Here is a 65,629-nt window from a genome sequence, read left to right as displayed (position 1 = left end):
GAGTAAATGGAGAGCGAGAATGAGGCGGGTTAACATGTGAGGTCAAAAATAACATTGTGAGAGCAGGTTAATCAAACCCACATCACAGCATTTGAACCCCCACACACCCATCTGAGCTGCTTGCTGGGGTCAGGTCTGGGAAGAGCTCACTGCTGTGGGGGGAGAGGGGAGAGGTTTCTGCACTGGAGACTCTGCAGATGCTCAAGCTGCTGTCTGGTTGTTCTGCGGTTCCCAGCCTGCATGGCTGCATGGAGCAGCCAGACTGTGCGTGCAGAGCTGCTACGAAGGGGCCACTCAGATCTCCTCTCCCTTCCCTTGTCTGAGCAGCAGCTGCTTGCTCATCAGTCCTGCAGCATCTGGCTCCATCAATATGCCCACTAGGGCTGGAACTTGGATGTTATTCTGCCCTCTCTGTGCTGGGATTTGAGCCAGCAGGAGTGAGGCAGGACCCAGCCCAGGACATATAGGGGATGGGACACTTTGCAAGTCAATTAAACCATCTGAGGCAGATTTCCCTGCTTGTGTCTCTAACTCATAGACTCATAGACTTTAAGGTCAGAAGGTACCATTATGATCATCTAGTCTGACCCCCTGCACAGTGCAGGCCACAGAATCCCACCCACCCCTCTCAGAACAATCCTCTGACCTATATCTCCGATATTGAAGCCTTCAAATACTTTGAAGGTCTCAAGATGCAGAGAATCCTCCAGCTGCAATCTGCGCCCCATGATACAGAGGAAGGCGAAAAACCTCCAGGGTCTCTGCCAATCTACCCTGGAGGAAAATTCCTTCCCGACCCCAAATATGGCAATCAGCTAAACCCTGAGCATGTGGGCAAGACTCACCAGCCAGACACCCAGAAATTCTCTATAGTAACTCCTATCATCCCTCCATTGACCTATTTCCCACTGAAAATGAATGGTCAATTAGTTACCAAGATCATATTATCTCATCAACCCATCCCCTTATCATACGTTTTCCCTGTTTCCCTGTCCTGCCCCATCCAGGCTCCTCCCCTTTTTGGGTGAAATGGCCCAGGGTCTCTGGCCTTCCAGGCAGGTATCCGGTTGGTTCATTGTCACCCAGGCTTTTGGGAGGTTGGGGCCTAAAGGGAGGAAGAACAATCTAGTGGCCAGGACAGTGGACAGCTGCTCTAGAGCCCTGGGTTCAGTCCTTAACTCACCCGCAGACTCTGGTGTGCCCTGGGGTCAGTCACTGAGTCTCTGTGTGTGCCTCAGTCTACTCATCTGTGACAGGGAGGCTGAATTTCAGAGTGTCTGGGGAACTATTTTAGTGACCGTGAGGGGCTCAGATACTCCAGTGACAGGGGATATACAAGGAAATGGGGAGCAGTGATGGGAAGAGCATTTTATGCCCTCACTTCTCTATACACAGGGGAATTTGCCCATAAAATATAGCTGTGCTGCTGGAACTCCCACTGGGACGTTCATTGTGGGATCCGAGCCTTTGTTTACTCACGGATTCTAAAGCCAGAAAGAGCCACTGTGATCATCTAGGGCACATGCAGACTACATGGCTCCGTCGATGGAGCCATGTAGATTAGGGTTGTAGGCAAAGGGAAATGAAGCGGTGATGTAAATAATCGCTGCTTCATTTAAATTAAAATGGCTGCCGTGCTGTGCTGATCAGCTGTTTGGCAGCACAACGCTATAGTCTGGACGCTCTGCAGTCGACATCAAAGGCATTTGTCGACCTCCCCATTATGCCTCGTGGGATGAGGTTTACCGGGGAGGTCAACAAATGCCTTTGATGTCAACCGCGGAGCGTCCAGATTATAGCGCTGTGCCGCCAAACAGCTGATCGGCACAGCACGGCAGCCATTTTAATTTAAATGAACCGGCGATTATTTAACTCGCCGCTTCATTCCCCTTTGCAGAGTAAACAAATCTACATGGCTCCCTCGACAGAGCCATGTAGTCTAGACATGCCCCTAGTTTGACATTCTGTAGCCCACAGGCCAGAGACCTGCCCCAAAGTAAATCCTGTTTGAACTGGAGCTTCTCTTTGAGAAAACATCCTCCCTGGATTTTAAAATGGAGAATTAAACGTAGCCTGTGGGAAGCTTTTTTCCTGATTAATTATCCTCAGTGTTAAAAATGGATGCCTTATCATTATTATTGCTTTCAAAATGAAATAAGATAAACCAAGAAAAGGCTCTTTCACCAGATCTAGCATTACAGAGACTGACACTGATGTAAGTGCAGTGGGATAAATTCACCTCTTAGCTGATATCAGATAACTTCTATCTGCTCTGGGAACAGGTGAGCGGTGTCCACAGCTGCCTCGGTGGCCTCAGCAGGAAATGATCCATGTTCACCCTGCCGGGAAGGCTGGGGCAGCTGAGAACTGGCCTGGCCAGTCAGCATCCGCGGAGGGTGGCCGTATCAGAGAAACTTTCTCACAACATCCCTCACAGCTGGCTCTGAGCACGCTGGGTTGCGTCTCCCCCAAGGGCCAAGGGCAGACTGGGCCATGGGGATGCAGCCCCTCCCACTCCTGCCACTGGTCTCACTCACAGATTCGGAATGTGCATCATTGGCACAAGAACTTCTGGCCAAACCTTTCATAATGGCCAGTGATTTTGAGAGTCTAACATGTCAGCTTATGGGGTGACAGTCAGACTGCACCTGCTGGAACCCCACCTGCTGGAACTCAGCCCCTTTTTGGTGGTGTAATTGGGACCCCAAAATCACTAATCACTTTTGAAAATCGTGGCCTCTGTGATTAATGATAGGATAAACCCAGCACAGTACTTAACACTAATAGTGTATCTATCTATCCCCATGGACATCCTCTGTCTGTCTCTCTGTCACAGGTCTGTGCAGCTGACTCCTTTCAAGTCTCTGTTAAAGCACTAGTGCAGAGAGGAGCCTTAGTCATTCTCTTCTGTTTGCAGCCGTCTCTGTTCTTTCCAGGGGCTGTGCGGTGAGGCAGCTGGCAGGGTCTGTGAACAGGGAGAACTCTCTCTGGATGCTCTTGTTTCCCATATCAGCTGCACTTGCACCTCTAGGGAGGAGGGGGCAGGTTTGGGTGAGCTCCTTCCTTCACATCCCATTTTGCACAGTTCAGGATCCCGTCATCAACCTCCCCTTCACCTGCCCATGGGGGAGACATTGCCTGCTCCTGTTCCTGCGGCCAGTGTGGGTTGGGGTCACTCCAAGTGAAAGCTCTGGAGCCATTTCTCTGTCACAAGAGAACTGACCCTCTTTCACGGGGCCTGATCCCAAGGCCAGTGAGATCAGTGGAGTCTTTCCATTGGCACCAAGGGACTTTGGATCAGGCCCAGTCAAGACAGCATTGGCTGAGTTACAATCAGTGCCAGGCTGCCACCCAAGGGTGCCAGCAGCTCAGCCTGTGCCACAGCCCCTGGGTGACTCTGGGCTGGATCCACCACAGGGCTGTGAGCTCACAACAACAGATTTTTGGAAATGAGAGATTCTTTCAAACATTTACAATTTTTCCAAATTTCCTATTAAAAATTCAATCTGTGGGGGGTATTTGTAAACACAAAGATGGCAAAGTAACAGAAAAATAAAGATTTGCATTTACTTAACCTACTTTTTTTATAATTTTCAGACTTTGGATTTTCCCTCCCTCTATTTTTACCATTTTTGTCACCAAGAGAGAGGGAAAAATATTTTTCACAAAAGGTTTTGTAACAATCTTTTTTTAAAACTTGCCACAATTTTTTACCCTTTTCCCACTGATGTTTTCCAGGCACTGTTTAGGACAGGTAGCATCCATCTCTGTTCCTGTGACCCTCACCTGGGCATCTGAGCTCCCCCTGTACACCTTTGATCAGCTGTTCTACTGATCTGACTCCAGACCTGGAGTGAAATGTGCCCAGCCGCCATCCCAGGACAATCTGCTTCTGCATCAATTGCTCTGCAAAGCTGATCTCCAAAATTGCTCTACTTTGTGCTCCCGACACATTTCCCTGGAGGTACCTGGTTGCTAGGCTGCCCACAGATTCTTAACCTCTGTTCACCAGACTTTCTTTCTCTAATAAGGGTATGTCTATGCTACAGAGTTTTTCTGAAAAAACGTCACCTATGTCCACACTGCAATTGCATTCTTTAAAAAAAAAAAATCGAAAGAATAAACGGTTTTTTTTCAACATTGGTAAACCTCTTTCTGCGAGGAAGAAGCTTTTTTTGCAAAAGAGCTCTTTTGGAAAATGGCATGTGTGGACAGAGAAGAGGGAGTTCTTTTGTAAGAAGAGGAAAGAGGAAAAAGCTGGACTGTTTCCATTCTGATAGGTTCCCACAATCTCCTCCATGCTCCTGTCTCTGTGCCTCTTGCTGCCTGGTAAGTACATGGGGATCCTGGGCTAGCACGTTGGGAAGAAACACACCCAACAGTAGCCCCTGGGCCAGACTGCTGGCAAATTCCCATCAGTGTAAACACTGATTGTGAGAGCTGTTGAGCTAGATCCCCAGCTGGTGTAAATCAGTGTCACTCCACTGGAGTCAATGGTGATTCACATCAGATGAGCATCTGGCCCTCTAGAGAGCTGAAGGGAAAGGCAGCCCCAGTTCAGCCAAAGTCTGCCTGAGGGATCTGCCCTGCCCCGCCCCGCCCCGCCCCAGAGCTAACGTCCTGCATGGTTTGCTTCTTTGGCTGTCAGAGACGACTTTTGTCCGTCAAAATGGACATTAGAATAGAGGTAGATTTTATCTCCAGCACTAACCACATGTCTCCTTTCTGTTCCCAGCGCTGAGTCCCAGCAGCCAGGAGATCTGCTCAGCTCCCAGTGAGTCCCTCTGTCAGTCTGTCTGTCCCCAATCTGCCCATGGCATTTACCCCTCCCCATACAGGATGTCCCATCAGGACCATTCAGGCTGCTCTCTGCTCAGTGTGGAGCCAGGAGAAACAACATGGGAAGAGGAGCAGGACTCTGAGATCAGAGCAGGTCTCCTGTTGATCCCTCTCTGACCTGCTGCCTCTCAGCTCTGCTCGGGTCCATAGCCAGCGTGAGAGGTGCATGGCAGCACCACCTCCACAGCCCCTCTCACCCAGGGCACTGGGCCTGGAAAGCAGAGATCGCCTGGCTCTGAGCCAAGGGGATTTTGCTTCTCACAGCGCCAGCTCCCAGGTCTCTGCCCTGGAGCTCACCCCCACTGGGACTCAGCCTGCACCTCATCCTTAAATGCCAGCAGCACTGTGAATAGCCAGCCCTGGGCGGTTCCCAAGAAAGGGGGATTCTCTCCCAGCCACTGCTGCAGGGCCTTCCCTTGGCCTGGAACTGCCTCTGCTGCCCCCTGACTGTTCCGTAGACAGCCCACAATCACCAAGGGTTGGCCATGCTGAGAGGTCACCTGTCTCCCAGTGGTACTGCCCCAGCTGAGTCAGTCAGAGGCCTGCACTGGGAACCCAGCCCGTCTGAGCCTCCAGGCTCTTTCATAACAGAAATGACCCCAGAAATAAAATCTTCTAGTCACCAGAGAGAGCTCGTCCCCCTTCTGCCCAGCTGGGCTGGGATCAGAGCCTCCATCTGAGAGATGGCAAAGCCCCCCTGATTTGGACCTCCAGCCCCACTGACAGCACCAGGCACCACCTGCACCCTACTGACAGTTCTGACCCGTTCCCCTTGCCAGGTGCTCTCCGCACCCCCATCCTCTACCTCAGCCAGACGTCGGCACAGCCGGGGGACTCCGTGTGGCTCCAGTGCTCTCCCAGTTCCTAGCCACCCGCGTCCTCTTCTGCAAGGGTGGGGAGGAGGTTTCATCCCAGAAGGGCTTGGAGAGAAGATCACATACGACTATGACCATGTGGTGTCCAGGGGAAGCTCTGGGAATTACTCCTGTGGGTACGAGATCAAGGACAGGAACAAACAGGTGACCAGATCTCAGCTCAGCCCTGCCCAGCACCTGGTAAGGATGTTTTGGGGGGGGGGGGGGCAGGTGTGTGTGCCAGACAGGTGGGAGATGGGGATATCCTAAAATGTCAGGCTCAAAGACCCCTGAAAATGGTATCACGTCCATACCCCTGCACTGAGGCAGGATCAAGTAACCCTGGACAAGCCCCATCAGGGTTTTGTCCCTTCTGTTTTGAAAGCTCTGCAGTGACAGGGGGTCCCCAACCTTCCTTAGACACCTGTTCCAGAGCTTCACTAAAAACCTTTTCCTGCCATCTCACCTAATCCTGCCTTACTGCAGATTAAGCCTGTTACTGCTTGTCCTATCTGCAGAGAACAATTCATCCCGGCCCTCTTTGTTACAGCCCTGAGCTTCTTTGGAGACTGTTTTCAGGTTCCCCCTTTGGGCGTCTGTTCTCGACAGTAACCATGACTCATATTCCTAACCTTTCCGCCTAGCTCAGAGTTGCTAAACCTTTGATCGGTTTTGTTGTTCTCCTCTGGACTCTCTCCAATTTGTTGACCACTTTGCTAAAGTGTCCCACCCAGAAGTGGCCTTTCTACTCCAGCTGAGGCCTCATCAGTGCTGAGCAAAGCAGAACAGGAACCTCCTGTGTTTTACATACAATGTAGGTTGGCCCTTTGCACAACTCTCTCCCATGGCTGACTCAGATCCAGTTTGTGACCCACCCTGAGTCCAGAGCCCTTCCAGCAGCTGGGCCCCCAGCCAGTGAAGACCCATGGTTAGTTGTGCTAGGACAGTGTATCAGCCTGGAGAGGGTCATGGCCTGCTTTGATCTCTTGTGTGTTTATTGTCTAGGTAATGACCTCAGCAGCAGCGGTGTTGGAGGCACCTCCCTGCCAGGTAAATGCTTCTCATGTGTTTCTTTAAACAGGGAGGCTACGTCTAGACTGGCATGATTTTCCAGAAATGCTTTTAACGGAAAAGTTTTCCGTTAAAAGCATTTTCGGAAAAGAGTGTCTAGATTGGCCACGGACGCTTTTCTACAAAAAGCGTCCATGCCAATCTTGATGTGCTTTTGCGCAAAAAAGCCCCGATTGCCATTTTTGCGATTGGGGCTTTTTTGCGCAAAACAAATCTCAGCTGTCTACACTGGCCCTTTTGCACAAAAGTTTTGCTCAAAAGGGACTTTTGCCAGAACGGGAGCAGCATAGTATTTCCGCAAAAAGCACTGATTTCTTACAGTAGGAAGTCAGTGCTTTTGTGGAAATTCAAGCGGCCAGTGTAGACAGCTGGCAAGTTTTTCCGGAAAAGCGGCTGGTTTTCCGGAAAAACTGGCCAGTCTAGACACAGCTGGACAGTGTTGCCTGTAAGATGGGCTCTTGTGTGACTGCCCTGCAGATTAGCAGAGTGCCCACAGCTAGGTTTTGTTTCTCCTGTGGTGCACATTAAGGTATGAGAATGTGCACATAATAAATTATTCCACACATAGATGGGAAAGACTAGAGGGGACATTGGTCCTGGCCAGTGCTCCCCCAGCCTGAGTGTGATCGCTGTGATGATGGCTCTTGTGTCTTTGTTGCTTAGGTGATGATTCGAGCAGCGGTGGTGCTGGACATTCCCCCACACAAGGTAAATCCTTCTGATGCTTTAATCAGGGGACTGTATTTAGGGAAAGGTTCCCCGAGCCCCTCTGCTACCCCAGCAGTCAGTGAATTGTTTCCACCCGCTGCACTCTCTGAGCCTGTCGTATTTCTAGTTGCTCTGGCAGGAGGCAACAGATGCATCATAACAGGATTTGTCTCTCCGTGTCATTAGCTAGTCATGCTCTGTGTGCTAAGCCTGGCCCAGTGTCACACCTGGCATGTGGGCAAACCCCTCTGCCAGGAATCTCAGCCCAGTACCAGTGTCTGGTTCCCAGGCAGCAACTGAGCCCCAAGGACTGACTTCAGCAGAGCGCAAACCTGCCTGTTTGTTCAGCACCCCCCAAAGAATATGCATCAGCAAACCCCTACCTAGCATGTCTGCAAGGGATCCCTGCAGTGGTTGCAGGGCAAGGAAAAGATGGAGTCAGATGGTGTGTAACAGCGCCACCTAGTGCCCCTGCTGGGGTGATAATGCAGCAATGTCTACTCTTCAGAGTTTTTCCAGGATACCTACCATAACCAGTTTCTGAAAAAGCGAGTGTGTTCTTTCAGAAGCCCTGTATTCCTCATTTTGTGAGGAATAAGGGCTCTTCCGAAATAGAAGGTTTTTCTCACATTTGGTTCTGTGTAGACAGGCCAAGTATCAGAAAAGCCTCTTTGGAAAAAAGAATCGGAAAAAAGTATGCAAATTGTGCACCTTTTTCTGAAAAAACTGCAGTGTAGACATAGCCGTGGATTCTATAGAATCTCATCAAAAGGGTTTGATTTTTGAAGAATCTGCATTTTTTCTAATGGGAAAACTCTTCCGCTGGGAATTTTTTGACAAGCTTTGCACATGTCTCGGCACTCATGCAGGTCTGTGGCCCCAATCCAGGAAATGAACATGTGCTCCAGTCTATCCCTATCCAGGACAACACCTCTGTACCAGCTTCACTTTAAGCTCCTGCTGCAGTCCCATTGTTGGCTATTTGAAGTTAAATTTGTACCTGGGCACTGTAATCAATTGTGATCCTTCCCTGAAACAGGGCAGTTCCCACAGGAATGTTTCCTGCCTCCAGGAGCTCAGTTATAGCTGGGGGGAAATCCAGGGTTTTTTTGCCATTAAAAACTTGTGAATGAAACTATTTCATTGTTTTTAAGGTGCCATCAGACTCCCTGTTGTTTTAGGTGAAAAAGACCGCCATGACTATCTGTCAGAGGCCCCTCAAAACTTGCTATAGAAAATTCCAGTGATTTGTTGAAAAATTTAATTTGGCCTCATGTTGACTTGATAGTTTCTTTGAGGAGGAAAGGATTAGAACCAAAGCGAGACAAAACTGTTAATTACAAACAGTGGGATACTGTTTTTTTTTCATTTAAAAGTAAATGGATGTTTCTTTCCACTTCTGGATTTTGAAAATGAAAATGACACAAAACTGCCAATTCAAAACAAAACAAACTGGAATCTCGCATTTCAGAATTATTTTTGTGGAAAGAGGAATTGTTTGGGAGGAAGACTTTTATTTTAGTGAAACTGGATTAAACAAAAAGTTTGGCAAAAAATATGGATAAACTTCAGCAACTGTTCTCACAAAGAACATCCAATAATGCCACTGTGCAGATAAGCGGAAGGTGATCTCCCCAGGGAAATTCATGATGACAGGAGAGGTCAGTTATCATGAGAATCATTCAGCTCCAGCCAATAGGGATTGATCTGTGGCTGCCTGGAGAGGCCATTCACAGCAAGGTTCTTTTCTAGGGCTGGATCTAAAGCTCCTGTTGGGAATTACAGTCCCTGCCTTCCTGGTGCTGGCTGTGGTGCTTTATCTGCTGGGAAGGAAAGGTGGGTATGAGAGTGAGGCCAAGCCATGTTAGCAAATGTACAGACAGATGTGGCAGAGACAACCCCATAAATACCCTGTCTGGGATGTGGGGAGAGAGATGATCAAAGATGTAGTGCAATGGATCATTTGTTTTCAGGAGGTTTCCTGGGACATAGATCAAAGATGATGAAATGGATTATCCTTGTGAGTAGTTATTTGTATTTCAGTAGCACCTTGAGCCCCAGTCAGGGATCAGAGCCCCACTGTGTTAGGTGCTGTACATTATTTATTAGGTATGTTTCTGTAGTATCCTACAGCCCAAATTAAGAATCAGGACCGCTCTGCATCCAGTGCCACATGGACCAACCCCAGTCTCATAGATGTTCCCAATCAAGGACTCTGCGAGGGGTGTGTGTCTGGATGGAATATCCACATGCAGGTCACTAAGGCTTCAGGTCAGGGAGGCATCCCCTAGCCAGGAAGGGCCCTTGTGCCCATGCCTGTGTGTAAGAGCTTTCCTTCAGAGTTCACTAGGGCCTAGTGAACACAGAGCTCTGGGCACAGCTCTGCCCTGCAGCCTTCCTCACAGCGCCCCCAGCTCTCACAGCCTCCAGTCACCCGACCATCTCAAGAGTGACTCAGAAGTCATGGGATTGCCAACAAGACATAAATAGGGGAATTTTGAATTTGCCCGGGGGGGGGGGGGGGGGATGTGAGCTTTGGAAGCCTTTGGGTCACAATTTCAAGATTTTCACCCCAAACGTGAAAGTTATAAACTTCTGAAGCATGTGAATCTCAAATCTGGGGCTTTATGTGGAACATCAAACACCATCAGACTGACTAAAGTCAGATGTGACCATACCAGAGCCAAGGGCAGTCAGTGGGGCTGGTGGAGGGGAGTGCTGGGTGGGTATTTGTGAGGGTGGGACTTTGTGTCAAAACCATGGTATGCCCACATCTGGAACACTGCATACAGATGTTGTCGCTTCATCTCAAAAAGATGGAAAACATTCAGAAAAGGGCAACAAAAATGATGAGGAGTTTGGAACGGGTTCCATGTGAAGAGATATTTAAAAGACTTGGACTTTTCAGCTTAGAAAAGAGGAGACTGGGGGAAGGGGAGATATGATAGAGGTCTATAAAATCATGACTGGCATGGGAAAAGTGAATAAGGAAAAGTTATTTACTTAGTCCCACAGTATAAGAACTCGGGGTCATCAAATGAAATTAATAGGTCGAAAATTTAAAACAAACAAAAGGAAATTTTTCTTCACCCAGTGCACAGTCAACCTGTGGAACTCCTTGCCAGAGGATGTGATGAAGGCTAGAACTATAACAGGGATCAAAAAAGAGCTAGACAGATTCATAGAGGTTAGGTCCATCAATGGCTATCGGCAGGGCTTGACAAATACACTCACCCGCTCACCTGTGGCGAGTAGATTTTACAAGCTGGAGAGTGCAGGGGCGGACTGGCCTAGTGGGTCGTTGTGATGGGATTGCCGAAGCCCGCACGACAGGCAGTGTGGCCCCATCTGATCCGCCAGCCGGTGGAGGAGCAGAGCACTGTAGGGGATGGGAAGTGCGGTGATTCTCAGCGCCAGGCTGCCTGTGTGCAGCTCCATCATGAGGAGGTGAGGCGCAAGCCAGAGGATGGGACGCCGGCAGACGCCAGGACACTGGCATGACGTGGTGTCCTGACGTCACGGCTGGCAACTGCTGGATTAAAAAAGGCTCCGACAATCCCACAAAGTGGAAGGCAGGAGCCGGCTGCGGCTGCAGCTGTGGGGAAAGGGAAGGGAAGGAGAAAAATATGGGAAGGGGCTTGTGCTGAGGGGAGGGGAGGAGGTCAGGAGAAGAAGAAGAAAAAAGGGGAAGGCACCAAGGGACAGGAGTGCAGGAGAGACAAATGCCAGGGGGCCAAGTGCAGATAATGAGGAAAAGGATAGATGGGGAGGTGTCAGTGGGAGGGGGGACAGGGTGCTGGGAAAGGAGAGGGGAAGGGCATTGGGGGCAGGAGGGGGGAGGCGGAGGTGCTAAGAGAAGGCTTGAAAGAAGGGTTGGGCATGAGGAAGGTGCGGATAGAGCAAGGCATGTGTGAGGGCACATGGGCTTGAGGGTGGTGAGGGGGTGGGTATCGGGGGGGAAAAAGAGGGCAAAGGAGGCAGGGGCAGTGAGGGAAGGGGGAGGCACCAGGAGGGTGCAGGGCTAAAGGAAGGTGCCGGTGCCAGGGGATTCTGGGGGTGAAGCAGAAGGGCAGACACCTGCGGGGGGACCAGCACCAGAGGAGAGAGGCAGGGCAGGTGTGTAGAGGGAGATGTTAGGAGAGGGGATGAGGAGGGGTAGCTCACATGATCAGAGTGGGGCTACTGGAGAAGTGGGCACAGGGGGGAGAGAAGGGCTGGTGGAGGGGGGCAGATCTCAGGAAGGCTGAGGGCAGTGAGAAGAGAAGGGCAGGAGTCAGGACAGCAGAGGAGGATGAGGGGCTGGGGGGCAGCAGGCACCAGGGGAGCTGATGGAGCAAGGGGAGGAGACATGGAAGCAGAGGGAAAAGGTAAAGGTTTATAAGATATTTATTAATAAATTGGGTGATATTTATTAATAACTTATTAGTAATTACTGTTCTTATTCTTATTAGGAATTTATGCCATTAAAAAACACTTGGGGGGGGGGAGTGGCAAATCTCTTTTTTGTCTGGCGAGTGGGGTTTTCCTTAATTTGTCGAGCCCTGGCAATTAGCCAGGATAGGTAAGAATGGGGTCTCTAGCCTTTGTTTCTCTGCAGGTGGGTGACAGGGGAGGGATCACGTGAGGATTACCTGTTGTGATCCCTCCCTCTGGGTATCTGGTATTGGCCACTGTAGGCAGACAGGGCTAGATGGACCTTTTGTCTGGCCCAGTATGTCTATTCTTACGTTCTTAATGTGGTGATGAATTCGGGGGGCACTTTGTTCAATTTCTCTTCTCTCTCTCTTTCTCTCTCTCTGTCCATGAGGAAACACATCCATGGACCTGATCACTCTGTCCCACTGCTTCCAATAGTGTCTTTAGGAAGGGACCAAAGGTAGGAGGGGATTATTCCCTTTCTCGTCTCATTTCCTTTCTGGATCCCTTCTCTGGGACGTGGGAGCAGGTTAGCAAACTTGGCCAGAAAGTGGGCTCTGCAGCTTCATTTCCACATTATCCAAGGACATTAAGGAACAATCAACCTTTCTACATCCTGAGCCTGGGCCAAATATTTAAGTTATATTTGTGTGAAAACATTTCAGATAGAAAGCTGTTCCAAATATTTCACTGGAAATGGAGGGAGGGACAAAAAAATCCAAAGTAAAACAAAACAAGCTGCCCATTGGAAAGAACAAAATGAACATTTCATTTAAGTTTTTGTCACTAAAAATGCAAGTAAACCAGACAGTTTTGACCAAACATTTGACTTGGCCAAAGATATTGTTCATGAAATTTTTTAATTTCTGTTGAAATATGCCACCCAGACTCAGTGTCACCAATGGGAGGGAGAGAAAGCGAGCAGTATCACTGATACAGCTTGTCCTTATTACTCTTCACAGGGAACAAGTCCAGCATGACACCAGCAATGCTCCTGAAGATCAGATTCAATGTAAGAGCTTTTACAGAGTATTGGGGTTACTGGGTTACCTGTACATGGAGAAATGCAAGGGTCAGGGGGGCGGGATAAGCACATTACTTGATGGAGGGAGGACAGATCCCAGATCAGACCTTCTAGTCAAGAATTACAACAAGCTGCCTTTGATCAAAGTGAATGAGGAGCAAATGTTCTCCGAGTCCCAAGGCTCAGGCATCTAAGTCCCTGAGGTTCCTTTGTCCCACCTTTTACCTGTTATACCCAGCCCTGCATTGACAGCACTTAGGGGACTGAGGTGAAGTGTTACCCCTCCCCTTCCTTCTTGGAAAAGTCAAATCCCAGGGAAAGCTCACACTGGACAATGTCTCACGCCCCATCACTGGGAGCTGGGGGGCAAGAGTGCCTAAGATGTGTAATTTAGGAGCTTATGTTCCTGTTCTCTTCTTTGATCCAGACTCTCTGATTCTCCCATGATGCACATTTTCTCCCCTCTTGGTGATGGGAAGGAGTCCATCATGGGAGTTCCAGGTTGCAGCGCATCCTGGGAGATGCAGTGGAGCGAGACTATAGAAAAGACTATGAGCACGAGGCAACTGAACTACAAGCCCCATGCAGCACCAGAGTGATATTCTGAATCAATATTTCTGGGTTTGGCCAAACTATTTCAGGTTTTGGGCACTCACAAATGTTGACATTTTCTGCCAAAAGCCGACTGTGACAAACTAGAATACACAGACAGTTTCCACTGACCATCTTCACCAACCGTATGAAATCTTCCCGCTTTTGTATCACCTACAGACCTTGATCAGGACCAGGCTCCATGGTGTTCTGTGCTATCCATGAGGGAGTTCTGTCCTGGGTAAGGGAGGAGTAGGAACCATATTGTTATAATTCGTACTCAAGGAGGTGCCTTCCTTTAAGGGCACTTACACCCCAGTGATGACGTATAATTGTCCTTCTCTCCCCAGATGCCTCCGTGAATTTGCCAGGAAGCACCAGGGTGAGTCGCAGCTTTAATTAATGACAAACTGAAGGGATAGGAAAGAGCAATTGGTTTGCCTGTTCCAGTTCAGCTCAGTACATGACTCCAAGTGGTGTCTGTTTCACCTGGTCTTGCTGCTGCTGCTCCAGATCTCTGTCCAGGAGCTACACCTGCTGTTAACCTGGCCAGGCCCTGACCCCTACAGACACAGCTCCAGAGGAGAGGGAAACATCTTTTTCCGAACTCCACACTGCAGCAATAGTGGAGACTCCCCCATGGCCAGAAAATGTAACCCATTTAAAGTTGTATCCCAGAGAGGGGAGCTGTGTGCTGCTATCATGCAGGGATAGCCATGAAAATGCAGTGCTAGGGTTCATCCAGAAAAGTATTTCCAGTAGGGAAAGGGAGGCGTGATTCCCATTGTATAACGCACCTGTGAGGCCTCTGCTAGCCCACTGTGTGCAAAGCTAATCTCCCATGTTTAGGAAAGATGAATTCCAACTGGAGCAGGCGCAGAGGAGGGCTGCTAGGAGGAGCTGAGGAACGGAGAACCCACCTTACAAGAGCAGACTCAAGGAGCTGGACTCTTTTAAGCTTATTAAACTTAATACATTTAATAAGATTGAAGGGGGATGTAGTTGCTCTCTATGAAGACACCAGAGGGATACATGGGGTAGTTTTGTCTTCCCCTGCAGTACGGGGTACTTGCAGTTTTAAACTAGTGTAATTTTGTGGTGTCTCTGTAACATGAAGTCATTTAAATAATGATTTGAGGATGTTAGTAACTCGGACAGGACGGGGTAGGTAAGGTTCTGTGGCCTCTGATGTGCAGGTCAGATCAAATGATCATGACATTCACTTCTGGCCTTGACGTCTCTGAGTCTGTACTGACACATCATCACAGATAGAAACTGGCACTGTCTCAAGAGCTGGCTGGCATGGAGAGAATGGCTCCTGTGTACAGCCGGCAGGTGTCAGGCCAAAACCCAGCTGTCCTAATTGTGGGGAATAACAGAATCAGACCCAGGCTGTGGAGGGGGAAATCTGAGCTGCCTGCCTCAGAGGTGTTGATGTAGGAAGTGAGGTCACTGGTGTTTCCCAGCCTAGATGCCCATAGAACTGCTCCTGATGTATGTCCACCAACACAGGGAGGGAGGGCCACACTAGGCACGCTGTGGGGCTCAGAGGTGTGTCATGGTCCAGGTGGCACTAAGGGCTGGTTGCCCTCAGCCCCCCACTTCAGCCTGTGGCCCTGCTCCACCAGATTTTGGAGCTGTCCCTCCTCCCCCATTTGCCCCATGGCCCACAGTAGCCATCGGCCCTGCTGCATACAGCAGTGGTGCCAGACAGACATTTTCTGACTTCTGTTCTCTGGCTTTAGGTGGGCTGAGCAGAAAAGTTACATTATTGTGTTTTATCTGAAAGCATCCACAGCCCCAGAGAGAAGAGACTATGATGTACGCAACCATCGTGCAGCACTGGGACAGGTGTCATCAATGCTCCAGTTGCAGCAATGCAGGACTCATTGGTGCTCAGCTGCATAACAGAACCTCCCGAAATCAGAGGATGGGGGGGGGGGGGTTCCAACTGTTGCCTGCTGTGGCTGGAGACTGGCTGGAGCCTGGGGGGAGCCCCTGTGGGGACCAGCCAACCCCCCCAGCCCTGGGTGCAGCGAGTGTGGGGGATGGGCTGGAGCCACCCGCAGCAACTTGGGAACCTGCTGTGGGGGGAGGGGCCTGGTGAGCAGAGTCAGAGGGAAACAGCCAACTGCCACCAGAGGGGGGAGGGGACAATGGCCAACTGTCAGTTGAGGATGGGGGGGGGGTTCCAACTGTTGCCTGCTGCGGGGCCCAACTGTCACCTGAGGCAGAAGTTCCATTCAGAGGCAAAGGGGCTGGGCCAGGTTCCCTGTCAGCACAGACCCAGTGCCCCATGGGAGCTACCGAGCCACTAACCCGCGTGTGCCTGGGGCGAGGGGCCGGCTGGAGCAGCAACCCAGGGCTGTGTCTGGGCTGGTACAAAGATGCCTCTGCCACGACGTCCCCTGTCGACGCTGATAGAAAGCAGTCGCCTGTTCATGGCTGGTGGTTGAACCACTAGTTTCCATGGCAAACAGAGCCCATCCCCCACTGCGACTAATGGCCTCTCCCTCAGGCTAACGCACTCGGCTCCCCCACTCACAGCCTGGAGTGCAGGGCAGCTTGGCTCCAGAGCCCCCCCTTCAGTCATGGAGCGCCAGGCAGTGCGGCCCCAGGAAGCTGGGAAGCATAGTCCATAGTCCCTGGCTGGCATGGACCCCCGCTACTGAATGCCCCTCCCAGCCCCAGTGCTAGGGGTTGCCAGCTGGGAGTCAGGCTAGACAGCATGGCCCTGGGGGAAGCGGCCATTAGGCCTGGGCTGGACAGACGCTCTGACTAGATGGGCCCATTGGTCCTGTCTAGCTTTTAAATGTACAACTATGAAAATAAACTGCCCAGAAACCCAACAAGAGCAGTAAATGGAGAGTGTGGAGGGAAGGTTAACCTAAGAAGACAAAAATAGCAGTGGGTTAGTCAGTCCTGCATCATAGCGTGTGATACACCCCATCCTCCTGGGCTGCTAGTTCAGGCTGAGGCCAGGGGAGAGCTCACTGCTGGACAGGGGAAGAAGAGCCTGCAAAGATGACTGCAGATGCTCAGGGAGCTGCCTGCCTGTACTGTGGTTTCTTTGCTTTGCAACTGCACGAAACAGCCAGGCTGTGTGTGCAGAGAGTCACTGAGCAGGGGCTGCTGCTTATGACCTGCTCGCCTCTCTCTTCCCTCTTTTGAGCAGCAGCCGGTTGCTCGCTAGTCCTGCAGTGTGTGACTCCAATGATATCCCCACTAGGGCTGGAGAGATGGGTCTAACTGCAATGCCAGCCGTGGGGTTTGGGCCAGCAGGAGAGAGGCAGGATCTAGCCCAGAAGCAAAAGAGGGTGGGACACTCTGAGATCAATTACATTCTCTGGGACAGATGTCCCAGCTTGTGTCTCTGACTTTTTCCTAGATTTCCAGTCTACTGGTGCTTCCCTTCTTTGGACAAAATAGCCCAGGGTCACTGGCCTTCCAGGACAGTAGACAAGTCCTCTAGATCCCTGGCTTCAGTCCCTGACGCAGCTGCAAACTCCATGTGCCCTGGGCTCAATCACTGAGTCTCTCTGTTCCTCATCTGCAAAATAAGCAGGAGCTGCCCTGCCTCTCCAGGAGGAGAAACCTCACCAATGGCAATGAGGGGCTCAGATGCCGCAGTGACAGAAGGCGAACCAAGACAGGCAAGATATTGATTGAAAAAGCTGTTAATTCCAGAGTTTCACTATACAGGAGGAAATTTACCAGTATAATTAAATGGCTCTAGCATTGCTGGTACAGCTCCCACAGGGATGCTCGTATGCTCAAGTCAGAGGCTTTCTCGGGTTCATTGCCCACTGTGATCATCTAGTGTGACACCTCCCCCTGGCTACGTCTACACTGGCCCCTTTTCCGGAAGGGGCATGTAAATTTCACCAGTCGTCGTAGGGAAATCCGCGGGGGATTTAAATATCCCCCGCGGCATTTAAATAAAAATGTCCGCCGCTTTTTTCCGGCTTTTAAAAAAGCCGGAAAAGAGCGTCTACACTGGCCCCGATCCTCCGGAAAAAGTGCTCTTTTCCGGAGGGTCTTATTCCTACTTCAAAGTAGGAATAAGACCCTCCGGAAAAGGGCACTTTTTCCGGAGGATCGGGGCCAGTGTAGACGCTCTTTTCCGGCTTTTTTAAAAGCCGGAAAAAAGCGGCGGACATTTTTATTTAAATGCCGCGGGGGATATTTAAATCCCCCGCGGATTTCCCTACGACGACTGGTGAAATTTACATGCCCCTTCCGGAAAAGGGGCCAGTGTAGACGTAGCCCCACTGTATACCAAAAGCCAGAAAATGCTTCAGAAGAACTGTTAAAACTGGAACATCACTGTGACAACAACATCCACCTTGATTTTAAAATTGACTAACAGTCCATGGCTAATGTAACTCACTTTTAAATGTTTATGCTGTATAGTTTATATTGCTTCTAAAATAACATCAAGCAGAAAAGGGCTTTTATACCGCAGGATGGGTGTGCTCAGGGACTGACACTGATGTAACTGCAGCACTATAAAATCACCCCTTATCTGATACCAGCCAACTTCCCATGAAGCACTAGAGTGGCAGGGGCTGTGTGGTTCATGGGGGCAGGTGCTGGGTCTGGTGTCCACCTGCACTGGGAACACAGGAGCAATGCCCACAGCTGCCCCTGTGCCACAGCAGGAAATGATCCATGTTCACCATGCCAGGAAGGCTTGGGCAGCTGAGAACTGGCCTGGCTGCACGGTGTCCACGCAGGGCAGTTGTGCCCGAGGAGCTTGATCACAACATCCTCTGGGTTGCAGTCTCACCCGAAGGCCAAGGGCAGATTGGTCCATTGAGAGACAGCCCCTCACACTGCTACAGCTGGTTTCACTCACAGATTCGGTATGGGCATAATTACCATAAGCACTTCTGACCAAACCTTCCACAATGGCCACATATTTATGGAGTCCAACATGAGCCACATTAAGGGGAGACAGACAGACTGAACTGAGCGCCACCTGCTGGAAATCAGCCCCTTTAAGGTGATTTAAATGGAGTCCCATAATCACTAATCATCACTAGAAGACTTATGTTCATATGTTCTTATGGATTTCCCTTCCCTCAATTTTTACCATTTTGGCACCAGGAATAAGGGGGCAGAGAATGTAAATAAAATATTCTCCACAAATGAATGATGATTTTTTAAAAAAATACAAGACATATTTACCCTTTTCCACCCTGTCATGATCTAGGCTCTGCTTCTGACCAATAGCGTGAAACTGCTCTGCTTCACCCTCCCCTGAGCTGCACTGGTCCCCCCTCCAGAATCTAAACACTCCTGAACATCCCCCAAACAGCTGCTCTGCAGTGCTGCCTCCACCCAGGGTGAAACGTGCTCAGCCTCCATCCCAGGACAATCCACTTCTGTGTCAGTTGCTCTGTAAAACTGCTCTGCCCTCTGCTCCTGACACATTTCCCTTGCAGCCCTCAGTTGTTTGACTTCCTGTAGAGGTGCTAATGTCTATTTCCAAGATACCTTTAGTTCCCCCACTGGCTTAATAACACCGATTCCAGCTCCCACCTGCTCAGAGGTCACTTCTAGTTGCTCTTTCTCAGCTGCCTTGTGTCCTTTCCTGTCTGGCCATGCCCTGGCGCCCATCTCTCTACATGGACAGCAGACTCCAGGAAACGGGAGTGGGGCAGTCAAGGCAGGAGGGGCAGAAGTGGCTGGAGCTGGCATTCGAGGATGGGATGGAGAAGACTAAGCAAGTGGGGAAGCCCTGTAGTAACTGTTCTCTGGGGGCAACATTCACCCCTGTGCAGAGGGTCCCACATGAGGCCCAGACCCCATTTATGTGCCCTTAAGCCCAGACAGAGAATTTTCCTCTGGGAAAGATGGGTCCTTAGAATCATAGAATCATAGAGCCATAGAGCTGGAAGAGACCTTAGAAGGTCATCAAGTCCAGCCCCCTTCTCTAGGCAGGACCAATCCCAACTAAATCAACCCGGACAGGGTCTTATCAAGCCAAGACTTATACACCTCTAGGGATGGAGACTCCACTACTTCCCTAGGTAACCCATTCCAGTGCTTCACTACTCTCCTAGGGAAATAGTTTTTCCTAATATCCAACCTGGACCTCTCCTACCACAACTTGAGACCATTGCTCCTTGTTCTGCCATGTGTCACTACTGAGAACAGCCTTTCTCCATCCTCTTTGGAACCTCCCTTCAGGAAGTTGAAGGCTGCTATCAAATCCTTCTCATCAGGGACTGGAAACCAAGGTGGAGGCAAAAGGTTCAGGCTCCTCCAACATCCCAGTCCCACCCCAATCACCCAGTGACCTTTCACCCTGGCCCAACAGTGGCTAGCCAGGGGCTGTCTCAGTCCCCAGGCAGTGAAATGGGATGGGAGGCGTTTCCTCAGTGGTATGTTTAGACTTAAGCATGTAAACCAGGCCTCTTCGGTTCTCAATCTTGCAGCCCTAAATAGAGACGCTGTGGCCAGTGCGGGGAAGGGGGGTGACATAGGACAGGAAGCGGAGCGGAGTGGTGATGAATATCAGACCTGAGGAGGGGATAGAGGTGAGGTGTCTCTGCTGCCTGAGCCCTACTGACCCAAGGAGGCCTGGGAGCCGAGAGAGAAGCTGGTTGAATATCCAACCTGAGGGAGTGGGGGAGACATGGGCAGATTGGAGCAGAGACCGACACTGGAGCATCTCTTCTCCTGAAGTCAGACGGGACAAAGGGGGCCGATGGGATCTGGGTGAAACTGTTAATTGTGCCCTACTGCTGACACCCATTGGGAAAAGACACTTCTGGGCTGTTTCCATCCCAATTGGTTCTCTCCACTGATCTGATGCTGCTGTCTCTGTGCCTCTTGCTGCACAGTGAGTACATGGGAATCCGGGGCTAATTCAGAACAGGGTAGGAGGAAATAGAACCGAGAGCAGTAGCTGGCCCAGACTGTCAACAAATCCTCTTCAGTGAAAGAAATGGGAACCAGTAAAACTGAGTGTGAGAGCTTCTGGGCCACATCCCCAACTCATATGAACTGGTGTTGCTTCACTGGAGTCAATGCAGATTTACACCAGTGAGGATCTGGCCCTCTAGAGAGCTGAAGGGAAAGGTGACCCCAGCTCAGCTGAGGTCTGTGCACACGAGGGATCTGCCCTGCCCAGATCTAACATCCTGCCTGGTTTGTTTCTTCAGCCAGACACAGATAAGAGATTTATTTTTCAATTACAGGCAGGTTTTGTCCCTGAAAAGGGACCTCAGAAAGGGGGAATTTTATCTCCAGCACTAACAACATGGCATTTTCTATTCCTAGTGCTGAGTCCCAGCAGCCAGGAGATCTGCTCAGCTCCCAGGGAGCTGATTTCTCACAGGAATTCTGATCTTTCCCAGCCAGGCCCTGGGGCTGGTTCCACCTTTGTCTGACAGGGACCGATCCCGGTGACCCCCAATACTGTCTCTCCATGGAAGCCCTGCAGGGATGCTCACAGTAGCAGGAGGGATTCTGCCAACAGGGATGTGGGATGAGGGGCAGCCTGAGGAAAGGGGCAGGCTGGACTCCCTGAGGGGATGGGAAGGAGACCCTGGCCCTGCCCCACTCTCCTGTATCTGCTCTGGCTGCTCACCATGTATCCCAGGAGCTGCTGGACCTGCCCCAGCAGGGAATAGGTCAGGATCAGCCCGGCCAGGTTAGAGAGTGGCAGTAGGGAGCAGACCATGAGCAACGCCGTCTTCAAAAAGAAGCTTGTCTGCTCTGCGGTGAACAGCTGCCCAAAGATCTGAAACCAAGAGGACACGAGGCTTGAGCTGATGGCCCAGGACCTGGCCCCAACTCCTGGGGCTAGAATGGCTTCCTCCTTCCCTAAACTCCCTTTCAGACCCTGCATCCAGATGCTCACCCCCTCCCCCTACCAGACCTCACCCCCCTCCACAGAACAGAGCAGCCCTAGGCCACTTGCCAACATCTTGGAGCAGCCTCCATCAAAAAGTGTTGTCCCCACCGCCCCAGCTCCCTTCTAAGTAGGGATGTTAAGGGCTAGTCGACTGTCTGATAAGCAAATGCTTATCAGATATTTGACAGAACAGACGGGTAGTTGCTCCCCGCTCCCTGGCTGCCCCTGTCAGAGGCAGCAAGGAGATGGGGAGAAGACGAGGATGCTTCAAAGTGGCAGCCCTTGAATGGAGCTGGGAGTCAGCTAGGGAGTCCCTAGCAGATCCTGGGCTCCGTGCTGTGCTGCCCCTATGAACCACCTCCCCTTTGAAATGCCATGACAGCATTACAAAGGGGCAGCGCCGCCCTATTCATGGATTGAATAGTCGAAAAATGCATCGACTATTCGATCAGCAAACTACTCGCTATTTAACATCCTGAGTTCTAAGCGCACAAGGGCTTAGAACCCCTGAGCCGTGTCCTGCCCTGGCAGCGTGTGCTTATCTCTCCCACCCTCACGGTGTTGCTGTGCGCCAGGACCCAGCTCTCTTTATAATAGTGCCTGCACCACAGGTCCTCGGTATGGTGGATGGTGAGGCCTGGAAGAGACACAACAGGGTCATTCTGCTGGCAGGTCTGAGCCCTTCCCCTCCCACGGATGGCTGCCCAGTGGGTAGTGCGCTCCAGGCATCCCTAGCCAAATGGAAGGGCAAAGGGAGCAGAAGGATGGGAACATCCCCCGTTGGGCCAGTCTGGGAGAAAAGAGCTGGGTCACATCCCCCCGCCACTGGCACCCTCAGAGTGTCACTGGGGCCCACTTCCTGGCTGGGTTCCTTACCCCGGTGGTACAGGAGGAGCTGGTATAAGAGGTGCATTCCCTCCTGGGCCAGCTGACTGACATCCCTGGATGGGTCCATGATGAAGATGCCCAACTGGGCCACATGGTGACCTATTCTGGGCTAGTCGGCAGAGTTCTGAGGGGAGAGAGAAGAGCGGGGGCTCCCTCAGCATCCTGTGGCTGGCACATCCCATGCAAATGGCCGCTGAGTGGTTTTTAAGCGAAGGGCTGGGGAAAGCCAACGGGGGCTGTTCTTGTGGGGAGACAAACCTGAGGAATTGTCCCTGACTGAAGTGTCACTGCAGAGGGCTTGGAACAAGTGGATAAACTAACGGCCAGTAATAAGTCCCCAGGCCCAAGTGCATCAACACAAGAGCTGGAGCATGATCCCTTGAAAGGCCCAGTGTCGCCCTCTCCCCAGGTAAAGGAGAATGTAGATCCAGCCTGGCTCATTCCCTGCTCTGCCTCTGCCTCCCCAGGAGAATGCTCCCAACCAGCGTCCTGTAGCACCAGACCCCACAGCCTGGGGGAGCCAGCTCTGGGCTCCGAGGTCACTTATGTCAAACACCGGGAGGGTGATGGCAACTTGGAGCAGGACCTTGGTGCCACGGAGGGCCCTGGTTTGCTCCGGGGCAGCCGGGACTCCAGCCAGGTGCTGAGGTGCTGTGGGGGAAAGAGGCAGGTCAGGATCCGTGGGCAGGTGCAGGTTCTCGGCACAGAAGGGCTGATCCCTGGGGCCATCCTGTGTCACTAGCAAGAAGCCTGGAGCTCTTCTGAGTCCCAACTCCTGGATCTCATGGGAGGAGGAGTCAAACTCTCCCCCCTGCCAGTCAGAAGGGTTTGTGCTTGGCAGGGCTCTGGCTGGAAGCCCCAGCTCCACTCTCTGCCCCTCAAGGAGGCAGGACCTGGCCCTGTGTTGCTCTGACTGCCCTGGCCAAGGACAGCCTGGGGGGTGGGGAGTTAGGGGGGTTAGGCTGGGAAATGAAGCTCCAGTTTCTCCTCACCAGTCTGCCTGAGAACAAAGGGAAAAAGGCCCCTGTACCTCCCCACGGGGCTCACCTCAAGAATTAGCTGGAGCCTAGCGATGTCTGGGGACTCGATGAGGAGATTCGCCAGTAGGACGTGGAGGACGTCGGGCAGAACCCGGCTGAGTTCCTGCAAGGCAAGGCGGAGCCCTGGGTCAGAGGGAGGGTTGGGGCTGGGGGATCCAGGCCACCAGAGGCTGCTCCTGCTCCTGGCTCGGAGGAGGGGGGCGCGAGGGAGGGGACGTACCTGCGTGTGGATGGGCTCCTGCTGCCAGTCCACAGACGCTGCCTCTGTTATTGCCGCCCTCAGCAGGGGGCTCAGGAGCTGGGCCTGCAGGGGAGGCTTCAAGGTTTTGGCAGGAGAGAGGGGCAGAGACTGTTAAGTCAGCAGCAGGAAACAAAGACTTTCCCACTCCCTGGTCAGGGGATCTGCTCTGGGAGGGAAGGGACGGGGGGGGTCGGTACCTGAGGCTGCAGGCGGCACTGAGGCGGTTGGCCAAGACCAGCGGCAGTGGGGAGAACTGTGAGACCCCAAGGAGACAAAGGGGCGTGTGAGACTGGGGCGTGTGAGACTGGGGCCCCCAGCACGTCCCCAAGAGAGACTGACATGGCCCCACCCCCGAGCCCTGCCCTCTAAAGGGTCCAAAATGAAAAGGCCCAGCTGGGCCACATGGTGACCCATCGTCGACCAGTCGGCTGAGTTCTGAGGGGAGAGAAGAGGGGGTGTCCCTCAGCATCCTGAGGCTGCAAGTCCCATGCAAACGGCCGCAGAGGCGGTTGTGAGCTCGGGGGACGGACAGAGACACCTCCCGGGGCGGGGGTGGGGGCGGGGCTGGTCTTGCGAGGAGACAACCCTGAGCAATGGCCCGACTGAAGGGTCACTCTGGGGGTGGAACAAGGGGATCCACTAACGGCCACTCCCCAGTCCCCAGGCCCAGGTGCGGTCACACAAGAGCCCCCCTAAAAGGCCCAGGGTCACCCCTCCCGGGGAAAGGAGAACGTGGATCAGTCCTGGCCCATTCCCGGCCCTGCCTCTGCCTCCCGGGGATGCTCCCTGCCCCGCGCCCTACAGCCCCAGACCCCCCGGCTCCGAGGTCACTTACGTCAAACCCCGGGAGGGTGGTGGCGACTCGCAGCAGGGCCGTGGTGCTGCCAAGGGCCCTGGCTCACTCCTGGGGCAGGAGGGGAATCCAGCCATGTGCTCAGGTGCTGTGGGGGAAAGAGGCAGGTCAGGACCTGTAGGGAGGCGCCGGTTCTGGGCAGAGTCTGGGCTCCTCTCAGGCTGTGACCCCCCCCAGCCACTGACACAGCTCCTCTCTCAACCCCGGGGAAGCAGGGACAATGGCCCCGTCTCCCCCATGGGGCTCACCTCCATTATCAGCTGGAGCCGGGCGGTGTCTGGGGACTGGATGAGGAGATTGGCCAGGAGGGCATGGAGGATGTCGAGAAAGGCCCAGCTGAGCTCCTGCAAGGCAAGGCGGAGCCCTGGGTCAGAGAGAGGGTCGGGGTTGGCGGATCCAGGCCACCAGAGGCTGCTCCTGCTCCTGGATGGGAGGAGGGGGGCGTGAGGGAGGGGACGTACCAGCTTGTGGATGGGCTCCTGCTGCCAGTCCCCAGACACTGTCTGTCTCACGGCCGCCCTCAGCAGGGGGCTCAGGAGCTGGGCCTGCAGGGGAGGCTTCAAGGTTCTGGCAGGAGAGAGGGGCAGAGGCTTTTAAGTCAGCAGCAGGAGACAGAGACTTTCCTACTCCCTTGTCAGGGGATCTGCTCTCGGGGGGCGAAGGGTCGGGGGGGGGGTTGGTACCTGAGGCTGCAGGCGGCGCTGAGGCAGTTGGCCAAGACCAGCGGCAGTGGGGAGAACTGTGAGACCCCAAGGAGACAAAGGGGCGTGTGAGACTGGGGCCCCCAGCACGTCCCCAAGAGACTCTCACACGACCCCACCCCCGAGCCCTGCCCTGCCCTGGCAGCGTGTCCTTACCTCTCCCACCCTGACTGTGTTGCTGTGGGCCAGGACCCACCTCTCCTTATACCAGTGCCTGCACCACAGGTCCTCGGCCTGGTGGATGTTGAGGCCTGGAAGAGACAGAACAGGGTCATTCTGCTGGCAGGTCTGAGCCCTTCCCCTCCCACGGGTCCCTGCATGCATCCCTGGGCAAATGGAGGGGCAAAGGGGGCAGAAGGACGGGAACACAGAGGGATGCATCCCCCCTTGGGCCAGTCTGGGGGAAAAGGGCTGGGACACGACCCCCGCCGCCGGCACCCTGGGGCCCAGATCCCGGCTGGGTTCCTTACCCCTGTGGTGCAGGATGACTTGGTAGAGGCTGTGCACCCCCTTCCGGGCCAGTCCTCTGAAGGGTCCAAAATGAAAAGGCCCAGCTGGGCCACATGGTGACCCATCCTCGGCCAGTCGGCTGAATTCTGATGGGAGAGAAGAGGGGGTGTCCCTCAGCATCCTGGGGCTGCAAGTCCCATGCAAACGGCCGTGGAGGCGGTTGTGAGCTCGGGGGACGGACAGAGACACCTCCCGGAGTGGGGGCGGTCTTGGGAGGAGACAACCCTGAGCAATGGCCGGACTGAAGGGTCACTCTGGGGGTGGAACAAGGGGATCCACTGACGACCACTCCCCAGTCCCCAGGCCCAGGCGCAGTCACACAAGAGCCCCCCTGAAAGGCCCAGGGTCACCCCCCCCCCCGGGGAAAAGAGAACGTGGATCAGTCCTGGCCCATTCCCGGCCCTGCCTCTGCCTCCCGGGGGACGCTCCCAGCCCCGCGCCCTGCAGCCCCAGACCCCATGGCTCCGAGGTCACTTACGTCAAACCCCAGGAGGGTGGTGGCGACTCGCAACAGGACCGCGGTGCTGCCAAGGGCCCTGGCTCGCTCCTGGGGCAGGCGGGACTCCAGCTACGTGCTCAGGTGCTGTGGGGGAAAGAGGCAGGTCAGGACCCGTAGGGAGGCGCCGGTTCTGGGCAGAGCCTGGGGCTCCTCTCAGACTGTGCCGCCCCCCAGCCACTGACACAGCTCCTCTCTCGGCCCCCGGGGAAGCAGGGACAATGGCCCCGTCTCCCCCACGGGGCTCACCTCCAAGAATGAGCTGGAGCCGGGCGGTGTCTGGAGACTGGATGAGGAGATTGGACAGGAGGGCGTGGAGGACGTCGGGAAGGGCCCGGCTGAGCTCCTGCAAGGCAAGGGGGAGCCCTGGGTCAGAGGGAGGGTCGGGGTTGGGGGATCCAGGCCACCAGAGGCTGCTCCTGCTCCTGGCTGGGAGGGGGGGCGAGGGAGGGGACGTACCTGCATGTGGATGGGCTCCTGCTGCCAGTCCCCAGACACTGCCTCTGTTATTGCCACCCTCAGCAGGGGGCTCAGGAGCTGGGCCTGCAGGGGAGGCTTCAAGGTGCTGGCAGGAGAGAGGGGCAGAGACTGTTAAGTCAGCAGCAGGAGACAGAGACTTTCCCACTCCCTTGTCAGGGGATCTGCTCTCGGGGGGCGAAGGGTCGGGGGGGTTGGTACCTGAGGCTGCAGGTGGCGCTGAGGCAGTTGGCCAAGACCAGCGGTAGTGGGGAGAACTGTGAGACCCCAAGGAGACAAAGGGGCATGTGAGACTGGGGCGTGTGAGACTGGGGCCCCCAGCACATCCCCGAGAGACGCTCACATGGCCCCACCCCCGAGTCCTGCCCTGCCCTGGCAGCGTGTCCTTACCTCTCCCACCCTGACTGTGTTGCTGTGGGCCAGGACCCACCTCTCCTTATACTAGTGCCTGCACCACAGGTCCTCTGTCTGGTGGATGTTGAGGCCTGGAAGAGACAGAACAGGGTCATTCTGCTGGCAGGTCTGAGCCCTTCCCCTCCCACGGGTCCCTGCATGCATCCCTGGGCAAATGGAGGGGCACAGGGGGCAGAAGGAGGGGAACACAGAGGGATGCATCCCCCCTTGGGCCAGTCTGGGGGAAAAGGTCTGGGACCCGTCCCCTCGCCGCCGGCACCCTCAGGGTGTCCCTGGGGCCCAGTTCCCAGCTGGGTTCCTTACCCCTGTGGTGCAGGACGACTTGGTAGAGGCTGTGCACCCCCTCCCGGGCCAGCCGGGTGGGGGGCGAAGGAGGGCACGTACCTGATTGTGGATGGGCTCCTGCTGCCAGTCCCCAGACACTGCCTCTGTTATTCCCGCCCTCAGCAGGGGGCTCAGGAGCTGGGCCTGCAGGGGAGGCTTCAAGGTGCTGGCAGGAGAGAGGGGCAGAGACTTTTTTCCACCAGCTGGTTTCATCCCTGCTACAAGCCCCCAGCGCAAAGGAACCAACTAAACTGACTAGCCAAGGGACTTGCTGTTCTGGGGGATGCTGGATGCCACAGGCCTGGCCCAGTGAGCTCTTTGGGGTCAGGTCAGAGGCAGAAACTGAACAGGAGCTGGGGCTGTGGGACGGAGAGAAGCTGTTTGCAGTGGCTGAGACGGGGTTTCAGCGCCTGTCGGCTGGGTGAGGAGGGGGCTGGGTGTGGCCCAGGCACAGCTGGGAAGGACCTGGGAAGGGTGGTGGCACCCAGCCCGGGCCGGAGCACCGTGGGGGAGGGGCTTGCGGGGGGTTTGGTACCTGAGGCTGTCGGCGGTGCTGAGGCAGTTGGCCAGGACCATGGAGGTGGGGAATCCTGTAAGACCCCAAGGGACAAAGGGGGATGTGAAACTTGGGCCCCTGAGGAGCTCACACAGCCAGCACCCCCCAGCCAGCAGGATCCCACCCTCACCTCCCGTGACCCTGTAGCCCTCCTGCCCACCACAGGGGCCCCTCCTAACACCCCACTTCCCTAAGAGGGACCAACTCAGTCCTTGTCCCCAGGTCGCCTTCAGCCCCTCGCTGTCCTCAGTGACCAGCCTTTGAATCTCCCCATCTCTGCTTTCCTAAGCCCACCCCCAGCAGCCAGCTTTGCTGCCTTCCAGCACCCCCATGGCCCGGGGAGAGCCCCCCCCCCGCATAACCTACTCCCCCTCCAGCACTCTCATCCCTCCCCATGGCCCATGTCTGTGTCCCTCCCTCTTCCAGCATCCTCACCATTCACATGGCCTAGGCAGGGCTCCTGTCCACCCCACGTATCCTGTCCCCTGCTGCCGGTTGCTGCAACTCACTCATCACGATCTTGGCCACCACGGTGTCCTGGCATCAATGCGGTGCCAGGGTGTCCTCGCCTCTTTGGAGGTGGCCGGGCAGGCCATGGGGATGGCCATCAGGAAGCGCTGCATGGCGGTTGGACTCTGCACCCCCAGGAATTAGGTTAGGGGACAGAATCCGTGAGCCTGGGACCTGCCTGCCCCACCTAGGACAGCTGCAGGCCTCAGGCCTCCCAGAAGAGGAGGTGGGAGCTGTGAGTTGTCCAAACATCCCCCCTTCCCTGCCATAGGATATGTCTAAACTAGCCCCCTAGTTTGGACTAGGGAGGCTAATATAGGCATTAGAACTTGCAAATGAAGCCTGGGATTTAAATATCCCAGACTTCATTTGCATGTCCCCAGATGGGTGAAATTTTAAATGCCCCGTAGTCCGGACTAACTGCCTGTGGCTACATGTGGCAGGGACCCGGTAGTTTGAATTAAAGCTCCTAATTCGAACTACTGTTATTCCTCCTGCAAGTTGGCTTCATCTGCAAACTTGATAAGCGTCTTCTCTACGCTAATATCTAAATAATTGATGAAGATATTGAACTAAACCCCGTGGAACCCCACTGGTTTTGCCCTTCCAGCATGACTGAGAACTGTTGATAACTCCTCTCTGAGAATGCTTAGCCAGCCAGGTGTGTCATTCTGTTTTTCTTCACTATTCATGGTTTTCTAGACATGGAACTGATCTCCCACCCATGGTCATTTCTTTTCCAAGCTGAAAGGTCTCAGGCTTGCTCATCTCTTCTCACATGGAAGCTGTTTCTTTCCCCAAATCATTTCTGTTTCCCTTTCTGTCCCTTTTCCTTAGATGGGGTGACCAGGATTTCACATGAGGGCTCACAGTGACTTAACACAGAAAATATTATTTCGCCTCTATAGAATTATCTATTTCTTTCCTAATAACTCCCAAAATTCAGTCAGCTAGGCTGTTGGGTCACAAGCTGCGGGGTGGGCAGCAGGGGAAGGGCACAAAAAGGCAAGAACTGAGGACAAATGTGGGGGGATGGAGGAAAAGGGAAACCAACCAGGAGAAAGCCCCAGTGGCGCTAAGGACACAGCCCAGGTGGGGAATCTCCTTCTAGCTCTAGACCGAGGGCTGGGCCTGCCTGGAACCCAGCCGGCCCCGGGCGGGATCCAACCCCTGGGGGCTCTTACCTTCGTCACAAAGGTGTCGGGATGTGGAACTCACAGAACGCGAAGGAACCGTGAGGAGGAGACGCACCAGAGCTAAAGCAACCGGGGGTCTCCAAAGTCCCCTGGGCCCGCCCCCCCCTTTATCAGCCTGAGATGTGGGTCCCTCTGTGAGGTCACCACCTCCCCACCTGCCCTTTGCCTTATACGCTGAGGGCTGCTGAAAACCAGTGTGAGGTCACTGCCCCACCCCACCCCCGCCAGGCGAATGTCCTGCCTCTGGGCTCCCTAGGCAAGTTTGGGCCATTCCCGGGGGTCCCCCCACTCCCTGAGTGTTCATCCAGGCAGCCGGCCGGCTCCAGTCACACTCCAGAGGCAGCTCCCTCCCCCACCCCCTTCACCCCCAGCACTGGGCTTCCTGGCCAGGAGAGAGAGTTAGAGCCTCCGGCCCACCCCGCTGCCTCTCACAGGCTCCCGGCTGGCCCATCCCCCCTCAGATGACAGTTGGCCTCCCCCGCTTTCCCAAATGACAGTTGGGCTGCCCCGTTCCCCTCCCCCCAGGTTGCAATTGGGCGGTTTCCCCCCTTGAGGGGCCTGTTGCTGACTCCACTCGCCAGGCCCCTCCCCCCACAGCAGCTTCCCAAGTTGCTGCTGGCAGCTCTGGCCCATCCCCCACATTCACTGCACCCAGGGCTGGGGGGGTTGGGCCCGTCTCAGCAGGGGCTCCCCCAGGCTCCAGTCAGTCTCCAGCCCACAGAGCAAAGGGCCACAGTGCTGCTGGGTGTTTGCTCCCCTAGTGATGTCCCTGTGCCCTGCAATGCAACACGCGGGTGACGCTGGCTGTGGCCAGCCATGGCCAGACGCCCGAGCAAGCGCGGGGACCAGATAGGTGCCAGATGAACAGATCCCAGCTCAGCTCTGCTGAGCACACAGCTGCCCCCAATCCGAGACTGCCACCCTGCCTGCTGAGGCGCCCGCGCTGGAGAGGCCCTGAGCAAACTCCCCAGCTCTAGGAGCCGGCCTGGAGCCCAGCTGGCCCTGGCGCTGCCAGGCTCAGGCTACAGGTGTGTCTGGGTTTTACTATCCCATTGAGGTCAAACCTCCTATTGCACCAACTTCTTCTGGGGAGAGAGATGTTTTCAGCCAGGGCTGGCCCACAACATTTTGGCACATGAGGTGGGGAGCTCAAATGACACCCCATGCCTGCCCACTTGGGCCAAATCTTTGAAAGGTCTCAGTTCTGCTGTCTTCCTGTTCTACTCCTCTCAGGGTACTGCTCTGCTGCCTACATATGCACCAGCAGCAGACACAATTTTCTACAGTCTGGGTCCTACTGGCTCCCCCCACAGTCTGGTACCTGATGTGGCCGCGTCAGTTCGCCTCATGGTAAGGCCAGCCCTGCTTTCAGCTACACCGCTCTGCTGTCCTGGGACCTGCACAGCTCCAACACTGCAGAGAACAACGTTGGTCATGATACTACATGCCAGGGTAGCAAGGGCCTGAAAAGGAAAGAGACAGTGGCCACTTGCTAAAGGGAATGGGATGGCTAGCAACAAAGATGGGATTCAAATCCAACCATGTGGAATACAAGGATTCAGCCCTAATTCAGTGGCCATCTTTTCATGCAACAGAGCATCTCTCCCATGAGCTGTCTTCAGTCCGATGAGATCAGGCACCCAAGGGAATGCACAGAAGAAAACACAGATGTTGCCTGCAGGATGCCAAGTTCATAGCTATGTCACACAAGATGCTTGTGTGGTTAAGGACCAGCTAATTCACTGGGCAGCACACGTGTGTTTGAGAAAGAAAGAAAAAGAAAAAGGAGGCAGGTTAACCTTTTAGAACAAAAATAACATTGTGAGAGCATTTGTGTCATCACAGTGAATGACACACCCCACCTCGCTGAGAAGTGAGAAATGAGACCTGCTCACTTGGGGTCAGGCCTGGGGAGGTCACTGTTGTGGAAGGAGAGGTGTCTGCACAGGAGACTCTGCCGATGCTCAGGGTGCTGGTGCCTTGTTTTGTGGTTCCCTCCTCGTGCCTCTGCACAGAGCAGCCAGACTGTGCGTGCAGAGTCCTGATAAGCATCAGCCACAGCTCCCAGCATTGACTCTTGTCTCCCTTCCCTCTTCTGAGCAGCAGACAGTCCCTCTCTAGTCCTGAAGAATTTGGCTCCATCAAGACGTGCTATAGGGCAGGGGAGATGGGTCTATTTCTGTCATGGCTGTCCTGGGGTTTAGGATGGAGGGAAATGAGGCAGCATCTAACCAAGAAGTGACAGGGGTTGGGTTGCTCTGTGAGATCAATTAAACCTCATAGCAGAGATTTTCCAGCTTCCATCCCTGACATTTTATCTATTTTCTAGTCCCATCCACTTCAGTCTCTCCCCACCTGTGGCTGAAATAGGGTTTCTGGCTTCCAAGCAGGATCAATACTGGCCATATTGGGAGGGCTGGGGACTGTGAGGAAAGAGAACGTTGCTCTTTGCCTCAGTTTCCCTATATGTGAAATGAGAATGAGAATGAACTACTATCCTACCATAGCATGTGTGAGAATAAAACCAATTGATTACAGCAAGGGGCTCAGTTACTCCACTGCAGGACATGCAGAAGAAGAGGGGGAGCATGGATGGGAATAACATTTTATGTCAGGGCTTCTCTATACACAAGGAAATTTCCCAGTGTAATCAATGCACTTATGGCTTTTCTAGTGTAACTCCCATGGGGATTCTTACGGTACGTCCACACAGCAACATTATAACTAGTGTTATTTTGAAATAATTTAGTCCACATCTATACACAAGCAGTTACTTTGAAATAATGTTGAAATACTGTCAAGCTGAAGGACTTCTTACTCTGACTCCTGTAACCCTCATTGTACGAGGAATAAGGGAAGCTGGAGGAAGGGTGCTCTATTTTGAAATAAGTGCTGCGCATGCATCTGACGAAGTGGGTCTTTGCCCACGAAAGCTTATGCTCCTACACTTCAGTTAGTCTCTAAGGTGCCACAGGACTCCTCGCTGCTTTTGCAGATTCAGACTAACACGGCTACCCCTCTGGTGCTGTGTAAACGCTCCCTATTTCAAAATAAGCTATTTTAAAATAATCTATATAATTGATGTAGCCCAATTTGTGAAACTTATTTCAAGTGAAGCCCTGCTGTATAGAAGCAGTCTGATTGTGCAGTTAGAGTCCTAGGGTTATTCATAGCTTCTAAGGCCAGAAACAACCATTGTGCTCATCTAATCTGAGCTCAGACTTCCTATGTAACATGAGCCAGATAACTGCCCCAAAATGACTCCTGTTTGAATTAGAGCATCTCTTTGAGAAAACACGTCCAAGCTCCATTTAAAAATTGCTGGTAATGGAGAATCCACCACAGTCCTAGGTAAAATTTTACCAGGGTTAATTAGCTTCACTCTTAAAAAAATCCCTTATAGTTTATACTGCTTCCAAAATAACAAAAGATAAATCAGAAAAAGACGGTGTGACGGCAGAACCCAGGTGTGACAGGGACTTCCACTGGTGTAATTGGAGCAGTATAAACTCTCCCCTTAGCTGATATCAGACAACTTCCTGTGATGCACTATGGGGGCAGGTGTTTGAATCCAGTGTCCATCTGCTCTGGGAACAGGTGAGCGGTGTCCACAGCTGCCTCAGCAGGAAATGATCCATGTTCACTTTGCTGGGAAGGCTGGGGCAGCTGAGAACTGGCCTGGCCGCTTAGCGTCCACACAGGGTGATTGGGCCAGTGGAGCTTTCTCACGACATCCCCCACAGCTGGCTCTGAGCGCTCTGGGTTGCATCTCCCCTGAAGGCCAAGGGCAGACTGGATCGTGGAGACACAGCCCCTCCCTCTCCTACAGCTGGTTTCACACTGTGATTCAGGACATACATAACTGGTACAAGCACTTCTGGCCTAACCTTCCAAAGTGGCCAATGGTTTTGGGAACCCAACATAACACAGCTGAAAGGGTGATACAGACAGATTGTGCTGAGCCTCCATCTGCTGGAAATCAGCCTCTTTAAGGTGTCTTAAATGGGGCCCCCAAAATCACTATTTGTTTTTGAAAATTTTGGTCTCGGTACTTAACCATGTTATCTATCTCTCTATCCCCATACACAGCCATCTATTTAGCCACGGATCTATCAGTCGATTTCTCTCTTCATTGCAGGCTCTGTGCATCTGACTCCTTGCAGTCTCTAGTGTAGAGACAGTTCTTGTTTGTGTGGGGTTTTTTTCTGCTTCTTTCCAGTTCTGGGTGAATGAGGCAGCTGCAGGATCTGCAAAGAAGGAAGAACTCATTGTGCAGTTGCTCCACATACCTGCATTTGCAACTGTGGGTGGAAGGAGAGAGGAGGGATATGTCTGAGTTCCCCTTCTTCACATCCTACTATGCACAGTTCATCATCCCGCCATCAACTTCCCCTTAACCAGCTTAAGGTAGGAGACTTTCCCTGTTCCTGTTCTTGTAGCCAGTCTGGGATGGGGCCACTCCAAGTGAAAGCCCCGGAGCCATTTCTCTGCCATAAGAGAACTGACCCTCAAACATGGGACCTGATCCTAAGGCCAGTGAAGTCAGTAGAGTCTTTCCGTTTACATTAAGGGGCTTTGGATCAAACCTTATCTGGGCAGCATTGTCTGTATTACAAGCAGTGTCTGGCTGCCACCCAAGGGTGCCAGCAGCTCAGCCTGAGCCACAGCCCCTGGATCACCCTGGGCTGGAGCTACCACAGCTAAAAATGGCCTTTAAAAGTGAGAGTTCTTAAAATCATAGAATCCCAGTGCTAGAAGAGACCTCAGGAGGTCATCAAGTCCAGCCCCCTGCCCAAAGCATGTCCAGTCCCAACTAAATGATCCCAACCAGGCTTTGTCAAGCTGGGATTTCAAAACCTCTGGATGGAGATTCTTGTCACACATTTTCTTTTTTTTTAAAAAGTTTCCATTTTTCCACAGAAAAAAATAAAAGATTTTTTGAAGTTTTCTGAAAACAAAAACGGAAAATAAAAAAAAAAATGAACTTTTTTTTAAAAAAACACTTTTTGGAGAGATTTCAAAATTCTCCTCCCTCCCTTTTTTCCATTTTGGAAAAGATGGGGAAAATGGGGACAAAATGTGAAAAATTCTTTTCATAAAAGGTTTGGAAAGAGTGATTTTTTAAAAAATATCAAAACAAACAGTTAACCCCTTTTCACTCTGTCGTCTTCTGGGCATTGTTTATCACAGCCAGTCTTAAACTGTGCTCCTCTGACCTTCAGCTGAGCTCTTCAGAAACATCCCCATCCCACTGCTCTGCAGAGCTGAGGGGTGAAACATGCCCAGCTACCATCGCAGGGCAATCCACTTATTTACCACTATGCAAAACTGCTCTGCCCTGTGCTCCAGACACATTTCCTTTGAGGCCCTTGGCTGTTTGGGTCCCTGCAGACGTGTTAAGGCCTGTTAACAAGACTTGTTTTCTTTCTCAGGACTCTTTGGACATTTTCCCTTGTTCCTCCCTTGCTTAGTCACCCAAATTCCAGCTCCCACCGGCTCTGAAGTCCCTTCTGGATGCTCGTTCTCTGTTACCTTCTGTTCTTCCTTGTCCAACTGGGCCTTGGTGCCCATCTCTCAGCAGGGGCAGCAGACTCCTCAGCTGTCCTGAATGGGCAAGAGGGAGGGGGTCAGTCAGGGCAGGATGTTGACTAAACAGGTCGGGAATCCACTGCTGTCCTAGGGTAGGTGTTTTGTGAATGTGTATGAGGGGGAGAATTCACTCTTGTGCAGAGGGTCAGCATGAGGCCCAGACCCATTTATATCCATCTTAACCCCAATGGGTGGATTTTCTCCTGGGGAAATTGGATGCTTCCCACCAGGGACTAGAGACCAGGACGGAGGCAAAAGTTTCAGGCTCCTCATGTATCTCAGGCCCCACCAGTCACTCTGTGACTTCTCACCCAGGCTCAGCTCTGCCTTTAGCCAGGGGGCTGTCTCGGTCCCCAGGCAACGAGATGGGATGGACGGCGTTTCCCCAGTGATATGTTTAGATGCAAACAAGCAAACCAGGTTCTTTCAGTTCTCAATCTTCCAGCCCTAAATAGAGACGCTGCGGCCAGAGCATAGAAGGGGGGCAGCCAGGGCAGGAAACGGAGTAGTGGTGAACATTAGACCTGAGGAGGGGACAGAGCAGGTCAGAGAGAGGCTGCATCACCTCTGCTACCTGAGCCCTACAGAATCGAAGGAGCTGGGAGCAGGGAGAGGAGCTGGCTGGAGCAGCCAGCCCTGGAGAGCAGACAGGGGCAGATCAGAATAGAGCGAGAGACAAGAGCGTCCCTTCTCCTGAAGTCAGACAGGGTACGGGGGGCAAGTGGGAGCAGGAAGCGACTGCAGATTGTGACCCTGTGAGGAGCTGAAACTGCTGTGTTGTTTCCATCCGATTCCTAATCGGTCCCTACCACCACCCTGATGCTCCTGTCTCTGTGTCTTTTGCTGACTGGTGAGTATCCGGGACCCCTGTGCTAATGAGTAGCTGGTTGGGGGGAAACAGAACCGAGAGCAGCCCTGGACCCAGACTATTGGCAAATCCTCTTTAGTGGAAGAGAAATGGGAACCAGTGTAAACAGTGGGTCTGAGTGCTACTGGGGCAGATTGCCAGCTCCTTTATCAGCATCACTCCATTGCCGTCAATGGGGCACATCCACAGCTGGTGGAAATCAGCGAAGGTCCAGTGGTTTCAGCACCTGTTTACATGTGCTGAGGATCTGGCCCTCTAGAGCAGTGCTTCTCAACACAGATATGTGTATCCCTAGAAGGCACACATAGGTCTTCCAGGAGACATGTCAACTCCTCTAGCCCTAGGCCTGGTTTTCCAACAGACTGCGTAAAAAGCTCTAACAAAGTCAGTACAGACTAAAACGTCATACAGTGACTTGTTTATTTTGCTCTATACAGTATACACTGAAATGAGAGTACAATACTTATATTTCAATCCATATTTCAATTATTTCATAATGATATGATAAAAGTGAGAAAAATAATTAACCTATCAGGAATCATGTAACTGTGACACATTTGTGTTTTCATGTCTGATTTTGTCAGCAAGTCATCTTTAAGGGAGGTGAAACAAATCTGGCTCCTAAAAGGGGTAGAGCAATTTGGGAAGGTTAAGAGTCGCTCGTCTAGGGAGCTGAAGGGAAAGGTGATCCCAGCTCAGCTGAGGTCTGTGTACTCTAAGGATCTGCCTTACCCCAAATCTGATGTCCTGCCTGGTTTGCTTCTTCACCAAAACAGGAATCAGAGATTTATTTCCCTATCTATTTATAGGCAGCTTTTGTCAGTGAAGTGGGACTTAGAAAACAGGCACATTTTATCTCCAATGTTAACCACACATCACCTTTCTTTTTCCAGTAATAAATCCCAGCAGCCAGAAGATCTGCTTAGCTCCTGGTAAGTTTGTCTGTCACCCTTTCAGGTGAAGAAGATAAGTTATTATTATTGCTGTGGAGTCTGGAGAACCTGCTCCAGAGACATTACATGCACCCCTCAGTGGTTGTGCAGGCAGAATTAATCTGCATGGCAATTAGATGCACACATCTAGCCTATGTCTGGTACACAGCCCATAGTCCAAACTCTGGAAGCCTAAGTCAGATGGCACAGCCCAGCTGCCTGTCTTTAACTGCAGTGTAGACAGACAATTAGCAGTCACAATTCACTTCCGTGGCAATGAACTTCCTTTGGCAACCTGCTTCCAAGGTGCCCTCTAGCTGGGAACCCACCAGTGACCTCAATGACAGAGCTGACCTATTGCCTTCCCAAAATCCCTCCCAGCCCCCATCCTCTACAAGAGCCAAATGTCTGCCCAGAAGGTGGACTCCGTGCTGTTCCAGTGCTCTGTCATCTCCCAGACCCCGGCCACCTGTAAGAGCCGGGAGGAGGTTTTCTCCAAGACAGGTCTAGAGAAAAAGGTCACCTCTCCCACCCATTTCCCTTCCCAGGTGCTCTCCCTGCCCCCACCCTGTATCTGAACCAGACGTCTGCTCAGCAGGGAGACTCCGTGCGGCTCAAGTGCTCCGTGGTCTCTCAGGCCCCAGCCACCCGCGTCTTCTTCTGTAAGGATGGGGAGGAGATTTTGTCTGAGACAGGTCTGGAGAAGAAGATCACCTACAACTATGACCATGCCGTGTCCAGAGGCAGCTCTGGGAATTACTCTTGCGGGTACGAGATCCAGGACAGTGACAACCGGGTGAATAGATCCCAGCTCAGCCCTGCCAAGCACCTCAGTGTCACCGGTAAGAGGCATGAATGGCAAAGCGAGTAAATCATCCAAGCTCTGGCAGAAAGAGAATCCAGATGCAGACAGCTGAGTGACAGCAGTGTTGAGCAGAATTAGATTGTTACCCTCCAGATGCATCTCCCTTAGATGAAGACATGACACCCACTTTAGGGGTGGATCACATAAATGTAAGTGAGACAGCAGTGGGAATTTGATTCCTAGGATTCCTGGGTTATCTTCAAGGTGCTGGAAGCAGAATTAGAGGCAGCATAGCCAAGCAAATAAATCTGACACATTCCCTCTAAAACAGTGTTTCTCAACCTTTTTTTTTTTAAATAAAGTACTCCTTTAAAAAAAAATTATAAGTACCCTCTTTAAAAAAAATGTAAGTACCCCCAGTACCTACAATTTTCAGACTCACAAAATGTTTTTCTACTATTGCAACACATTTGTTTAAACAACTTAATCATAGCCGGGCGCGCAATTACATTTTTGGGTGTAAAAAGTACAAAAATAATAAAGCGCTGTCAAACTAAAAACAACAATTCAGTTTTCTCCAAGTTTCAGTTGTGTTGATGTACCCCCCAGACTTCTCTCGAGAACCCCTAAAAGGCTGGGCTCAGCCATCGCAGCAGCGTTTCTCACACACCGAGTGTCACCTGGCGATGCCAATGGGCCCAGATTCCCCTTGTCCCCCTGGCACAGGCAGGTGAGCAGCAGAGCCGAGGAGTCAGACCCCACAGCTCTGACAGCTCCTGGGCTCTGAGCCTGGCTCTGTCCCCCTCCCCCCCCCCCCCCCCCCGCACTCCCCTTGCTGCATAGAGACTCTGGCTGTGTCTAGACTACATGCCTCTGTCATCAGAGGCATGTAGATTAGACACATAGGCAAAGGCAAATGAAGCCGCGATTTAAATGATCGCGGCTTCATTTAAATTTACATGGCTGCCGCGCTGAGCTGACAAACAGCTGATCAGCTGTTTGTCCACTCAGCACGCTAGTCTGGACGCTCCCCTGCCGACATCAAAGCCCTTTGTCGGCAGCCCCGTTATTCCTCGTGGGATGATCATTTAAATTGCGACTTCATTTGCCTTTGCCAAAACAACAAATCTACATGGCTCCGTCGACGGAGCCATGTAGTTTAGACGTACCCTCTGGGTCAAACACACCCCTGGGGTAATTCATCTGCCTGCAGCACTTCCCCCAGGGGGAACCCAGCTCAACCAAGGTCTGAGCGAGTCAGGCAGTTTTTGTCCCTGAAGTGGGACCTCAGAAAAAGAGGGTGATTTTATCTCCAGCACTAACCACATGTCACCTTTCTGTTTTCAGCTCTGGGTCCCAGCAGCAAGGAGATCTGCTCAGCTCCCGGTGAGTCCGTCTGTCTGTCCCCAGACACACTCAGCCCCCTAACTAGCTATCATGCCAGAGAGATTTATAGTAGCAGGAAAGTTTTCCAGCTACAGAACTTAATTATGAAGCAGTAGGAGATTTTCCCAGCATTGCCCCAGTCCATAACTCAATTAAGATGGGGTGTGTTTTTTTTAAATAAAAGGAAAATGTACATGCTTTATTTATTTAATTTATTTAATTTCATAAAGTTAATTTTATTTTGTATTTCTAAAAAAGGGGATTGTTGAAATTTTTCCATTCTGTTTTAAAAATATTTTTAATGGAATTCCAACAAGAATATATTTTTCTTCATCCTCTTATCATTCATTATATTTCAACAGAAAAGGGTTGCACTCCATTTGGTTTCCAGTAACCTTTTCTTCTCGTTTTCAAACCGAAAGCATGGATTTAACTGTGTTAAAACAGAGCACTACTTCAACTTTCTCCATTTTCTCTCTTTTCTGCAAGGTTTATTGAGAGGCAATCCCATTGCAGGGTCAGCCTATTTTTCTGTCTCATCTGGGTTCAGTGTTTTTAAACAGCTGCTCAGTTATGTCAGTTGTGAGGACTGTACTTGATTAGGTGATTCTGTCTCTTTTCTGTTTGCCTTAATGAAAAGTAATCCCACTCCAGGCATATCCTGATTTCCTGATGCAACCTAACCCTTACGTTGCTTTAATTTATGATAAAAGAAAGCTGTAAACCAAAGTTGGTGGCCCTAGCTCTTACTGTTTAGGAGTTATTGGACAGACAGGCAGACAGACTGACAAACTCTAGTTGATTATCAGTATTATTACTAGATGCCCCTAGATGCGCTAGTGCTGAAACAACAACTGGCTCCAGAGATGTTGAGCAGATCCCACAGCTCTGAGCAGGCAGAGTGTGACTTTACTGCAGGCAGAGGCCCCCAGCTGGGCTATGATGTGTAAGCAGCCCTGTAGCTTGAGACCAGCAAACCCAACTCAGCTGGCATGGGCACGCAGAGGGCTTTTAATGACAGCAGAGACAGACCCTTAGCAGCTGTGAGATGCTTCCATGGCAACCAGCTTCCTTTGGAAAACTGCTTTCTGGGAGCGTCATGAAACAGGGGCCACAGAAGGCCCCATTGACCCCTGATAGAAATGTAGCCATGCCCACAAAACAGATATTAGACAGGACCACAAAGAAAAAACAGTTTCTTGCCATTTCAACCAGAAAGGACATTGTCTCAACGACTTAATTACCTGCATCCTGCTTCAAAAGCCTTTTAAAACTGCACTTGAAAGAGAATCCTCTGAACTGTTATTCATGCTAAAATTTGACACTTTACGCCAGGGTCTTAACAAAGACTCTACTTATCTTACCCATTACAAAGATAGCTTCCCCAATTATCACCTCTAATATCATTAGCTCACAGACATTTACCTTCCACCCCCCCACCCCCGCATCCCTCTTCTGTTCTGAAATTTGATTTGTCCTTTTCATATGTGTTCATTTTTTTAAAATTGTATCCTTTGGTATATATGGTTGTGACTATTTTCTTCCACTATTTGATCTGAGGAAGTGGGTCTGGCCCATGAAAGCTCATCATCTAATAAACCATCTTGTTAGTCTTTAAAGTGCTACATAGTCCTGTATTTTGTTCCATTGACCCCTCTGACTCATTCCTCTTCCCAGGTGCTCTCCCTGCTCCCACACTCTACCTGAGCCAGATGTCCGCTCAGCAGGGAGACTCCGTGCGGCTCAAGTGCTCCGTAGTGTCCCAGGCCCCAGCCACCCGCGTCGTCTTCTGTAAGGACGGGGAGGAGATTTTGTCTGAGACAGGTCTGGAGAAGAAGGTCACCTACAACTATGACCATGCTGTGTCCATGGACAGCTCTGGGAATTACTCCTGCGGATACGAGATCCAGGACAGCGACAAGTGGGTGACCAGATCCCAGCTTAGCCTTGCCAAGCACCTCAGTGTCACTGGTAAGAGGCATGAATGGCAAAGCAAGTAAATCATCCAAGCTCTGGCAGACAGAGAATCCAGATGCAGACAGCTGAGTGACAAAGGTGATGAGCAGAATTCGGTTGTTATCTTCCATTTGCACCAGCCCTTAGATCAGGGCTGGGGAACTTTTTTCGGGTTGGGGGCTGCTGACCCACATTAAAATCAGTTGGCGGCCGCACACAAGTGAGAAGCCCAAGAAAAAACCCTCACTGGCGTGGTATCCAACGGAGAAGAACGCTCCCCACAGTTCTCTCACACACCAAAGCCTTGGGGGGCGGGCCTAAGCTAGTAGATTTTGTGTGCTCCAGCCCTGCAGGTGGCAGAGGAGCTGGAGCACTAGCACGGTCTCTACAACACTGGGGGGTGAGCCCTGAGCCTCGGGGTCCAGTTCCAGGCAAGCTGGGGGTTGCATCCAGCTCCCAGACCTTATGTTTCCCACCCTTGGTGTGGATGACTGTGTCGGTGGGACACATCAATGCTAGTAAGACGGCAGTGGGGTGTTGATTCCCAGGACTCTTGGGTTCTCTTCCAGGCGCTGGGAGCAGACTGTGATAGATATTAGAAGCAGCAAAGTCAGGCACCTAAATCTGGCACATTCCCTCTTAAAGTAGATTTGACTGGAGTTTGTTGTGTGAAAACCTTCCTTCTGATCCCAGCACTGCCTCCAGTGACCTTGTGCAGCCCTTTGGTGTCCATACAAGCGGTGAATGACAGCTCTTATGTAAGACCTGCAGAGAGAAGTTACTCACACTCCCTGGAAAAGCTGGGCCTAGAACACAGCTTTCCTGGCTCGTAGCTGAGTACCACTCTCAGGCTCGGTGTGGAAAGCACACGCCCATACACACCACATGTACTCAGGGGTACAAGGCTGACAAATACCCATAAAGTACATGACATTTGGCTGTGCTCACAGAGCCACTCTGGGGAGGTCCCACCCTGGGCACAGCCCTATCCCATGGGACTGGTGCAGGGCTGGGCTCAGCCATCGCAGCCACGTCTCACACACTGAGTGACACCTGGCGGCGGCGATGGGCCCAGATTCCCCTTGTGCCCCTGGCACAGGCAGGCGAGCAGCAGAGTCGAGGACTCAGACCCCCCAGCTCTGACGGCTCCAGGGTCAGACCCTGGGATCCAAACCCGGCTCTGCCCACCCAGCTCTCCCCTTGCTGCATAGGGACTCTGGGCCAAACACGCCCCTGGGGTAACACCTCTGCCTGCAGCACTTACAGAGAGGACAGCCCCAGCTTAACCAAGGTCTATGTGAATGAGGCAGTTTTGTGCCTGAAGATGAACCTCAGAAAAGGGGAAGATTTCTCTCTCCAGCACTAACCACATGGCACCTTTCTGTTCCCAGCGCTGAGTCCCAGAAGTCAAGAGATCTGCTCAGCGCCCGGTGAGTCCATCCGTCTGTCTGTCTCAGGGCCAAATTAAGATGTGGTGAAGGCCCTGTTGCATTAACAAAAATAGGACAATGAAAATAGGAATCATCAACTTTTATATTTGCATCTGTACTGGTACAAAGGCGAGAATGCAAATAAAAACTAGTGTTTTCTTTATTTAGAGGCCCCTCCTAATCTGAGGCCCTAAAATGTTGCTCACTCAGTTTGTGTGTAGATCTAGCACTGGTCTGTCCCCAGACACTCGGCCTTCTATCTACTATCACACCAGAGGGATATGTAGTAGTAGAAAAAGCTTCCAGATACAGAAGATTATTAAGTCTTATTAACTTTCTTATGGTGGCCCCCCGATGCCTTTCTCAGGGATCGGGGCCCATCGTGCCAGGTGCTGCACCTCCTATGTGAGGATCTGGTCCCTGCCCCTGCAGAGCTGACAGTCTCAGACCTGGCATTATTCCCTGTCACCCAGCTGTGCTGAAACAACAGCAGCTCCAGATCCTCCTTCTCCTGAGCAGGCAAAGTGTGAATTTACTGCAGGTAGATGCCTGTGGTGGGCCTGTGATAGCTACGCAGCCCTGTACCTCGGTACCAGCAAACTGACTCAGCTGGCATGAGCAAGCAGAGATGTGCAGTTAATGGCATGTCTATGGCAACCGGCTTCCTATGGCAAACTCATAAAGCAGGGGATACTGAAGGCCCCTCTGGTGCATTTCCCTTCCCAGGTGCTCTCTTTGCCCCCACTCTCTACCTCAGCCAGACGTCTGCTCAGCAGGGAGACTCTGTGCGGCTCAAGTGCTCTGTGGTGTCCCAGGCCCCAGCCACTCGCATCATCTTCTGTAAGGACGGGGAGGAGATTATGTCTGAGACAGGTCTGGAGAAGAAGATCACCTACGACTATGACCATGCTGTGTCCATGGGCAGCTCCGGGAGTTACTCCTGCGGGTATGAGATCCAGGACAGCGACAACCGGGTGAGCAGATCCCAGCTCAGCTCTGCCAAGCACCTCAGTGTCACTGGTAAGAGGCATGAACAGCAAAGCGAGTAAATCATCCAAGCTCTGGCAGAAAGAGAACCCAGTTGAGCAGAAGGATTAGGTTGTTATCCTCCATTTGCATCAGCTCTGAGATGAAGACACAATACCCAGTCTGTTGGTAGATCACCCAAATGTTAGTGAGTCTGCAGTGGGATGCTGATTCCCAGGACTCCTGGGTTCTCTTCCTGACACTGGGAGCAGAATTAGAGGCAGCAAAGCCAAGCAACAAATCTGGCACATCCCCTCTTGAAGGTCCCACGACAAAGTAGATCTGACTGCTGTTGGCTGTGTGAAAACCTCCCTTCTGTTCCCAGCACTGCCTCCAGTGACCTTGTGCAGCCCTTTGGTGTCCATACAAGGGGTGAATGACAGCTCTTACCTATGCCATAGCGGCATGAGCTCGCGGCTGTGACATGCAGAGTGGAGCTACTCACACTGCCAGGAAGAGCTGGACCTAGAACGGGGGCGGAGGGGTCTCCTGGCTTGTAGCTGACACCAGTCCCAGGCCCCAGGCTGAAGTGTGGGTGGTACAAGGAATTTGGCTGAGCTGGTTGAGCCATTGAAGAAGCCCCTTTGGGGAAGTTTCACTCAGGGCAGAGCCCTGTCCCATGGGACTGGTGCAGGGCTGGACTCAGCCATCGCAGCCACATCTCTCACACACCGAGTGTCACCTCTGCCTTTTATGTTGGGGGAAGACCCAGCTCAGTCAAAAACAATGTGAATGAGGCAGCTTTTGTCCCCTAATAGGAACTTTAGGAAAGGGGGAGATTTTGTCTCCAGCACTAACCACACGTCCCCTTTCTGTTCCCAGAGCTGCATCCCTCCAGCCCGGAGATCTGCTCAGCTCCTGGTGAGTCCATCCGTCCCCACACACACTCACCTATTTCCCATGCCAGAGGGGTTTGCATTGATAAAAGCCTTCCCACTATAGGATTATTATTAAATATTATTACCGGTTGGACCTCCCTGGACTGGCATCCTCAGGACCTGACCTCTCCCGAATGAGGGAATTTGCAAGATCAAGGGAGGTCCATTGCCAGAAGCTTCCCAGGACACCGCCCCTCCCTCCAGCTCTGCTCCAGCCCTGCTGCTACAGGGCTTTTGTTTGGCTCTGGCCCCCTTCTGCCAGCTGCATGGAGTTCTCTGGGGATGCAGCTCCCCAGCTGCCCTGCTTCTGTCTCACCTAGATGGGGCTTCCCAGGCACGGAGCTCCATGTCTGCCCCACTGCTGCTGTGCCAGGTTGGGGCTCTGTGGCTGCCATGCTGTGCTGGGCCAGGACAGCACTGTTGCCCCACTGTGCCGCGCCGGGCCTGTGCCGTGCCCAGCGGGGGCTCCTGGGATGAGGCTTGCCAGTCCCAATGGTGGAGTGCCCTGGTGCTGGACTCCCGACCGGCTTGCATTCTCGGCCCTGGGGCTCTCTGGTCCAGCAACATCCGTGATCCTGCCAGACATCGGATGCTGCAGAACCAGGGACTCCTGGATTTAGGAGGTTCAACCTGTAGCATTATTACAGTGGCCCCCATCCCCCGCTCTGAGGGATCAGGGCCCCAACGCGCCAGATACTGTACCCCTACGTGAGGCTCTGATCTCTGCTCACAGAGAGATGACAGTCTCAGATCTGACGCTATCCCCCCATTACCCCACTGTGCTGAAACAACAGCCTGCTCCAGAGACATTGCTCAGACTCCCAGCCCTGGAGCAGGCAGAGCACATGGACACTATAGTCAGAGGCCTATGGCTGGCCTGCGACATGTGAACAGTCCCATTGTCCAAGCAGGGACCAGCAGGGGCTTTTCTGATTGCAGTGCAAATGTACCCCTAGCAGCTGTAAGCTGCTTCCATGGCAACCAGCTTCCCCAGGCAAACTGGGATCCCCATGAAACAGGGGCCTCTGAAAGTCCCATTGACCCCTCTGACCCATTCCCCTTCCCAGGTGCTCTCCCTGCCCCTATTCTCCAGTTGAGCCCGACGTCTGCTCGACAGAGGGACTTCGTGCTGCTCAAATGCTCTGTGATATCCCAGGCCCGAGCCACCCGCATCGTCTTCTGCAAGAATGGGGAGATTTTGTCTGGGACAGGTCTGGAAGAGAATGTCACCTACGACTATAACTACACTGTGACTGGAGACAGCTCTGGGAATTACTCCTGTGGGTATGAGGTCAAGGACAGCGACAACCAGGTGACCAGATCCCAGCTCAGCCCTGGCCAGAGCCTCAGTGTCACTGGTAAGGGGGGTGAAGGCAGAGCAAGTACAATTGTTCAGATGTGGATGGCTGAGTGATGGGTGTGATGGACAGAAATGCAGGTTGTTATGCTCCATGTGCATCAGTCCCTAGAATGAGAAATGGCACCTGCTTTCCCAGTGGGTCGCACAATGTTCAGCCAAACAGCAGCTGTATGTTGGGTCCAGACATTCTGTTTTCTCTTCCTGGCTCTGGGAGGAGACTGTGGGGCGTTAGAGAAAGTGTAGCCAAGGGGTGAAATCTGGCACATTCCTTCTGAAAGGCAAAGTGGAAGAGACTGGGACTTGCCGTATTATCGTCTGTTCCCAACCCTGCCTCACGCAACCCTGTGCACCCCTCTGTGAAAGGCAGCTCTCACCTAACTTCAGGGCAGGGGCTGGCAGCCAGTGGCCTGTAGGCTGCATGCGGCCCATTAGGGTAAGCCAGTTGCAGACGATAACACGTTATGCTGATGTGATTGGCTGTGGTTCTCTCTTTCCAGCCATTGCAGGAAGAGTGCAGGCTGCCGGGACATGCTGGCTGCCACTTCCCGAGCTCCCATTGGCTGGGAAGGGTGAACTGTGGACACTGGGAGCTGCAGGGAATTGTGCCTGCGGATGGTCAATGTAAACAAAATGTTCCGCCAGAGGCTCAACCTGCTGGGCCACATGCAGCCTGTGAGCCACAAGCTGCCCACCACTGCCTTAGGGACGTGTTCTCCTGGCTGATAGCAGGGGCTCTGGAGAACATAAAGAAGTTGATAACACGGCCGGGAAGAGCTGGGCCAAGAGCGCAGGGTCTCCTGACTCATAGTTTGGGGCCATTCTCAGACTCCAAGATGCGATGTGGGAAATTCATGCCCTGGCCCCAACTTCCAAAAAGAGGGACAGGGCTGCCAAAGGCCAGTGGAGTGTGAGGCACTTGGCAGGTCTGAGGGAGTCAGGGGGAACACTGGGCGTGAGCAGGGCCTAGGCCTGGTGCTGCCCCAGGCTCAGGGCAGCTGGGGAATGTCGCCCCCGCACACAGCCCGTCGCACGGCCCGCTCTGTCCACCAGGTGAGCTGAATGCTCCAGGCTGTCTGAAGGGAGCAGGGTCTCCCCGCATTCAGCTCCACAGACAAGCGCAACTGAATAGGGGGCAAGGAAGTCTTAGCTCAAGGCTGCCTGGGGCATTTTCACTCCGGCGGAGCCTCCACCCCAGTGCCAGGTGGCAGGATCAGTGAGGTGCCGGGTTGTTCAATGGACAGTGACGTCCTGGCTGGGTCGGCCGTGGGGAGACTGAGTGTGAGACTCAGAGCGAGAGAGTCCAGGGACCAGCTGCTCCACTGGTGTGAACTGGCAGAGCCCTGTGAACTTCTGATGGAGAGAAGCCAATTTACACCCGCTTGGGCTCTGACCCAGTGACTCCAGGGGGTGATGCTGATTTACACCTGGTGGGACTCTGGCCCAGGGGCCAGCAGAACCGCTCGGTCTGTCGCTGGGAGGCGCGTCCCTGAGGGGGCTTCAGGCGTCTCTCCCACACGGTGCGAATCTCTTTGCCCTTGTCACACAGGTGGCGGGAGCAGCAGCAGAGGAACAGAGGAGCCGACCCACCCAGGTAACGGGCTATTGCTCTGTCATAACCTGGTTAGCAGAGCCTGGCTCTGTGCCCCCAGCCCCGCCCTCAGGGCACAAAGTCTGGGGCAAACTCACCTCAGTGACCCCAGCTGGGCTGGGCTCTGGGCCATTTCCCCAAGTCAGAGGTCAGCACGGCCCCTGGCATCGCTCACATCCCACATCCACCCTCTCCTGAGCACACAGCTGGTGCCAAGGCCTCCTGCTGTCCTGTGACCAGGGCAGGTCGCCCACATGATAAACTGCAGCCACACTGGGGAGGGGCAATAGGGTCTCAGCTGTTTAAGGTTGCCAATCCACCTGGAGTATCCCAGAACCTGTTTCAGTCTCCCTGGGACGATGCAAGCAACCCTGGAGATTTTAAGGAAGACTTTAAGGAAATTACATTATGTCGAATTGGTAACAAAATCAGGACTAGGTTCAGTCAGTGTTGGTAACTACGGCTGCTGGGTCTGTCCCTGGGTCCTACGAGGCCTTTGCACAGAGTCCCGGTGCAGCCTGAGCATACCAGGGCTGTTCTGTGCTCCTCCCACTCCTTAGGGCTGCGCTGGGCAAAGGGAGGAGCCTCCCCAACAGCCTCCATGAGTCCTCCAATGTGCCCCCTGCAACATGACCCCTCCATACAGCGAGGCCTCTGGGAGCTCCCACGGGTCCCTGTTACACAGTGGCTGCTCTGTGCCTAGTGCTGGCCCTGCAGGGCCACATGCTGCTTTTCACATGGCCCTCACCACAGCCCTTTCCATGTTGCAGGGCTGACCACGTCCATCACCATCTGGGCTGCCCGCTGTGCCCTGGTCCTGCTCCTCTTCGTGTCTGTGCCCATCATCACCCTTGTGCTGGAGAAATGGGGACAGCCCAAGTGCCGGGCCGGAAAAGACTCACAAAGGGAGCATCAGCATCACGGAGGGGAAAGGGACGGGGAGATGGGAAAGTCAATGTAGGGTCTGAAGGTTTTGAGCAGATACCAGTGCCCAGCTCTGAGCAGGGTGTTGGGAAGACGCTATAGATCAGTGCTGCACCATAGCCCCCTGCAGTAACTGTCTTTGCCCAGTCAACTCCGCCTGCCTCCTTAAGAAGCAGAAGATTCCCTCTTTCGAGAGAGGCTGTGTGACTAGGGAGGAAAGATGGGCTCAGGTGTAAGAGCCCAGGATGGAACCTATGGGTGACTGGTAAGTCCCAGCTCTGCTACAGCACCCTTGGTTGGTCTTGTCAGTCAATCTCTCTGGGCCAAAATTCCCCAGCTGTGAAACAGGCTGAGACGTAGTGGGGGTACCTGGCTGGTTTCTATGCTGGGACTGTGGTAACCCCCACTGGCTGCTGTCTGTACCACGGCCCAGCAGGACAGGGGATGAGTCATTATGTCTCTCAACCTGTCTGACCAGCTACCCCCCATGGAGAGGAACAAAGGAAGGTGGAATGCTGCCCCTGGCTGGGGGAGCAGGTCTGGAAGAGAGGTAGTTAGTTTCTGTCTGGGAAGCAGGGGAGAAGGAGCTGGGGAGGGGGACTGGGATGGTAGGACCCAGCCACCCCCCATCTTAAAGGGGGGGGCATTGAGGCCTCTTAGCTCCAGTTCCTCTAACCAGATGACATCTGTGTTGTGCTGTATCCTGTAGAAGCAATAAACTCCCTCTATTCTACTGGCTGGTGGAGTCTGTTCGTGCCATTTTGGGGATGCAGGAGATGGGAAAACCCCAACGCGTCATCACACAGGCCAATTATTCTGACTTGTCAAGAAGAGAATTACCTAACCCCTCATGGATTTAGAAGCAGCCTCTGCTTGTGCTCTGTTCTGACTGCCTTGTGTTCCTAAATCCTTCAGGTGCTTTTGAAAATCTTCCCCTTACATGGCACACCCAGAAGTTCTGAAATTGGGCTGGTAGTTTTGGTCTCCCAGTAGCTGGACTCACAAACTACATTATAGCAGCTGCTTTACAAAAGAGCACATGGACCTGTGACCTGCATGAGCTAGGAGAAGGTGAGGCATAGGAACAAAAAACCCTCACATGACACACCTTGGTGAACTGAAATATAAATCCCAGATTTTGGGGATCCTTGTAACCTTAATGTTCCTTTAGCCCCCTGCTAGTTTGAATCTAGATGTTCATGGGTCACATACACCAAATTAATGCGATTGCTTCATGCAGTAATTGTTTTTGGGGGAGCTAAAGACTCTCATGACATTCTCATGCTACCATACTGCGGCAATACGTGCTCATGGGAACAAACACAGCTTCACAAAGCCATGGTTTGTAACAAATATTCTTCACTTAATATTTAAATTTCGTAACTTCGGTTCAAGCCAACATGGCATTTAACTGATGTGGGTCCTAGAACCTGCCAGTACAAAGAAGATCCCGTGGCTGTTGTCAGTTTTCCTGATTTTATAGTGAGTATAAGATATTTGGTGTGTTTCTTAGAGCCCCAGCTCTTGGAGTGTTGGGATTAGGTGAGAATTTTGGCCTTTGTTTAAAAAAGTAAGATCTTGTCCTCTTGGTAGTGAAGAAAAGCTGAAAAATGTGACCCCTAAAGAATCAAACACCAGAAAGCAAAGAAAGGGCTGCAAAATGTATAGTTAAAAGGGAAAATCTCATGAATTTGAAGGCAACATTGGGATTTGGGGACTGGGGCTGCCCCATGGTTTCGTAGCCTTTGGGCTGGCAATGGAATCTCTGAACAGAGTGGACAGGACTTGAGATCTGAGCTGTTGATATAAAGGGTAAGGGGGCAGGAATACAAAGTTTGGACATTTTCCCCAGCTTTATTCAGAAGAAACATTTTTTTCTGAAAGGCAGACTGGCTGCCTGGCCCTGAGAATATTCCAGTGTCTTACAGCACTTTGGGGCACCGTGCATTGTCTGGCTGTAACCCCAGAGGAGTCCCCCACTTCCTTGCTGCATAGGCCCTACAGTGATTTGGGGACCTTCTGTATTTGGGGAGCTTCTGTAATGCAACTGCACACAGATGAACCCTGCGTTTCAGCAGCTGGAGTATTATGGCATCTGTCCAACTGTGGAGTGATGTCCGTGTGTCTTCTCTTTGGAGCTTTGGATGCTCCGCAGCTGGTGCCAGGGTCTCAGACTCTCTGGCCAATGCAGTCCTGGCCCTCCCAGGTCACTTGCTCGGTATCCGGGGCATGAGAGAGATGGACTGCCTACCTTTCTCACCCCCACCCCTTGGTAATGGAGGCCTTGGCTGCAGGTTCCCTCTGGCACAGGAGCATGTGGGCGAGCAAGTAGCAGCACCAACTCCCGTTGCAGAGGAAGCCTGGCACTGGCATTCTCCTCACCACAAGGCTGTAGTGACACCCCCTCCACTAGCAGCCCAGGAGGACACAAAGGCTCATCAGCAATTTCTAAAGAGGGTTGTCACCATGTTGGGCCTCCAGGCAGAGGAATTAGAGGAGCCCCAGATTCCCTGTTTGATGTGCCCTGCCCAATAGCCCTGGTGAGGGTAACTCTGCCCCAGAAGGGAGGGGCCTCTGTCACAAGGGGTAGGAGCACCCAGCCCTCATCGCCACCTGGACCATGGCACACCCCTCCCCCACCCCCAGTTCTCACAGCTGCCAGCAGAGCACCCCCTGTGCTCCAGTGCCAATGTAGAGGGCCCAGGCAGTGGTGTCAGGAGCCCTAAGCCCTTTTGAATCACTGGGCCCTGGGGCAATTGTCCCCTTTGCTCCCCCCTCAGTGGATCGGCTTCCCATTGCAGATGGTGGGGAGAAGGATCTTTTGGCTCATGCTTAAGGTTTGGTGGATTCTTTGATTCTATTCCCAGCAGTGCCAATGACTCACTGTTTGATCTTTGCAGAGTCTACTCCTGTCCGGCTGCCTCAGTTTGCCCCTTTTAAAGCCAGGGGAAACATCTGCCATCTCCATAAAGGTGTTAGCGATCAGTACAAGTCACTGGTCCATCTATTATTTCCATTAATGTGCAGACTGAAATTTGTTACATGCACCAACATGTGTGTGGATACTAAGGATGTTGAATATCAGTTATCTGAATAGTTAATTAATCTCATAAAAAATTAATGGAGATTACCTGTTTCCTAGAACTGGAAGGGACCTTGACATTGAGTCCAGTCTGCTGCTTTCACAGCAGGACCAAGTACCACCCCTGACAAATTTTTGCCCTAAATTCTTTAATGGCCTCTGCAAGGATTGAACTCATAACCCTGGGTTTAGCAGGCCAATGCTCAAACCACTAAGCTATCCAACCCCTCCTATGAATTTTTATTGGTTAGTTGACTATTCTATAGTCCTTGGAGGTGAGGCCAACAGCCAGTGCACTCCAGCTCCACTCCTGGGGAGTCCCCTGCCACACCGTGCTGCTGCCTCTTTATCAGAGGCAGCAGCCTCCGGTGCCAGCAGGGAACTCAGCTGGTCTGCGAGGGGATCCAGTTTAAAAACCAGCTCGCCTTGTGGACCACCTCCCTGCCACCCTGCGCTGCTGCCTCTGATACATCAGCACAGAGTGGCAGCAGCCCCTTCCTGGTGCTGGTGGGAGAGGTCTGAGTTCCTGGACCCTGGGCAAGCTGGAACTGCCTGCCCACCTGGCTCCTAATACACTTTGAATGAAGAGCGGCAGTTGCGGTAGGTCCTGAACCCGGTGCAAGTAGGGGCTAAGCCGGGCTTCTGGTCAGCCTGATAAAAAATCAGTAGTCTACAGAATTAACCTATAAGCTTTTGCTTATTGGTTAATCAGTTAACTGACTACACTATTACACCCCTAGTGGGTACACACCATCAGTAGAAACACATGCTGCCAGCTGTGGGTACCCTGAGCTCTGTGATAATCAGTTGGCCGCCCAAGCACTCAGCTTACAGTGGGGAGTGGTGCAAATCTAAAAGCAGACGTGGAAAGGGCAACACAGTAGTGTGTGCTCTGAACTGTACAACAGCAAAGCCACATGTGGAGACTGATCACCAAAAGGACAACCACACACTAAACAAAACAGTGAACAGGAAAACCATTACACACAAACTTAAGACAGCCCTGACATTGCCAAATGCATCTAGGACAAACATCCACAGGAACATGATTTTGAAAGCTAGAGCATTAACCTCGCAGCCTTTGTTCCTGCTTGCTGCATCTTTGGGGCCTTCCTCCTAGGCTACCGCTCCCCAGCGTTCCCTGGCATCCGAGGTTCAAGGTGATCTACTCCTGCTCCAGGACACAGATACGTGGGTGGCATGTGGCCTTCTTTCCTCCAGCAGCGTGTGTGTCCCCACTGCGATTACCCCGGCTCCCTTCAGTCATGTCACAGTGTGGGAGGTCCTGACATGAGGGGCACCTGGTGGGATTATCTCTGCTCTCTGGCTATGGAGTGGGTCTGACTCTGTTCAAGGGGAAGCCCTTTGCAGCATGAGGCCCAAACACACACCTGCCCATATCCCAGCAGTGGAGTTTATGAAAGAAACAGTCTTCACCCCCTTGGATACCTGGGGGAGAGAAGGAGTTTCTGCTCAGTGGCAGAGTTGGAGAAAAAAAGCAAAGAAATACAGAATTTTCCCCTAGACAATGATGCCACCTCCCCTCCCCCATAAAGCAGCTGGTCACCACACATGGAGGTTTCACTCTGACTGGGGTAGCAGTTTACTCCTGGAAATGACTGGGGATTCTCATTCCACTTCACTGTTGCTATTACCAAGAAACCAGCACTAATCAGCAGCCCTGCAATAACAAACCTGTGTGACTGCAGCTCCAGCAACTCACAAGCAACCCTAGAATAAGAAACCGAAGTGACCACAGCCCCAGCACTCACCAGCAAACTTCAATAACAAGGCAGCAGGAGTCATCTGCCCAGCTCACAAAAAGACCCTGTGATAACAAACTAGCACATCTGCAGCCCCAACATATGAATCGTCTCAGCATATATGGACAACCCTCCAATAACAGTCCTCCAACGAAAGTGTCCCAGTGCTCATGGCGACACTACAAAAACTAACCAAAATGCAACCCTCGCAGATGGAGAAATCTTTAGGATAGGGGCTGGCCTGTTAATGAGCCATCAACACCCATCTAGCCTATGATGGCTACTTCTTTGTCATAAGTGAATGGCTGGTTGTAGGTGCTCCCAACCTCACAACATATTTCTGTGACACACATTGCAATGCCTCATAATCTCACGTGCAGCGATGGCACATCCAATCCAGTAAGAAGTTCAATTGATCAAGACATTTAACATGAGTGCTCACAAGGTCGACTTTGGACAGCATATAGCATGATAGTATAACAGTGACTATGGGAGTCCCAAGGTACAGAAACCCCAAATAATTCCTGTTTGAACTACAGTATTTAAAAAAAACCTCACCACCTATGCTTGATTTAAAAACCACCCCTTGATGGAGAAAAGGTAAGCGGTGCCCACAGCTGCCTCTGTGGTCGCAGCAGGAAATGATCCGTGTTCACCCTGCCGGGAAGGCTGGGACAGCTGAGAACTGGCCTGGCCGCTCAGTGTCCATACAGCGTGGTTGTGCCAGAGGAACTTTCTCACAACATCCCTCACAGCTGGCTCTGAGCACACTGCGTTGCATCTCACCAGAGGGCCAAGGGCAGGCTGGCCCGTGGGGATGCAGCCCCTCCCACCCCTACAGCTGGTCTCATGCCCAGAGTCAGTACATGCATCGGTGGTACAAGTACTTCTGGCCAAACCTTCCACAATGGCCAGTGATTTAGGGAGCCCAAGACAAAACAGCTTCTGGTGTGACAGAGATGGCACTGAGCCCTACCTGCTAGAAATCAGCAGCTTTAAAAACTGGGCCACCAACAGCATTAATAGTTTCTGAAAGTCTTGGTGCCCGTGCTTATCCATCTATCTATTTCACCTGCATCCTCTGACTTTCTCCCTCTCTCTCCCAAAACACAGCCATCTCTCCAAAGGTCAAAATAAGTTGGTGTACCCCAGTGCGGTGCTCTGGAAAGAAGCCAGCTGGCTGGGGCACTCAGCTTCAAGGGAAGGGATGGGGCAGTCCAAGTTCAGCTCCCGTTTCTCTTACAGGCTGCAGCACTCAGAAGCAGGCAGCCAAAATGGTTACAGGGGCTGGCGGGAGGTATCCCCCTCTGGAGCTGCCCCAGCCCTGAGCCCCCGCCTACCATGCTGCCATTTTGAGGAAGGAGAGCTGCAGCCACACACCCTGATCACTGTGTGGGTTCCTCCCCCCCTTTTTGCTGTGACTAGGGCAGTGGTTCCCAAACTTTTCAGCTTCACGCCACCTTTTTGATTTTTGAGAAACCCTAATGCCTCCCCCCCCAATTTTTTTACCAGACAGACGGGGCTCTTTCTTGGAGAGGGTTAATGGGGGGGGAGGAAGGGGAGAGATTGGGTCACCTCATGTCCCCCTGGAATTTCTTCATGCCCTACAGGAGGGCACGCCCCCCAGTTTGTGAACCTATAGACCAGGGAGTGAGGGGAAAGTGCAGAGTTTGCTGCATTCCACTCCCTCCAGGCTGCCCAGGGAAGGTACAGAGGTGGAATGCAGCAGGCTCTGCACTTTCCCCTCACTCCCTAGTCACAGCAAATGGGGGGGAAATCACACACAGTGACCAGTATGTCTGGCTGCAGCCCCCCTACCCTCTGAAATGGTGCTTATGGTCTCCCCACACTCATCCCATTCCCCAACCCCCTGACCTGAGCTGCTCCTCATACCCCCTGAGACTCCAGCACTCCACCCCACAATTACATTTCTTACAGGTGGGGCGGGTTGTGGCAGGACAGTGCCTACAAGAAATGTCAGATACTCTCACCCATGTCAATATATCGATTTCTTTATTGCAGGCTCTATGCAGCTGACCCCTTCACGTCTCTTTATGCACCAGCCACAGGGGAGAGGCAGCTGCAGGGTCTGTGCAGCAGAGGGGACTCGGTCTGTGGCTGCTCTTGCTTCCTCTATCAGCTGCATTTGCAGCTCTGGCTGAGGGTGGGGGAAGAGGGTGAGTCCCCTTCTTCACATCCCCCTAAGCTCTGCTCATGATCCAATCATCAGCCTCCCTTGCACCTGCCCATGGAGGAGACTTTCCCTGTTCCTGTTCCTGTGGCCGCTCTGGGCCGGGGTCACTCCCAGTGAAAGTTCCGGAGCCATTTCTCTGTCACATGAGAGCTAGGGATGGAAAATGCCATTTAATCAGCTGGCTGTGCACTTCAGCAGGGATGGGACAGGTGTTCTCACTCAGCTGGACTGGAGCTGTCTCGTTTGCCACTCCCGGGCTGGAGCGCCCCCTGCTGGGGTTGCAGCTCTGGCCAGTTAACTGGCTAACCATTCCCATCGCTAATCTGAGATTAACCTGATCCCAAGGCCAGTGAGGTCAGTGGAGTCTTTCCATTGGTACCAAAGGGCTTTGGATTAGGCCCTGTCAGGACAGCATTGTCTGTGTTACAAGCAGCACCAGGCTGCCACCCAAGGGTGCCAGCAGCTCAGCCTGTGCCATAAGTCCCAGGTCACCCTGGGCTGGAGTCGCCACAGGGCTGTGAGCTCACAACGACAGATACTGGAAAAGGAGAGATTTTGTCAAATTATTTTCAGAGTTTCAATTTTTTTCAAAGAACAACATTTAAAATGTTTAATTGAAAAATTTAAAAGCAGGAACTTTTCAGTGAACAAAATACTTTTTCAGAACACTTTTTAAAGGTGTCAGGTTGGGATTTCTCTCCATTTTTACCATTTGGCCACCAAGAGAGGAGGGGAAACGAGGCCAATGTCAGTAAAAAATACCATGAGGCAATGATTTAAAAATCCCTGGGAAAGTATTTGCCGTCTTCCACCCTGCTCTCTTCTGGGTGCTGCTTGTAACTGGTCGTGTCAAACTGACTCTCACCTGAGTATCTGAGCTGCCCCAACCATCCCCTGACCAGCTGCTCTGCAGAGCTGACGCCAGCCCAGGGTGGAAATATGCCCAGCTGCCATCCCAGGACAATCCACTTCTGCATCCTGACACATTTCCCTTGGGGCCTTCTCCTGTTTGTCTCCGTCCCCAGTCAGTGGGATGAGATAGGGAGGGGGAGGGGTGATACGTCAAAACTCAAACAAGCAAACCGTCTCCTTCACTTCTCAATTTCACAGCCCCAAATAGAGGCGCTGTGGCCAGGGCGGGAAAGGGGGCGGCGCAGGGCAGGAAACAGGGAGTGATGATGATGATCAAAATATCAGAGCCAAGGAGGGGACAGAGCAGGTCAGAGAGAGGTTGTAGCATCTCTGCTGCCTGAGTCCTGCAGACCCCAGGAACCTAGGAGAGGTTGGCTGGAATATCCAAGGGTGGTGAGCAGCTGGGGGCAGACTAGAGAAGAGACAGAGACCGGAGAGTCCCTTCTCTTAAAGTCAGAGCAGAGATCGCAAGTGGGAGAAGAGAGCGACTCCAGATTGTCCCCTGCAGAGCCCAGCAGCAGCAGAAGCAGCTGGGCTGTATCCTCCTACAGCCCCAATGCTCCTCTCTCTGTGCCTCTTGCTGCCCAGTGAGTATCTGGCACCCTTGTGCTAACTCGTAGGGGTAGGGTTGCCAGGTGTCTGGTTTTGAATGGGATAGTCCAGTATTTGAGCTTTCTGATCAGGAAACAAATGGAAAAAATAGAAAAGAGAAAAGTCCGGTATTTTCTAAATCAGATGTGATGTAGATTGGGATGTCATGTTAAGTGTGTCCAGTATTTTTGTTGAAACCATCTGGCAACCCTAAAGGCAGGGAATGAACGAAGCTGCTGCTGGGCTGAGAGCAGAGCCCTGGACAGAGATGCTAAGGGCCGATCCCTGGGCCACGGGAGCCCTCCAGGCCGCCCCATGGGAGTCATTGAGGGCACCTGGGTTCAGGGCTCTACACAGAGTCTGTCCCAGCCACATGGAGCAGGCAGGGTGCCCTTATGGGACGGGCGGGTCTGGAACTGCAGTCTCCTCTGTGTGGAAGAGGGAGGGGCCCTGGTTCCCAGATGCCAGATGTGAATCCCATTCAATGCAGGGGGCTAGGGAGGGTGATGGGGCATGTGACACACCCAGACCCACCCATCCCTGCAGGGGGCGCTGTCACCTCAGGAGTGGGGCCCTGTGGGGAGCATAGCCCCCATCAGCTGTTCAGGGCGTCTCATCGCAGTGAGATTCCAGCCCGGCACTGACCCCACGTCTCCTTTCTGTTCCCAGTGCTGAGCCCCAGCAGCCAGGAGATCTGCTCAGCTCCCGGTGAGTCCAAATGTCTGTCTGTCTGTCTGTCCCCTGCCTGCCCAGGGCCTTCACCCCTCCCCTTCCAGGGTTTCCAGCCATCAACCCTTGGGCTGCTCCTTGCTCAGTGTGGGACCAGCATGAGACGGGGCTGGGTGGGATCTGAGCTGCCTCTCTCCTGTCACCTGAGGCCAACGTGACCTGCAGTAAAGAGAGTCGTGTCCTTGTCCCATCTCATCCCGGGGCACTGGGCCTGGGAAGCGGAGAACACCCTGGCTCTGACCCCAAGGGATTTACCTTCCCACACACTGGCTCCCAGTCCCTTGTGGCCAAAAGGCCAAACCAGGAGCTACCCCCACGCCTCCATGGACACAGCCTGAACCTTGTGTTTAAATAGAAGTAGCACCATTAATAGCCCCAGCCTGGCAGGTGGCATTCGAGAGAGCAGGACCAGAAGAGCCCATTAGCTCCAGGCTGAGCTCTCGTATAACCCAGACCAGGGAACTGCGCCCAGCAGCCCTGCCCCAGTCCAGCAGGACAAGATAGAACCGGGACAGGACTTTTCAGTCATAGCCGTGTTTCTACGTTGGCTGCCTGGGCAGCAGGGCCAGGGGTTGCTGTTAGACAAGGGGGCAGCTGGGGATAGGGTTGCCAAGTGTCCGGTATTCTACTGGACAGTTCGGTTTTTGTGCCCTCTGTCTGGTAAAAAAAATAAGAAAATACTGGACACGTGCAATGTCAGGTTTTTTCTGGTTTTCTGGATGGAAGCCTGGTTGGGGGGGGGGTGGGCGGGGGCTGGGGCGTGGGCAGGGGGAGTGGCTGGGAGGGGGCGCGATCGGCTCTGGGTGCCTCTGCTTGGTGTGACACCTTGGGGAGAAGTCCTGTGTGTGCTCCTGAACACTGGTCATGTCCATGGTGGAGCTGCAGCTGGACTCACTTCACTGGGACTGTGCGCTGGACGGGCAGCACCCTGGGATCTGCATGTGCCTGAGTCAGTACCACTTACCGCAGGCTGATTTGCTTCCCCTCTCCCCCGCTTCTCCTCCCGATCTTCCCTGGCCAGCCCTGCTGCCCCCGCCAGCCCTGCTTCCGGCAGCCAGTTCTCCCCTCCTGCTCCTGATCTCCCCTGGCCGGCCCCACTGCACATCCCACCTCCCCGCCTCGCAACCAACTCTGCTTCCTGCCGGCTGCCCCTCCCCCAGACTTCCCTGGCTGCACACTCCCCATCCCTCTGACCAGCTCCGCTTCCTTCCAGCTGCCCCTCCCCTGAACTTCCCCAGCCAGCCCTGCTGCCCCTGACCCCCCCCCCCCCAGCTCTGCTTCCCAGCCCCACCACCCCTTCCTCCCAGCCAGCCCTCCCTCCCCCTCCCCGATCAAGTGTTGCCGGTATTTTTTTTGAGTCTACCTGGTAACCCTAGCTGGGGACGCCATGGATGCAGGGAAGGTTCTGGACAGCTGCTGATCTGTCTGGTGGCAACAGGAGTTCCCTGTGAATTCACAAGTGGGATCCATCTCCCTGGCAATTCCCAGCAAAGGGGGATCTGCTCCCTGCTGCTGCTCCAAGACCTCCTTTTGGCCTGAGGCTGGAATTGACCCAGCTCCCCCTGTGCCAGCCCAGGGCTCAGAGCATGGGAGGGACACCCAGGCAGGGAGGATGTTAGAGCTGATGCCAAAGGGATTAGGGACTGGACACAGCCCCTTGGCTATTGGGTGGGGGCTCCTTGGAGCAGCGACTGGCCTTCACTGCATGGGCTGCCCAGGCAGGCTATGGTGTTGGCCAGGCCCTAGACAGCCCCTAATGGCAGAGGCTGCCTCTCCCGGCTGTACTGCCCCAGCACTACAGTGAGGTGCCGGCACCAGGGCCCTGGCTCTAGGATACTGCACAGCACCAGGCAAAGGGAGCCCAGCTCATCTGAGCCTCTAGGATACTCTGCAAACCAAATGATGCTACTTATTATGCTTCCTGTCACCAGCGAGAGCTCGTCCCTCATCTGCCCAGCTGGGCTGGCATCAGAGCCCCCATCAGAGACAAGGCCCGGCCCCACTGCCATTTACCTCCTGCCCCACTGACAGCACCAGGCACCAGCAATGCCCCACTGACAGCTCTGACCCATTCCTCTCTGCAGGCGCCCTCCCTGCCCCCATCCTCTATCTGAGCCGGACATCTACACATCTGGGGGACTCCATGCAGCTCAAGTGCTCCGTGTTCTCCCAGGCCCCAGCAACCCACATCATCTTCTGCAAGGACGGGAAGATCATTTCATCCCAGACTGGTTCAGAGGAGAAAGTCATCTACAAATATGCCCATGCAGTGTCCACAGGCAGCTCTGGGAAATACTCCTGTGGGTATGAGATCAAGGACAGTGACAACCGGGTGCACAGATCCCAGCTCAGCCCTGCCCAGCGCCTCAGCAATGCCAGTGAGACCTGTCTGTCTGTCTGTGAGCATGTCAGCTCAGCTCTGCTCAGTATCATGGGAAAGGGAGCTGGGGTGAATTGCACAGTGAGGAACGAGGTTTTCAAGGGGGCCATAAGGCACCGTTAGCTAACTCAGGCTGAATTTCTGTATGACCTGGGCCAAGGAGCTGTGCCCTGCAACCCTCTGTCCAGCTAAGCCAGGGCTGCCCAAGTCAGGGTGCAGCTGCTGGGCTGAGGCTGAGTTTCTTTGCTGGCTGCCTGCACAGCAGCAGGGAGCAGGCTGGGGTGGGGGTGACAGGCAGAGAGAGACCAGCCCAGCAGTAGCAGCAAGTTCCCTGCGTGTTCAGAGCTGGGTCCTCTGGAAAGGGGGATCCGCTCCCTGCTGCTGCTGCAGGACCTTCCCTTAGCCTGGGCCGGGACTTGTCCTTGGTAGCCTCTGTGAACAGCTGGGAGCTGGGAGGGGCATAAGGACAGAGGGTATGTCTACACTACCACCCTAGTTCCACGAGGTGTACAGATAGTTCGGAATGGCTTGCTAGTTCGAACTATCTAGCCCGTGCTGCGTGTAGCCGCGCTGCACGGGGTTCGAACAAGCTGGCATTTAAAAATGGCGCCGGCCGGCTTATGCAAATGAAGCCCGGGAAATTCAAATCCCGGGCTTCATTTGCAAGTGCGGTATGCCTACATTACCCTGCTAGTTCGAACTAGCAGGGTAATGTAGACATACCCAGAGAGACTATTACAGCAGGCCCCAGAGAGATGAGGGCCTGGAAACAGCCCCTTCCTGTCGGCTGGTGAGCTCACAGCGATTGACCATATGGGCTGTGCAGGCAAGTCGAGGTACTGGCCAGGCCCTAGACAGTCCTCAAAGTCCAAGGGCTGCCCTTGCTGGGGGAGGGGTCTCCTCTCTCCCAGACATGTGACCCCAGCTGGGTCATTGGGGTGTTTACACCAGGGCCCCTTGTTCCAGGACAGTGAGCAGCACCAGGCAATGGGAGCTCAGCCTGGCAACCCGCTGATCCAGGAGAATAAAGTGTCCTGGAATCAGACAGAGCTCATCCCCCCGTCTGCCCGGCGGGGCTGGGATCAGAGCCTCATCTGAGACATGGCCCAGACCCCCTGCCATTTACCTCCTGCCCCATCAACAGTTCCAGGTATCAGCAATGGCTCCATTTCCCTTCCCAGCTGCTCTCCTTACCCCCATCCTCTACCTGAGCCAGACATCAGCCCAGCCAGGAGACACTGTGCGGCTCCAGTGCTCCGTGTTCAACCAGGCCCCAGCCACCCGCATCATCTTCTATAAGGGCGGGGAGGAGGTTTCATCCCAGACCGGTTCACCGAAGAAGGTCAATTATGACTATGACCATGTGGTGTCCAGCGACAGCTCCGGGAGCTACGCCTGTGGGTACGAAATCAAAGACAGTGACACCCACATGACCAGATCCCAGCTCAGCCCTGCCCAGCACCTCATTGTCACTGGTAATACTTGTCTGTCTGTGAGTGTATTAGCTCAGCTCTGCTCCTATCATGGGGAAGGGAGCAGGGGTGAATCACAGAATGAAGAAGGGGCTTTCAATGGGTCCTCAGGGGTCAATTAGTCCACCCAGGCTGAGCTTCATATGACCTGGGCCAGGAGCTGTACCCTGCAACCCTGTGTCCAGCTAAGTAGGGGCTGGCCAAGCCAGGATTGAGGCCGTGTTTCTTTGTTTGATTGAGGCCGTGTTTCTTTGCTGCCTGCCTGCACAGAAGCAGGGAGCAGGCTGGGGTGAAGATGACAGGCAGAGAGAGACCAGCCCAGCAGTAGCAGCAAGTCCCCTGCGTGTTCAGAGCTGGGTCTTCTGGAAAGGGGAATCCGCTCCCTGCTGCTGCTCCAGGACCTTCCCTTAGCCTGGGCCTGGAATTGTCCCTGCGCTTGCAGTGATCGACCATCACACGTCGAGGTGTTGGCCAGGCTTTATATAGTCCCCAAGAGCCAAGGACTGCCTCATTAAAGGGTCACCTCTCCCCCGGACATACTGCCCAGCCGGGTCAATAGGTGCTTTCACCACGGCACGTTGTTCCAGGAAAATGAGCATACCAGGCAATGGAAGCCCAGCCTGGCAACCCAAATGATCCTAGAGAGTAAAGTTCCCTGGCTCCTGGCCCTCATCTGCCGGGATCAGATCCTTCATCTGAGACATGGCAGAGTCCCCTACCATTGACCACCTGAATCATCAGTAGCACCAGGTGCTACCAATGGCTCCATTTTCCTTCCCAGGTGCTCTCACTGCCCCCATCCTCTACGTGAGTGAGACGTCAGCCCAGCCAGGGGACTCTGTGCGGCTCCAGTGCTCCGTGTTCAGCCTGGCCCCGGCCACATGCATCACCTTCTACAAGGACGGGGAGGAGGTTTCATCCCAGAGGGCATTGCGGGAGAAGATCACCTACGACTATGACCACATGGTGTCCAGCAACAGCGCTGGGAATTACACCTGTGGGTACGAGATCAAGGACAGCAACAGCCGGGTGAACAGATCCCAGCTCAGCCCTGCCAAGCACCTCAGTGTCACTGGTAAGGGGTGTGTGAATGGGACCATATCCCAGGACTGCCCAGCAACTCAGTATGGCAGAAAAGGGGGGTGGGAAGAGAGGCCAAATGGCAACAGTTCTATAACAACCCCCCTGAAAATCCCAATGCAGAAATTTATCCATTTTCAAAATGTGAAATGAAATTTTTCTATCAAAACATCTTTGTTCAGCTTTTGCCCCAGGGAACCCTTCACTAGGCACTGGGAGGGGCATAAGGATCCAGAGGATGTTAGAGCAGATGCTGGAGAGGTTAAGGCCTGAAAACAGCCCTTTGCCTGTCAGCTGGTGAGCTCACAACGATTGACCATCACTAGATGGGCTGCACAGGCAGGCCAAAGTGCTGGCCGGGCCCTAGGCAGCCCGCACTGGCCAGTGGCAGCCTTCACTGAGGGGCCACTGCTCGCCAAGCTGCACAGTCCCAGTGGGGTCATGGGGTGTTTCCACCAGGGCCCCTTGTCCCAGGAGAGTGAGCAGTGCTAGGCAATGGGAGCCCAGCCTGGCAACCTGCTGATCCAGGAGACTCAGACCCCCTGCCATTTACCTCCAGCCCCATCAATAGCACCAAGTGTCACCAATGGCTCCATTTCCCTTCCCAGGTGTTCTCTCTGCTCCCATTCTCCATATGAGCCAGATGTCGGCCCGGCCAGGAGACTCTGTGCGCCTCCAGTGCTCTGTGTTCAACCAGGCCCCAGCCACACGCATCATCTTCTATAAGGGCAGGGAGGAGCTTTTAGCCCAGACAGGTTCGCCAAAGAAGGTCACTTACGACTATGACCATGTGGTGTCCAGTGGCAGCTCCGGGAATTACTCCTGCGGGTACGAGATCCAGGACAGCAACAACCGGGTGAGCAGATCCCAGCTCAGCCCTGCCCAGCACCTCAGTGTCACTGGTAAGAAAGGGCAGGGGTGGAGCGGGACAGGGTGGGAGGTCTGAACAGACGACAAGTAAATAACTCCCTGAAGATCCAAATGTAGAAATTTATCCTTTTTCAAAATCTGAAATGAAAAACTTCTGTGAAAACATCTTTGTTCAGCATTTGTCCCAGGGATCCCTCCTGCTGCCCCGCCCCCTAATTCCCACCCATCTCGGATCAAGCGGCCCAGCCCAGGCAGAGATTCGTTTTCAAGCGGAAAGCAGGAAGCTCTCGCCAGCCCCACTCAGCAGGCTGCTAAATGTCTGGAAGGCTGAGCAGTGGAGTTAAAGCTGGGGCCCCACCCCAGAGCTCATACCCCCGGCCAGAATCATCACCCCTCCTGCACCCCAACTGACTCAACAGCCCAGAGTCTCCTCCCATACTGTGAATCCCTCGTATATGGCCCCATCCTGGACCCCACAGCCCAGCTGGAGCCTCACCCATTCCCGTGCTTCAACCCTCTGCCCCAGTCCAGGGACAGTGAGGGTTTGGGAGAGCGAGCAGCTGGGGGAGGAGGGCTGGAGTGAGTAGTGTCGAGGCCTCAGAGGAGTGGAGGGGTAGAGGCAGGACAGGGGTCTGGGTTCCCTGTAAGCTGAGCACTTGGGCAGCCTCCCAGGAGAGATTCAGTGGCCCCCAGTTGATTAGTTGACCTTAGCGGTGCCCAAACCTGGCTGTTGCCTCAGCATCCCCAAAGCACTGGCATCAGCGAACTAACCCAGGCCCTCCGCAGGGCACAGCTGGTGCCAAGGCCTCCTGCTGCCCTCTGCCCCGGGGAGGGAGGGGTCAGCCCCTGAGTAAGCTGCCAGCCACACTGGGGAGGGGCGACAGGGTCTGGGCTGTTGTGTCTGTCACTGGCTCCTGTGAAGCCTTTACACGGAACCCTGGTGCAGCCTGAGCGAACTCAGGCGAGAGTGACTCTGTGCTGGGCAAAGGCAGGAGCCTCCCCAACGGCCTCCATCACTTAGGCCTCCCAGGCAGGGAATGTGCCCCCCGCAGTATGATCCCCCCATAGAGCGAGGCCTCCGGGTCCCCAACACACAGCATCTGCTCTGTGCCTAGTGCTGACCCTGCAGGGCCACATGCTGCTCTGCACACGACTCTCACCACATCTTTCCATGTTGCAGGGCCAGCCATGTCCCCGGCCATCTGGGCTGCCCGCTGCAGCCTGGTCCTGCTGCTCCTGGTGTCTGCACCCGTCATCACCTTTGTGCTGGAGAAACAGGACCTGACCCAGCCAGTGGGGCAGGAGGAGATTCTTGGTGGGAGCATCAGCATTTTTGGGGGGAGACACTGAAGGATCCCCACTGAGGAAAGAGCTGGGGAGATACCATGACCAGCTGTGAGTGGGGCGTTGGGGAGACACCATTGGTCAGTGCTGCACAGTAAGCCCCTGCGGTGACTGTCTTGATAACTCCACAGCCTCCTTCAGTCCCCCACTGCCCCACGAGGACTCATCAGTCACTGACTAGCGCTGCCGAACTTCTACTGAATGGAAACCAACCCCAGGGCCCTGCCACCTTCTCCACTTCCCAGCCCCGCCCCCACTGCCTCCTCTCCCACCTCCCCCACCATTCTCTGCTCTCCCCCTCCTCACCAGAGGGGCCAAGAGCCACCGCAGGCCCTGGGGAAGGTCTTTGGAGCAGCACGGGGCTGTGGAACAGCACTGCCATGGCAAATGAAAGGGGCCTGGAGCTCCGAGGATTGGAATTGCCCCTTTATCTCCCCCTGCTCCCCAACTCTGTCGGCCGCCTCATTCCTCAGCTCTGGGTCATCTCCTGCCCCTGCCCCCCTGGGCTCCCTCTGCTCTGGGGCTGGGACAGGAACTGCTGCAGCTGGATGCAGAGCCTGCCTGCAGGTAGGAGGCAGCCCAAGCTAAGCAGGGATTGGCTTGGACCGATGACCCAGCACCTCGCCCCTTCCCCCAGTCACTGGGCCTTCTGGGTACAGTCAGTTCACCTCACTGAACATGCCGGGTTCCCTTGTCAACTGGACTTTCCAGATGAAAATCGGGCACCTGGCATTGGCAACCCCCTGCCCTGCAGCCTGCAGCCCTCGGCTCACTGCAGCCAGGCCAGGGCCACGCTGAGCTCCATCCCATGAACTGCCCCCGCCAGACGGCCCAGCCCAGCTCCTTCCTCCTGCACAAACCGTCCCTCCTACCGAGGGGCTGTAAGTTTAGAGC

The 65,629-nt window shown here is 53.4% G+C and overlaps 3 protein-coding genes across 22 annotated transcripts; 2 read left to right on the top strand and 1 right to left on the bottom strand.

Moving 5' to 3' along the window:
* The first annotated feature begins 6,661 nt into the window (after positions 1-6,661).
* LOC112546748 (uncharacterized) lies at positions 6,662-15,659 on the top strand. The gene is made up of 8 exons (XM_075915063.1): positions 6,662-6,743; positions 7,428-7,472; positions 9,225-9,308; positions 12,327-12,348; positions 12,851-12,900; positions 13,684-13,744; positions 13,854-13,885; positions 14,353-15,659. Exons 1-8 carry the CDS (start codon positions 6,662-6,664, stop codon positions 14,592-14,594), a joined length of 618 nt encoding a protein of 205 aa, XP_075771178.1. The 3' UTR covers positions 14,595-15,659.
* LOC112546746 (uncharacterized) lies at positions 9,173-30,027 on the bottom strand. 18 transcript variants are annotated; one of them, XM_075915426.1, is made up of 12 exons: positions 28,306-30,027; positions 27,850-27,904; positions 27,375-27,480; positions 26,967-27,061; positions 26,082-26,833; positions 25,076-25,689; positions 24,854-24,959; positions 24,641-24,736; positions 23,519-24,480; positions 23,306-23,401; positions 22,247-22,382; positions 17,787-21,256 (listed from the first exon to the last, which is right to left on the bottom strand). In XM_075915426.1, the coding sequence occupies exons 2-5, from the start codon at positions 27,888-27,890 to the stop codon at positions 26,083-26,085; spliced, it is 993 nt and encodes a 330-aa protein (XP_075771541.1). In that variant the 5' UTR covers positions 27,891-27,904; positions 28,306-30,027; the 3' UTR covers positions 17,787-21,256; positions 22,247-22,382; positions 23,306-23,401; positions 23,519-24,480; positions 24,641-24,736; positions 24,854-24,959; positions 25,076-25,689; position 26,082. The 18 variants fall into 18 exon arrangements, 16 of the variants coding, with proteins under 16 accessions (XP_075771530.1, XP_075771541.1, XP_075771538.1 ...); XM_075915423.1 differs by lacking the exon at positions 28,306-30,027 and having other exon boundaries at positions 25,076-25,131; positions 25,250-25,344; positions 25,564-25,689; positions 27,375-27,945; XR_012898936.1 differs by lacking the exon at positions 28,306-30,027 and having other exon boundaries at positions 26,082-26,445; positions 26,559-26,664; positions 26,778-26,833; positions 26,967-27,945.
* Positions 30,028-30,150: 123 nt separating this feature from the next.
* Positions 30,151-49,010, top strand: LOC102449859 (basement membrane-specific heparan sulfate proteoglycan core protein-like). 3 transcript variants are annotated; one of them, XM_075915483.1, is made up of 11 exons: positions 30,151-36,015; positions 36,927-36,965; positions 37,514-37,807; positions 39,118-39,156; positions 40,834-41,127; positions 42,504-42,542; positions 43,269-43,516; positions 44,391-44,429; positions 45,603-45,804; positions 47,353-47,397; positions 48,165-49,010. In XM_075915483.1, the coding sequence occupies exons 1-11, from the start codon at positions 35,985-35,987 to the stop codon at positions 48,353-48,355; spliced, it is 1,461 nt and encodes a 486-aa protein (XP_075771598.1). In that variant the 5' UTR covers positions 30,151-35,984; the 3' UTR covers positions 48,356-49,010. The 3 variants fall into 3 exon arrangements, with proteins under 3 accessions (XP_075771598.1, XP_075771597.1, XP_075771596.1); XM_075915482.1 differs by having other exon boundaries at positions 30,152-36,015; positions 45,564-45,804; XM_075915481.1 differs by having other exon boundaries at positions 30,153-36,015; positions 43,269-43,562; positions 45,514-45,804.
* Positions 49,011-65,629: the final 16,619 nt, after the last annotated feature.

Source organism: Pelodiscus sinensis, unplaced genomic scaffold (assembly GCF_049634645.1).
Source record: "Pelodiscus sinensis isolate JC-2024 unplaced genomic scaffold, ASM4963464v1 ctg34, whole genome shotgun sequence".
Taxonomy (NCBI): domain Eukaryota; kingdom Metazoa; phylum Chordata; order Testudines; family Trionychidae; genus Pelodiscus; species Pelodiscus sinensis.
The sequence above is the reverse complement of the archived record's forward strand: the minus strand, read 5'-3'. Positions and strand labels throughout refer to the sequence as shown.

What these genes read in the sequence shown, in the direction of transcription:
- LOC112546748 (XM_075915063.1), top strand. Translation starts at nt 6,662, where the DNA reads ATGGCCTGCTTTGATCTCTTGTGTGTTTATTGTCTAGGTAATGACCTC. An exon ending in TCTTTAGGAAGGGACCAAAG is followed by an intron (nt 12,349 to 12,850) that starts GTAGGAGGGGAT and finishes TACTCTTCACAG; the next exon opens with GGAACAAGTCCAGCATGACA. An exon ending in TCCTGAAGATCAGATTCAAT is followed by an intron (nt 12,901 to 13,683) that starts GTAAGAGCTTTT and finishes TATCACCTACAG; the next exon opens with ACCTTGATCAGGACCAGGCT.
- LOC112546746 (XM_075915415.1), bottom strand. Translation starts at nt 25,723, where the DNA reads ATGCTGAGGGACACCCCCTCTTCTCTCCCATCAGAATTCAGCCGACTG. An exon ending in AGGAGCCCATCCACAAGCTG is followed by an intron (nt 24,737 to 24,853) that starts GTACGTCCCCTC and finishes CTTGCCTTGCAG; the next exon opens with GAGCTCAGCTGGGCCTTTCT. An exon ending in GGCTCCAGCTGATAATGGAG is followed by an intron (nt 24,481 to 24,640) that starts GTGAGCCCCATG and finishes TTTCCCCCACAG; the next exon opens with CACCTGAGCACATGGCTGGA.
- LOC102449859 (XM_075915481.1), top strand. Translation starts at nt 35,985, where the DNA reads ATGCTCCTGTCTCTGTGTCTTTTGCTGACTG. An exon ending in AGAGATCTGCTCAGCGCCCG is followed by an intron (nt 42,543 to 43,268) that starts GTGAGTCCATCC and finishes TTCCCTTCCCAG; the next exon opens with GTGCTCTCTTTGCCCCCACT. An exon ending in GGAGATCTGCTCAGCTCCTG is followed by an intron (nt 44,430 to 45,513) that starts GTGAGTCCATCC and finishes TCCCCTTCCCAG; the next exon opens with GTGCTCTCCCTGCCCCTATT.